This window comes from Ranitomeya imitator, chromosome 1, assembly GCF_032444005.1.
Source record: "Ranitomeya imitator isolate aRanImi1 chromosome 1, aRanImi1.pri, whole genome shotgun sequence".
Taxonomy (NCBI): Eukaryota; Metazoa; Chordata; class Amphibia; order Anura; family Dendrobatidae; genus Ranitomeya; species Ranitomeya imitator.
In genome coordinates this window covers 190,152,911-190,224,999 of record NC_091282.1, presented here as the reverse complement: position 1 = coordinate 190,224,999, position 72,089 = coordinate 190,152,911, and positions in this window count along the sequence as shown.

Below are 72,089 nucleotides of genomic sequence, written 5' to 3'. Positions count from 1 at the left end.
GATAGGAGCTCTTTCCGTCCAAGTCCAGGGAAAATAACTATACCGGACTTTGTGTTCAGAGATGGTACCCCTTTTTTGGACTGTGATAGGAGCAGGAGGTTTTGCTCCCTTTTGAAATGTACTCTGTTCTATTTTGTTTTAGTTGGTTATATAACATCTGCTGCCATGGTTTTTTCCATTATGTACCAGAAGGGTAATAGGTGTGACCATGTCAATTATAAGTGGATGAAGGGGTATGACATCTGACCTTAAGTGCATGACTTGGAATATGAGAGGTCTTGGGTCACCGCAAAAGAGAGTTAAAGTGTTTTCTCAAATATGGCGATATCATCCTCATATTGTAACCATGGTTGAAACACACTTGACTAGGGACTCGGCTCGATATATGCAGAAACCATGGGTACAATGGTCTGTACATATGTTTCATACTAGCTATTCTAGAGGGGTCTCTCTTTTGATACATAGAGATGTCAGATGGGAGGTCGAAGAGGTACAGAGAGATTCCAAGGGCCGCTTTATTTTTGTACATGCATGGGTTAATATGAGAGATTATGTTATAATGTGTATATATAATCCCCCCTGCTAATCTATCAATTATAAAAAAAGCGGTAAGTTTTACTTTAAACTACCCAGATGTGCATGTTATGTGTATGGGATAATGGACTATACTTAAAATCCGTAAATTAGATGGTACAATTGTGACCTCAACAGATGATATCCTCCAATGCTTCCATGATTATTATAAAGAATTATATAGATCCAAAGGGGATTTTGATAATTCCAGCTGCCTAGATTACCTCTTAGATATTGAATTTCCTACACTAACCCCTACACAACAAGCTTTTCTGGATGCAGACTTTACTTTGGAAGAGATTAACCTGGCTATAGCAGATATGGCCTCTGGAAAGGCACCAGGCCCAGATGGGTTCCCCATAGAAATGTGCAGAAAATATTGAGACATTTTAGCGCTGAATCTTTTGAAGGTATTCCAGGGTATTTGGAAGGGGTGTTCTCTACCAGACTCCTACTATGAAGCAACTAAAAGAAGGAAGAGACCCCCTGGATTGTGGATCATATCGCCCTATTTCATTAGTTAATGTTGATATAAAATTTTTACTAAAATTTTAGCTGCTAGATTAAACACGGTAATTTTGGACATAATACACCCAGACCAGACAGGATTTATGCCAGGTAAAAGTACATCCATTAATATTAGGAGAGTTCAATCAATAGACCAGTGTAGTTCATTAGTAACGGAGAATAGATGGGCCTTGGCCTCGCTGGACGCAGCCAAGGCATTTGAATCTCTAGAGTGGCCCTTTTTTATCCGCATGCTTACAGAGATACCAAAGAGTCCTAAATTTCAAAGATGAATTAATGCAATTTATCTGAAACCTAAAGCCCGGATAATTATTAATAACTCCATGTCAGAAACATTTTCCCTGAAAAGAGGAACTCGTTAGGGGTGCCAGCTCTCCCCAACTTTATTTTCTCTTGCAATTGAAGAATTAGCAATACATATGAGATCCACTCCATCTATTAAGGGTATCGAGATAGCGGACCGCACGGATGTCATTGGTTTATATGCGGATGATATGGTAATATTTATGGATAATGTGGAAGAGACCTTGCTGCATGTGATCACTATTATAAACGGATTTATTAAGCATTCGGGGTTATATATTAATTGGGATAAGTCTGCTTTGATGCCTCTTACCCATGATTCAACAGATCACCTTGAAGGACTCTCCTCATTAAATACTTAGGAATAATTATACCAAAATATAGTAGGCTTGATTTACAATTTAATATTCTCCCGTTACTAGACTTGGTTAAATATAAATTTGCAGTCTGGAGTAAGTTACCACTATCTGTCTCTGGTCGTATAAATCTGATTTAAGATGATATTGCTCCCGAAGCTTAATTACTCTCTTTAACATAGTGCAGTTCCTGTTCCCAAATACTTCTTTTCAAATTTGAACTCTTTAATTTCATCATTTATCTGGGGGGAAGCCAGACCTAAACTCAAATTATCTACTTTACATAGATCTAATCAAATCTATCAAAATCAGATCTAATCAAATGGGAGGGGCGGCGTTGCCTGATTTTTTCCTATACTATTTAGTTGGACAGCTTAGGGCATTGAGTAAATAGATGCGTTAAAATTTTTTACCAAATTGGGAGAGCCATTTAATCCAGGCTGCAAGATCTGATTGTCTGATAGGTTTTTTGGAAATAGACCCACTACTCCTAGATTACTACCATTACTCCGGTTAGCGAGGCTAGTTTGGAAACAGGCAAAGAAGGTGACTGTAAGGATTTGGACTGTACATCTGTTCCTGTCTGCAGTTGCCCTCAGTTCGGTTATTTTTGACCTTAAATAAGATGGAGTCACTGGCCTCACAGGGGCCATCTTGCTTCCTGTCAGACTTTCCCTGTTCCTGTCTGTGGTGTATATAAGGGAGCTCTGTATATTACTCATTGCTTGAGTATCTTGTTCCTGGACTTGTGATCAAGCTGGAAGAACTGCTATCTTGCTGGTTTCTTCGTTACCTTGGGATACCCCGTCTGTCTCCGGATCTAGATCTCTTCTTCGTAAGACTTGTTTCCCTGGATCTGCTCTGCACTCGTCTCTGCTGCTGGACTGCTCCCTGCTAGGAGGCCTGGTCTGGTCTCCAGGTCTCTGGACCTGACATACTTGGACTTCCACGGTCTGTACACGTGCTTATCCAGCTCTGTCTGCTACTAACATGCTGTGTCATAGCTGTTTACCTGCATACCATCATAAATATTCTTGAACTCTTAACCTGTTGTCTCTCAGCCTCTTTTCTGACCCATGATACTGATCTCCACTGCACTTAGCACTAAGTTTATAACAGAATACTCAAGCCCAAAAAAATGGAGATCTCTGGGTCAGATTCTATGGAGGTGCGAATGAAAAAACTTTGCTCTTTTGTCTCAGGCTATAAAAACAAAACTGGGGACATTAGAATCGCAAACTAATCATAATGCGAATGTGGCCGATACGTCTATTCAGGCCTTAGCATCTCAACTTTCAAATGTGGAGACTACAGCTGCAACCATGGTATCTGCTCCAATCCCAGCTCCTGGTCCGGCTTTTCCTAAACTCCCACCATTCAGGTTTGGTGGTGAAAGAGAGAAATTTTGGGGGTTTTTGAATCAATGTCAGCTGTATTTCTCTGCACGTGCGGCCCAGTTTGCAACTGATCGGGATAAAGTGTTGACTATAATTATGTTGCTAACAAACAAAGCGTTAGCCTGGGCTAATCCTCTGATTGAGACTAATGATGTGTGCTTGAATTCCTTGAAAGACTTTACTGCAGCAATGTGTCAAATGTTTGATGACCCTAATCGGAGTATCACAGCTGAAACCGCACTACTGACACTACGTCAAGGGAAGCGTCCTGTTGTGGAATACGCAATGGAGTTTCGGAAATGGGTGCTGGATACTACATGGTGCGATTCAGCGAAATATGCAGTGTTCAGGAGAGGTTTATCTGCTTCCATCAAAGATGAACTAGCTCGAGGTGAATCACCTACTAACTTGGCTGACTTTATACATCATTGTATTCGGATTGATATTCGTCTCACCGAACGTCATCAAGAAAAATGGGCCGATGCTAATCGTAATATCTTTATGCCTTTTCCATCCCCCACAAAGGAGGCGCTGACTAAGACTTTATCTCAGACAGAGCTGGAACCTATGCAGGTTGACGCAGTATGGAGGAAACCCATCGATGCACGTAAGGAATATCGTTTCAAGGAGAATCTATGTTTTACTGCGGTAAATCGGGTCACTATATTTCAGTGCCCTGGGAAAAATCGCAAATTCGCAGCTGCGGTAACTGGACTTGACTTTTCGGATGTATCTTCAGTGTGTTCTCTTCCGCACAGAGAGGAAATATCCACTGAAAACTTTGATTTTCCTGATGATTCATCATTAACATCATCACCTGTGGACATAGCCTTACTTTCCGTAAGTTCTACCACGGCAAGGAGGGATTCGCTCTGCTGCGTTTCCATCAAAATTTGGGTGTGTTCCTGCTGGATCACCTGCTCTGCCATGATAGACTCTGGAGCTTGCAGCAATCTCATGGACATCTCCTTTGCTGAAAAACATGGCATACGCTCACGAAAAAGAGACTCTCCAGTGTTTATGGAGACCGTGGACGGGTCTCCACTAATATCTGGGCCTGTGAAACTCGAAACAGTCCCATTAAAGATCCGTATGGGCGCGAATCATTCTGAAAATATGTCCTTTTTGTTGATTTCTTCTCCTAATTTTCCTATTATTTTAGGTTTGCCCTGGTTGCGGCTGCGAAATCCAAGTATCAATTGGACAACAAAGGAATTACAGTTTCCAAATGAATCGGCGTTGTCCGGAGAGCTGGCTCCAGTGAAGACAGCAGTCATGGTCGACTCGACATTGCCGGTAGAGTATCGGGACTTTAGTGATGTGTGTGACAAAAAAAATGCGGATAAATTACCGCCACATCGGCCATATGACTGCTCCGTGGAATTATTGCCTGGTGCCGCGATTCCTTTTGGGAGTATTTATCCATTGTCTGGGCCAGAATTAAAAGCTCTCAAGGAGTACATAGATGAAAACCTAGCTAAGGGGTTTAAACAACCATCTTCCTCCCCAGCAGGTGCTCCAATCTTCTTTGCCAAAAAAAAAGATGGCTCACTCCAACCATGCATTGACTACCGGGAGCTCAACAAAGTCACAATCAGGAACTCTTATCCACTCCCACTCCCAACATCTTCACAAAATTGGATCTTCGTGGAGCGTACAATCTAATACGGATTCGTCCTGGCGATGAGTGGAAAATGGCTTTTCGGTCATGTTATGGACATTTCGAGTACCTCGTTATGTCTTTCGGTCTCCGTAATGCACCGGCTACATTCCAGCACTTGGCGAATTATGTTTTCCGGGATATACTCAATATTTTTGTTGTGATTTATTTGGATGACATTTTGATTTTTTCCAGCAATATCGAGGACCATCAGCGACACGTGAAAATGGTTTTGGATCGTCTACGGCAGAATCATTTATACATCAAACTGGAGAAATGTGAGTTTCACAAAACAGAAATTCAATTCTTGGGATATGTTATTTCTCCCCAGGGTCTCAGCATGGACGCAAGACACAAGCCATTCAGGAGTGGCCGACTCCCAAGTTAGTGAAGGAAGTACAGCGATTCATCGGATTCGCCAATTTTTACAGACGCTTTATTAAAAATTTTTCAGCGATTGTTGCACCCATCACTCAGTTAACCCAGAAGAAGACGCCATTTGTCTGGTCTCCCCAAGCTCAAACAGCATTTTCTACGTTGAAATCTAAATTTACGACAGCTCCCATTCTTATCCACCCTGATCCAGACAAAGCCTTCATAGTGGAAGTGGTTGCCTCAGACTGTGCTGTAGGGGCCATACTCTCGCAAAGAACAGGTGAGAAAGATCTCTTGCATCCGTGTGCCTTTCTCTCGCAAAAATTGTCACCCGCAGAAAGGAATTACGACGTTGGCAACAAGGAACTGTCAGCCATCATAACCGCATTTAAGGAATGGAGACATCTGTTACAAGGAGCATCCCAACAGATTGTTATACTCACGGATCATCGGAATCTCGAATTTGAGGTCGGCAAGATGTCTGAAACCTAGACAGGCTCAATGGAATCTTTTTCTTAATCAATTTGATTTTGTCATTTCCTATAGGCCGGGCTCTCGTAATAAGAAGGCTGATGCACTATCCAGGATTCATTCAGATGAAGCAACTTTGGCTTCATCTTCAATGACCATTCTATCTGAGAAAAACTTTGTAAGCGTCTTGCATAATCAGGATCTTCTAGCTGAGATTAAGGAGGCTTATGCTGCGGATTCGCTTTTGAGTCAACCACCCACTCAGGTAAATCTGACTTTCAAGAATGGACTTTGGTTTCAAGTACAGCGTCTGTATATCCCAGAAACAGTAAAACTGAGTGTGTTGAAATTAATGCATGACTCTAAGTTTGCCGGTCATAGGGGAGTTCAGAAGACTCAGGAGTTTCTGTCTCCTTTTTTTCTGGTGGCCGACTTTTTGGAAAGATGTTCTTCGGTACGTGTCATTGTGTGAGGTATGTGCCAGGTCAAAAGTCCCTCGTTCTTCACCTACAGGACTGTTGCAACCTCTGCCTGTTCCATCTCGTCCCTGGGGGTCTATTTCAATGGATTTTATTGTGGAGTTGCCTTTGTCACAGGGAAAAACCACGATTCTTGTAGTAGTTGACCGGTTGACTAAAGCTGCTCATTTTATTCCCTGTGCTGGTGTCCCAACAGCTAAGCAAACAGCGGATCTTGTTGTGCAAAATGTTTTTCGTTTACACGGAGCTCCGGATGAAGTAATATCTGATCGTGGAGTTCAATTCACCTCACGGTTCTGGCAAAGCTTCTGTGCTGCTCTGGACATCAAAGTAAAGTTATCTTCTGCCTTTCATCCACAGTCTAACGGCCAAACACAGTGAACCAATCAAACCTTGGAGCAGTATCTGCATTGCTAAGTGTGTCATCAACAAGATGATTGGGTGAGTCTACTGCCGTTGGCTGAGTTCACGTATAACAACTCTCAGAATGCTTCCACCAAATTATCTCCGTTCTTTGCTAACAAGTGGATATCATCCCAGTATTCTCCCTCGACTCCCCATAGACATGTCTGTGCCTGCGGTTGCTGACCGCATTGCATCTTTACAGCAAAATTTGGACGTTCTAAAAAACACCTTAGTTTCAGCACAGGAAAGATTCAAGAAGGCAGCAGACAGATTCCGTAAGCCAGCACCAACATACAAGGTAGGAGACATGGTCTGGCTCTCAACAAAAAACTTAAAACTCAGAATTCCGACTTCCAAGCTGGGGCAAAAATATGTTGGCCCATATAAGATCAGCGGTATTGTGAGTCCTGTAGCCTGTCGACTCAAGTTGCCTAACTCTTTAAAAATTCATCCTGTTTTCCATGTTTCCTTGCTTAAACCAGCAGTGCCTAATTCTTTTTCCGGACGCACCTCTGCTCCTCCTGATCCAGTCCTCATTGACGGGCAAGAGGAATTCGTCGTGGAGAAAATTTTGGATTCACGGATTAATAGGAGACGTCTTCAGTATCTGGTGAAATGGCAGGGATACTCGGTTGAAGAAAATTCCTGGGAACCTCTGGAGAACATCCATGCTCCCCATCTGATCAGACTGTTTCACAGCAGATACCCCAATAAGCCAGACTTAAGATCGTCCAGAGGACGTCTTTTAAGAAGGGAGTAATGTAGGGATTTGGACTGTACATCTGTTCCTGGACTTCCATGGTCTGTACACGTGCTTACTGCTTATCCAGCTCTGTCTGCTACTAACCTGCTGTGTCATAGCTGTTTACCTGCATACCATCATAAATATTCTTGAACTCTTAACCTGTTGTCTCTCGGCCTCTTTTCTGACCCATGATACTGATCTCCACTGCACTTAGCACTAAGTTTATAACAGTGACTCACTTTGATGGTATTATAGCCAAAATGCCATTATTTAATAATATGTACTTTCCAGGGCTATTGAATCACCCATCTACACAATTTTGGATTTCACATGGTGTTGTTTCAGTTAATGATTTATATGAACAAGGCACTTTAATGTCTTTTGAACACTTTCAAATTAAATACAACATTCCGAGACCCCAATTTTTTCACTATTTACAACTCAGATTGGCAATACAATCACATATACGCGGGATCAGGTCCAGTCAAATAATATCATCTTTCCCATTAATAGGGATCCTTAAATCTCAGGGACCCCGTGGTCTTATCTCCGCACTGTACACACATATGTTAGCTGTAGGTACTGATTCGGTTGTATTGACAGTTATAGAAAAATGGAAATCTCTAATTCCTGATCTTCAAGAAGAGGATTGGGAGATGTTTCTTGAATGGGAGTGTCTCCTTCGGCTAATAATAAAATGATCGAAATGTATATCTTACATCAAGTATATCTAACCCCAATACGGTTATTTAAAATGGGATGGTCTAACTCCTCAGAATGTCTAAGATGCCACGCAATGGAGGCTGACTTTATTCATATTATTTGGGGTTGTCCAATTATCCAATCATTTTGGAGTGAGATAACTACGATACTGACTTCCCTTGTGCATATTCCCATTCCTTTGAATCCTTTAGTTTGTTTATTTGGGGTACTGGAGGAAGAGACATGGGGATATCATACTCAAATTTTCTTGAGGGAGACACTTTTTCTGGCACGGAAAGTAATAGCTCTTTACTAGATGGGAAATACTCATCCATCTCTTAGGGCCTGGATTGATTTGGTAAATTCTATTATACCCTACGAACGAACGTTATACCAAAATAGAGGCTGCTTGGGGAAATTTAGCAAAATATGGGATGTATGGAATTCATCACCTCTCACTGTGTCGACTCATGGCAGATAGCCTAACTCCACTATAATAAGATGTAATGAACATTGGATCATGCCTAGTTTCAATATTAAACAATCGACATGATGGGGATGGTTTTGGCAGCAGGATATAGTTATGTTTTGTTCCTTTTGTTTTTTCTAAGGTTTTAGTATAGGTATCCTAGACAATTTGTGATACTTTAAGATTTGTATGACCCGTTCCATACACTATGATACAAATATGTTTATGGTGATTTGATCATGCGCAAAATATGTATTTCTTATACTTATCCTTTTTGTTGTTTAATAAACGAATTAAAAAAAACTCCTTCTCATGAGAACACCTCTCCTAATAAGCCATGCAGCAAATGCTAGCTCTGACATGGATCTAAATCAGGACCCAGATTATAAAAAGGATAGCAGTGGCTAACTGAGTTCAGCTGAGAGCTCAGAGTTTCCAACATGGCCTATTAACCCCTGCTTTTCCAAAAGAAATAAACCCCATTGAAACGAAGGAGAAGTGCTTCTCAGCGCATGAGTAGGAGACATCAGACGCTGCGGTCTGGCTTCACTCTGTTGCGGTAATCCCATGACAGAATCTCCCCTTCTACAAGTGACATGAAAAGACCGGATTAGTCTGGCCACTTGAACGTCAGATGCTGCTACCCACATCCTCTCCTCAGGACCATACCCCCTCCAATGTACCAGATACTGAAACGACCGACAAACTAAACGAGAATCCATGATTTTCGCCTTCTCAAACTCCAAGTTTCCATCAACAGTGACAGGAGATGAATAAATTACAACAGCAACGCTATTTCCCAGCTAATAATAATAATGATTTAAAAAAAAATAAAAAAAAAAAAATATATATATATTAGACAAAGGAAATTGAAATGACTAAAGAATGGAGAGTGGCTAACCACTCGGGACTTATAAAATAAACAAAAGACCACCATGTAGGAGTTAAAAAAATATATAAAGTAAATATATAAAACAATCTATACACAAAATAGGTATAATAAAATATGCCTTTATTATATATTATGGCAAACAATCGCACAGGCAATGTGCACGTACTTGGAAATCATACCACAAAAATTAATTAAAATATAATTTACAAGATAAAAATAGTAACAAAAAACGGACAAAAGGCAGAAACATTCAAAAAATTTTGTAAGCTATTATGCAACCATCTTAAAAGAACGAACAATGGTGTGTGCATATACCATATCTAATATATACAGTGGGGCAAAAAAGTATTTAGTCAGTCAGCAATAGTGCAAGTTCCACCACTTAAAAAGATGAGAGGCGTCTGTAATTTACATCATAGGTAGACCTCAACTATGGGAGACAAACAGAAAAAAAAATCCAGAAAATCACATTGTCTGTTTTTTTATCATTTTTTTTGCATATTATGGTGGAAAATAAGTATTTGGTCAGAAACAAACAATCAAGATTTCTGGCTCTCACAGACCTGTAACTTCTTCTTTAAGAGTCTCCTCTTTCCTCCACTCATTACCTGTAGTAATGGCACCTGTTTAAACTTGTTATCAGTATAAAAAGACACCTGTGCACACCCTCAAACAGTCTGACTCCAAACTCCACTATGGTGAAGACCAAAGAGCTGTCAAAGGACACCAGAAACAAAATTGTAGCCCTGCACCAGGCTGGGAAGACTGAATCTGCAATAGCCAACCAGCTTGGAGTGAAGAAATCAACAGTGGGAGCAATAATTAGAAAATGGAAGACATACAAGACCACTGATAATCTCCCTCGATCTGGGGCTCCACGCAAAATCCCACCCCGTGGGGTCAGAATGATCACAAGAACGGTGAGCAAAAATCCCAGAACCACGCGGGGGGACCTAGTGAATGAACTGCAGAGAGCTGGGACCAATGTAACAAGGCCTACCATAAGTAACACACTACGCCACCATGGACTCAGATCCTGCATTGCCAGATGTGTCCCACTGCTTAAGCCAGTACATGTCCGGGCCCGTCTGAAGTTTGCTAGAGAGCATTTGGATGATCCAGAGGAGTTTTGGGAGAATGTCCTATGGTCTGATGAAACCAAATTGGAACTGTTTGGTAGAAACACAACTTGTCGTGTTTGGAGGAAAAAGAATACTGAGTTGCATCCATCAAACACCATACCTACTGTAAAGCATGGTGGTGGAAACATCATGCTTTGGGGCTGTTTCTCTGCAAAGGGGCCAGGACGACTAATCAAGGTACATGAAAGAATGAATGGGGCCATGTTTAGTGAGATTTTGGGTGCAAACCTCCTTCCATCAGCAAGGGCATTGAAGATGAAACGTGGCTGGGTCTTTCAACATGACAATGATCCAAAGCACACCGCCAGGGCAACGAAGGAGTGGCTTCGTAAGAAGCATTTCAAGGTCCTGGAGTGGCCTAGCCAGTCTCCAGATCTCAACCCTATTGAAAACCTTTGGAGGGAGTTGAAAGTCCGTGTTGCCAAGCGAAAAGCCAAAAACATCACTGCTCTAGAGGAGATCTGCATGGAGGAATGGGCCAACATACCAACAACAGTGTGTGGCAACCTTGTGAAGACTTACAGAAAACGTTTGACCTCTGTCATTGCCAACAAAGGATATATTACAAAGTATTGAGATGAAATTTTGTTTCTGACCAAATACTTATTTTCAACCATAATATGCAAATAAATTGTTAAAAAAAGACAATGTGATTTTCTGGATTTTTTTTTCTCAGTTTGTCTCCCATAGTTGAGGTCTACCTATGATGTAAATTACAGACGCCTCTCATCTTTTTAAGTGGTGGAACTTGCACTATTGCTGACTGACTAAATACTTTTTTGCCCCCTTGTAAAGCTGAATGTGTGTGTATGTGTGTATGTATGTATGTATGTCCGGGATTGGCATCTGCACCGTCGCAGCTACAGCCACAAAATTTTGCACAGTCACACGTCTGGACCCCGAGAGCGTCATAGGCTATATTGTGAGGTGAAATTTTAACCCTGCGCTTTCTAATTCACCAAACAATTTTGCCCATATCTACATAATGGGGAAAAAGTGAAAGGAAAAGTGTTGAAGGCAAATTGACAGCTGCCAGATGTGAACAAGAGGGACTTAAAGAGTGAGAGTGATGGCGCCAAAGAGTATATACCGTACAGTTGCTAAGGTGGGGCCCCGACATGGGATACTCACCACACACGGGGATATGAACACACACACAAAATGCGCCACACACTACCACGTGCTTGAACACATATACCACCCTCAGCACACGTTTCACCACACATACACCAACCTCGCCACATAAAAGTCGAAACACAAAAGTCGCTGCTCAAAATTCGCCACGCGCAAAACTCGCCACATGCAAAACTAGGCTCACGCAAAACTCGCCACACGTGCAAAACTCACCTCATGGAAAACTCTCCACAGGTGGAAAAATTGCACATGCGGAAAAATTGCCACATGCACAAAAGTTGCAACACATGCAAAAGTTGCCTCACACAAAACTTGCACATACTCAAAACGCACTACACATAAAACTCGCCACACGCAAAACTCGCCATGCGCAAATCTTGCTGCACACAACTTGCTACACTAACCTGTCACATGCAACTCCACACACAAAAAGTTGCTACACGCATGTCGCCACACAAAACTCATCTCACAAAAGTCGCTACATGCATGTCGCCACATGCAACTCAACACACACAACTTGACACATGAAACTCCCCCTAAAACACACCCAAGTCTGGTATTATCCTTCAAAAATAAAAATCTGATTAATAGGCAGACAAACTACAAGAGCAACAAATGTACAATATAGGAAATACGGCAGCTGTCAGTCACATGACCTGTCTATTATGTGTATGTGTGAGCTAATATATACTGCCAGGGGGGAGGGCTTCCTGTTGGCTGGGGATTTATCAGGCTGCCAATTTAGCTTACAAATACTGAGGTAAAAATACTGACCAAATAACGTCTGAACGCGGTCTAAAACAGGAGGAGATGACACACAGATATATACTATATACAGGAGGAGATGACACACAGATATATACTATATACAGGAGAGATGACACACAGGTATATACTATATACAGGAGGAGATGACACACAGGTATATACTATATACAGGAGGAGATGACACACACATATATACTATATACAGGGGAGATGACACACAGGTATATACTATATACAGGAGGAGATGACATACAGGTATATACTATATACAGGAGGACATGACATACAGGTATATACTATATAAAAGAGGAGATGACACATAGGTATATAGAGGAGGAGATGACATACAGCAGGTATATACTACAGTACAGACCAAAAGTTTGGACACACCTTCTCATTTAAAGATTTTTCTGTATTTTCATGACTATGAAAATTGCACATTCACACTGAAGGCATCAAAACTATGAATTAACACATGTGGAATTATATACTTAACAAAAAAGTGTGAAACAACTGAAATTATGTCTTATATTCTAGGTTCTTCAAAGTAGCCACCTTTTGCTTTGATGACTGCTTTGCACACTCTTAGCATTCTCTTGATGAGCTTCAAGAGGTAGTCACCAGGAATGGTCTTCCAACAATCTTGAAGGAGTTCCCAGAGATGCTTAGCACTCTGCGGTCCAGCTCACCCCAAACCATCTCGATTGGGTTCAGATTTGGTGACTTGGAGGCCAGGTCATCTGGCGTAGCACCCCATCACTCTCCTTCTTGGTCAAATAGCCCTTACACAGCCTGGAGGTGTGTTTGGGGTCATTGTCCTGTTGAAAAATAAATGATGGTCCAAGTAAATGCAAACCGGATGGAATAGCATGCCGCTGCAAGATGCTTTGATAGTCATGCTGGTTCAGTATGCCTTCAATTTTGAATAAATCCCAAACAGTGTCACCAGCAAAGCACCCCCACACCATCACACCTCCTCCTCCATGCTTCCAATTTTAGTTTCATCAGACCATATGACTAGGGTTGAGCGAAACGGATCGGACAAATTCAAAAATCGCCGACTTTCGGCAAAGTCGGGTTTCATGAAACCCGACCTGATCCTAGTGTGGGATTGGCCATGAGGTCGCCAATCTGCGCACAAATGTCGCATTTCATATGACACTTTCAGCGCCATTCTTCAGCCAATGAAGGAGGACGCAGAGTGTGGGCAGCGTGATGACATAGGTCTCAGTCCCCACCATCTTAGAGAAGGGCTTGACAGTGATTGGCTTCCTTTCTGCGGCGTCACAGGGGCTATAAAGGGGCGTGTACGCCGACTGCCATCTTACTTCTGCCGATCTTAGCATAGGGAGAGGTTGCCACAGCTTCATCAGAAGAAGGGATATAGTTCGGGAGGAAAGCTTAACCCCCAAACTGCTTGTGCTGTAGCGATTTCCACTGTCAAACACCACCATTTTTTTGCAGGGACAGTGGAGGCTATATTTTTGTGCATCAGCTCTGTAGCTTATTAGGCTGCCCTATAAGGCTCCCTGATAGCTGCATTGCTGTTTGCACGCTGCTGTGCAAACCAACTTTTTTAAAAGCAGAAATCCTGTTGCTCCTTTCTGCACAGTTATCTTGTTTATTTGTCCACACTTTTGTGTGCAGCAGTCCTTTTTATTGCTGCCATACTTTTCCTGAGATCATTGTAGGGAGATTGAATTTGTACTACAGTCCTTGTATTTTTTCATATATCTTCCAGCCACTTTCTGCCACTTACATTGTGTTGTTTTATGCACTGGGCCTGAGTTTTGGTTCAGTCTCCCCCCAAAAAAGTGAGATTCAAATTCTCACAAAGTGGATATACTTCAGTCCTGTTAGTTTGTCGTATGTCAGCCAGCCACTTTCTGCCACTTAGATTGCGTTGTTATATACACTGGGCCTGAGTTTTGGTTCAGTCTCACAAAAAAAAGGGAGATTCAAATTCTCACAAAGTGGATATACTTCAGTCCTGTCAGTTTTTCGTATATCAGCCAGTCACTTTCTGCCACTTAGATCGCATTGTTTTATGCACAGGGCCTGAGTTTTGGTTCAGTCTTCCCCCAAAAAAGGGAGATTTATATTCTCAACAAGTTTATATACACTTCTACCTTGTTTTACAGTACCATATGACGGTTGTTATTTTGGTTAGATTTTCCAAAAAATGAGGAAGTCTGGTGGAAGAGCCCGTGGGCAGTGGTTGCCAGCTGGTACTGATGGTAGTGGTGGATCTGGTGGTAGTAGCAAAAGCACAATAGCACCTAAGGCTGGAGGTGTTGAGCCAGTGAGCGAGTGCCGTTTGCCTGGACAGGTGGGTGGGCCCACTCTTGGGCGACGGCACTGGCAGAGGGTCCCTCATAGTACAATGAAGTGTCTCTGACGGTGGTGGTGCACAACCAACGTCAGACACACCGTCGTAATATGAGGGGCCCTGTGCCAGTACCGCTGCCCACGAGAGAGTGTTCCCCCCCAGCTCGAACAGTGCTCTACCACTTGCAATACTTACCTCTCCCTGCTCCACCACTGTGTAGTCTGTGCTGTTAAATCCTTCAATGGCACTGCCAATACAAATTTGTTGGAATGATAGATGATAGTTAAAATATACAAGGGTCCTGGCCTCCATTTAGACCAGTTAATACTTTGCGCCTACTACCACTGTCTGCTACTCAACAGAGGAGCCCACCCCTGTACCTAACTATGCCACCTGTTTATTTATGAACAATTTTTTGGCAGACATTTAGCCCACTTTATTATTTGGGCCTACTAACTGTGTCTGTCACTTTTTACAGTTTTCCTCCACTGAACAAAGCAATTCCGCCTGTTTAGTCCTGGTACCAATTTTGAACTGCATTTAGCCTACATTATTATTTGGGCCTATATCTGTGTTTCCTCTTCATCCTGCCCATTGCCCAGCCACTGCTAGATGAGCCTGCTGGTACATTGACCCAGACCACTACATTCCCCTTGCACTCTACACAGCCAGAATCTGACCCTTCTGAAAGCCAGGTTCCCCTTCCCGCATACTATACCACCTTACACGGGGACAAAGAGGAAGGTGCAGATGAAAGTGCAGGTTCCTTCATCAGGTGGGGGGGCATACTCGTTGGCGATGTCACTGGCACAGGGCCTCTCATAGTACGCAAAAGTGTCTCTGCCAGTGGGAGGCACCACCACTGTGCCAGTGCCAACGAGTGGGCCCCCCTGCTTGCTCAGGATCATAGCACTTGCAAAGTTAAAATACTTACATCTCCCTGCTTCACCGCCGTGACGTATTCCGCGTTTCCTGGGCCCACAAAAATCTTGAGCCAGCCCTACCCCCCACAACTTTAGCCAAATTACCCCGTTTTCAATGCCTAACTATTATTATAAGGTAAATTAAGATTGACAAGCTTACGTAATAAGAATTGATGTTTTTGGCATTAAAATGGGCTCTGTAGGTGTTTTCCTGTCCTCCACTCACTGCCAACTTTGATTCCCCATTGACTTGCATTGGGTTTTGTGTTTCAGTCAGCCCCCGACTTTTCGCAATAATCGGCCGATTTCACTCGACCCGACCTTTGACAAAGTCGGGTTTAGCGAAACCCGACTCGATCCGAAAAAAGTAAAAGTCGCTCAACTCTACATATGACACGTCTCCAAAAATTAAGGTCCTTGTTCATGTGTGCATTTGCAAACATTAGTCTAACTTTTAATGTTTCTTTTGGAGTAATGGCTTCTTCCTGGCAGAGTGGCCTTTCAGCCCATGTTGATACAGTACTCGTTTCACTGTGGATATTGACACAATCTTACCAGCTTTTTCCATCATCTTCACAAGGTCTTTTGCTTTTACCCTTGGGTTGATATACACATGTCGGACCAAAGCATGTTCATCTCTGGAACACAGAACCTGTCTCCTTCCTAAGCAGCTTGATGGCTGGACATTCCTATCTTGTTTGTACTTGCGTGAAATTGTTGATGAATAAGGCACCTTCGGGTATCTTAAAATTGTACCCAAGGATGAGTCAGACTTATGCACATCCACAATTCTCTTCCTTTTATTTTGACTGATTTCTTTAGACTTTCTTATGATGCTACACAATGAAGCAGATGTGTCTATAATTAACACAGATGTTGCCAAAAAAACCTACGGTATTAAAAGCTTCCAAACACATGACATCATCATATAGGCAGTCCAGAATTGATTAAAAGTATAGTAATCCTAGTGTATGTAAACTTTTGACTTTGCAGTAAGTAATAAAAATACCTTAAAACTTTCTCTCTCATTATTCTGGCATTTGGCAAATATTAATAATTATGGTAATCTTAATTGACCTAAAACGGGAAAGGTTTATTCTGATTTCATGTCAGATATTGAGAAAAACATGCATATGTGTCTTTTTATATAGTGTATGTAAGCTTCTAGCTTTCAACTGTATGTTAAGAATCTTAAGAATAATTTATTTAATGATTTTAAATATTTAATATTTTGTAGGATATTTATAATGCATCTTTTGCTTAATGGCCATGGAAAATCTAAGACCCTACATGCCGATAATAAACCTACAGTGTATGCTCTCTGTGTAATATAATGTTTAATGCTTGTTATTCATCCTTCCAGGGCATTACTGATTCAGATTACCCCTAACGACAATTTTCTTAATGTGCGGAGTCTGCGCTTCCAGGCAGCAAACTGTAATCTACTGTTTCGCCTTAGTCTGTCACTTACTTGCTGGAAATTCTCTGCCATTTATTTTATCTTTGTTTCAATCAAACTTTGATTCCTTAATGGGAAAATTGCTGTGATTCATTAAACTGTGACAAACAAGCAAAGAAAAAGAATGGAACTACAATTTGCAGCGGTATTTGACCAAAATGTCAATGGATATTTAGTATTATCTAGATACTTACCGTATGTACTCGAGTACAAGCCGACCCGAGTATAAGCCGACCCCCCTAATTTTGACACAAAAAACTGGGAAAACTTAATGACTCGAGTATAAGCCTATGGTGGGAAATGCAGCAGCTACCGGTGAATTTCAAAAATAAAAATAGATACCAATAAAAGTAAAATTAATTGAGACATCAGTAGGTTAGGTGTTTTTGAATATCCATATTGAATCAGGAGCCCCATATAAAGCTCCATACAGTTCATGATGGGCCCCATAAGATGCTCCATACAAAATACGCCCATATAATGCTCCATAAAGTTTATGATGGGCCCCATAAGATGCTCCATATTAAAATATGCCCCATATAATCCTGCATAAAGGTTAATAATGGCCCCATAAGATGCTCCAGAGACACATTTGCCCAATATAATGCTGCACAAATGTTGATTATGGCCCCATAAGATGCTCCATAGAGATATTTACCCCATATAGTGCTGCACAAACGTTATCGCCCCATAAGATGCTCCATAAAGATAGTTGCCCCATATAGTGCTGCACAAATGTTGGTTATGGCCCCATAAGATGCTCCATAAAGATATTTGCCCCATATAGTGCTGCACAAACGTTAATTATGGCCCCATAAGATGCTCCATAAAGAAAATTTGCCCCATATAATCCAGACACTTGCCCCATTTTCTGTTGCTGCATTAAAAAAAAATAAATCATATACTCACCTTTCGTCGCTCAGGCCACCGGCACTTTAAATATTCACCTTTCCTCTTTCCAGCCGCCGCTCTGTCTTCAGCGTCTTCTGCACTGACGTTCAGGCAGGGGGCGCACCCTAACAATGTCACCGCGCCCTCTTACCTGAGCGTCACTGCAGAAGACGCTGAAGACGGAGCGGCGCCCGGAACGAGGAGAGGTGAATATCGCGCAGTGCTCCCCCTCCCCATTATACTCACCTGCTCCTGGCACGGTGCAGTCTCTGGTTCCCCGGCACCGCAGCTTCTTCCTTCTTCCTGTGTTGAACGATCACATGGTACCGCTCATTACAGTAATGAATATGCAGCTCCACCCCTATGGGAGGTAGAGCCACATATTAATTACTGTAATGAGCGGTACCATGTGACCGCTCAGTACAGGAAGAAGCTGATGCGCCGGGAGAACCAGGGACGTGCAGGGACCACGCCAGGAGCAGGTGAGTATTATGACTGGGTATGACTCGAGTATAAGCCGAGATGGGGCCATTTTTTTGAGCTGAAAATCTCGGCTTATACTTGAGTTTATACGGTAGATAAGTGGCTCCAATGTAATTTAAACATTCGCCTAAACCAGAGTGAAAATAAAACATAAATCAATGTCATTAAAATAGTCAAGCACAAAAAGAGGAACACACTTTTTTCTTTATGCAATATACTGTTAATTGTTCTTAATGTAGCATGTAGTATGTTTTAAAGGGAATCTATCTCCCGGTTTTTCCAACTAATCTGAGTGCAGCATAATGTAGAGACATAGACCCTGACTTCACTGATGTATCACTTACTAGGCTGCTTAGTGTAGTTTTGATAAAATCCCTGTTTACCAGCTGTGGATTATTGTTAGAGGACTAGTAAACCTGCTGCCAGGTAGTCCTCCATATTCATGAGCTCCGTATAACCCAGTCCCACCATTGGCAGCTTATATATTCTTTATTCGATAACAAAATAATTAAAGGCATAACATGATAAAAATGGACATACAAAAATCAGATATAAAATACTAGTTTGTTAAGTGAAAATAATAAGACTCACTTGTGTGAATACTACAAATCAATACAGAGCTAAACTGTGTACAATTACAGTATTGATGACAAGCCATAATAGCCAGTGTGCATTACTATCATTATGTGTGCTTTTATGTGATATCGCTATCTCCCTATTTACCTGTATTTGCCTTAAAGGGTGTTAAATTATACAGAGAGGCGAAGATATGCACTGCGCATGCCCATGAATCCCAGCCCCGTAGTGTGAATAAATCAGAAGACACTGCGGGGTGGGATCTCGGGCAGTGCGGCCGCACAGGCACAGTTAGCCTGACATCAAATGATGTCAGAAGACGGGCAGCGCTAACTGCGCATGCCCAAGGGATCACATAACAGCGCAGGCTCCGGGACAGATTCAAACAACCCTGAGGAGGCGGCGCCCGGCGCCAAGGGGGTATGAATGACGGCTGTGCTGCATCTGATTAGGAAGGAAAGTCCATTCTCCCTGGCGATTTCACGGTATGAGGGGGCACATTTTGTAAGTGTTTATTTCAGCGTGTGCAGGGAGCATAACTAAAAGAGCCACCCTGTTCAAATGCAGCATTAGTGCTGCACAAGGTGGCTCTTTTAGTTACAAACGCCTGGGGGGAGGGGTGACAGGTTCCCTTTAATAAGTAACATTTCCCACATGTCTACTTTACATCAGCACAATTTTGGAACAAAAATTTTTTTTGTGAGGGAGTTATAAGGGTTAAAAACTTACCAGCAATTTCTCATTTTTACAACACCATATTTTTTAGGGACCACATCACATTTGAAGTCACTTTGAGGGGTCTATATGGTAGAAAATACCCAAGTGTGACACCATTCTAAAAACTGTACCCCTCAAGGTGCTCAAAATCACATTCAAGAAGTTTTTTGATCCTTCAGGTGTTTCACAGCAATTTTTGGAATGCTTTTTAAAAAGATGAACATTTAACTTTTTTTCACAAAAAATTTACTTCAGATCCAATTTGTTTTATTTTACCAAGGGTAACAGGAGAAATTGGACCCCAAAAGTTGTTGTACAATTTGTCCTGAGTACCTCGATACCCCATATTTGGGGGGAGCCACTGTTTGGGCGCATTGCAGAGCTCGGAAAGGAAGGAGCACCGTTTGACTTTCCAATGCAAAATTGGCTGGAATTGAGATAGGACGCCATATCGCGATTGGAGAGCCCCTGATGTGCCAAAACAGTAGACATTCCCCACAAGTGACACCATTTTGGAAAGTACACCCCCTAAGGAAATTATCTAGATGTGATGTGAGAACTGTGAACACCCAAGTGTTTCACTACAGTTTATAATGCAGAGCAGTGAAAATAAAAAATATTTTTTTTCCATAAAAATAATTTTTAGCCCCCAGTTTTGTATTTTCCCAATGGTAACAGGATAAATTGGACCTCAAAAGTTGTTGTGCAATTTGTCCTGAGTATGCTGATACCCCATATGTGAGGGTAAACCACTTTGGGCGCATGGCAAAGCTCGGAAGGGAAGGAGGACCTTTTGAATTTTCAATGCAAAATTGACTGGAATTGAGATAGGACGCCATGTCGTGTTTGGAGAGCCCCTGATGTGCCTAAACAGTGGAAACCCCCCACAAGTGACACGATTTTGGAAAGTAGGCCCCCTAAGGAACTTATCTAGATGTGATGTGAGAACTTTGAACCCCTTAAGTGTTTCACTACAGTTTATAACGCAGAGCTGTAAAAATAAAAAAATATATTTTATATTTTATTCCACAAAAATGATTTTAGCCCCCAGTTTTGCATTTTCCCAAGGGTAACAGGAGATATTGGACCCCAAAAGTTGTTGTCCAATTTGTCCTGAGTACGTTGATACCCTTGATGTTGGGGGGGAACCACCGTTTGAGTGCATGGCAGAGCTCGGAAGGGAAGGAGCGCAGTTTGGAAAGCAGACTTAGATGGAATGGTCTACAGGCGTCATGTTGCGTTTGCAGAGCCCCTGATGTAAGTAAACAATAGAAATCCCCCACAAATGACCCCATATTGGAAACTAGACCCCCAAGGAACTTATCTAGATGTGTTGTGAGAACTTTGAACCCCCAAGTGTTTCACTACAATTTATAACGCAGAGCCGTGAAAATAAAAAATAAATTTTTTCACAAAAAATATTTTTTAGCCCCCAGTTTTGCATTTTCCCAAGGGTAACAGGAGATATTGGACCCCAAAAGTTGTTGTCCAATTTGTCCTGAGTATGATGATACCCCATATGTGGGGGGAACCACTGTTTGGGCGCATGGCAGAGCTTGAAAGGAAAGGAGCTCCATTTGGAATGCAGACTTAGATGGAATGGTCTGCTGGCGTCACGTTGCGTTTGCAGAGCCCCTGATGTACCTAAACAGTAGAAACCCCCAACAAGTGACCCCATATTGGAAACTAGACCCCCCAAGGAACTTATCTAGATGTGTTGTGAGAACTTTTAACCCCCAAGTGTTTCACTACAGTTTATAACGCAGAGCCATGAAAATAAAAAATATTTTTTTCCATAAAATTTATATTTTAGCCCCCAGTTTTGTATTTTCCCAAGGGTAACTTGTCCTGAGTGCACTTATACCCCATATGTGGGGGGAAATCACAGTTTGGGCTCATGGCAGAGCTCGAAAGGGAAGGAGATCCGTTTGGAATGCAGACTTAGATGGAATGGTCTGCGGGCGTCACATTGCGTTTGCAGAACCCCTGATGTACTTAAAGAGCATAAACCCCCCAAAAGTGACCCCATATTGGAAACTAGACTCCCAAAGGAACTTAACTAGATGTGTTGTGAGAACTTTCAACTCCCAAGTGTTTCACTACAGTTTATAACGCAGAGCCGTGAAAATAAAGCATCTTTTTTTTCCCACAAAAATTATATTTTAGCCCCCAAATTTTTATTTTACCAAGGGGGTAGCAAGAGACATTGGACCCCTAAAGTTGTTGTCCAGTTTGTCCTGAGTATGCTGATACCCCATTTGTTGGGGTAAACCCCTGTTTGGGTGTATGGGAGAGCTCGGAAGGGAAGGAGCACTGTTTTACTTTTTCAACGCAGAATTGTCTGGAATTGAGATCGGATGCCATGTCGCATTTGGAAAGCCCCTGATTTGGAAAGCCCCCCAATTCTATCTTCAACCCTAACCCCAACACACCCCTAACCCTAATCCCAACCCTAACCATAATCCTAACCAGACCCGTAACCCGAACATGCCCCTAATCCTAATCCCAACCCTAACAACACCCTTAACCCCAACACACCCCTAACCCCAACACACCCCTAACCCTAATCCCAACCATAACTCTAACCATACCCCTAACCCTGACACACCCCTAATCCTAATTCAACCGTAAATGTAATCCAAACCCTAACCCTAACTTTAGCCCCAATCCTAACCCTAACTTTGGCCCCCAACCCTAGCCCGAACTTTAGCCCCAACCCTAACCCTAACTTTAGAGCTAACCCTAACTGTAGCCCTAACCCTAACTTTAGCCCTCCCCTAACCCTAATGGGAAAATAGAAATAAATACATTTTTTATTTTATTATTTTTCCCTAAGTATGGCGGTGATAAAAGGGGGTTTGATTTACTATTTATAGCAGGTTTTTATGTTTGGTAGCTGTCACACACTAAAAGACGCTTTTTATTGCAAAAAATTGTTTTGCGTTTCCATATTTTGAGAGCTACAATCTTTCCATATTTTGGTCCACAGAGTCATGTGAGGTCTTGTGTTTTGCGGGATGAGTTGACATTTTTATTGGAACCATTTTCGGACACATGACATTTTTTGATCGCTTTTTATTCCGATTTTTGTGAGGCAGAATGAACAAACACCAGCAATTCATGAATTTCTTTTGGGGGGGCGTTTATACTGTTCTGTGTTTGGTAAAATTGACAAAGCAGTTTTATTCTTCAGGTCAGTATGATTACAGCGATACCTCATTCATATCTTTTTTATATTTGGTGCTTTTATGCAATAAAAACTATTTTATAGAAAAAATAATTAATTTTGCATCGCTTTATTCTGAGGGCTATAACTTTTCTTTTTTTTGCTGATGACGCAGTATGGCAAAAGATGACGTTTTCAGTGGCACCATGATTATTTATATCTGTCTTTTTGATAATGTGATATTCCACTTTTTCTTTGGCGGTATGATGATGATAAAGCATTGTTGTTTGCCTCGTTTTTGTTTTGTTTTTACAGTGTTCACTGAAGGGGTTAACTATTGGGACAGTTTTATAGGTCGGGTCGTTGTGTACTTTTATTGTTTTTTTAATTTACATAGAGAAATGTATTTGTTGGAACAATATATATATTTTTTTTCTTTATTTAGAAATTTTTTAACATTTTTACTTTGTCCCAGGGTGTAAAATCATTGCATAGTGTCAGCTCGCTGCTCTGACACTTTGCAAAGCACTGTGTCAGATTAGCGATCTGACAGGCAGTGCAGGAGGTTTGCAAACCACCTCCCTGCAGGACCCGGAAGGCCCCCCATGGCCATCTTGGATCCGGGGCCTGCAGGGAGGAGGATGGTGGAGACGCTCGGAGCAACGCGATCACATAGCGTTGTCCTGAGGTCTCAGGGAAGTACGCAGGGAGCCTCTTCCCAGCACGATGCTTTCCTATGCCGCTGGAACGTTGCGATCATGTTTGATCGCAGTGTTCCAGGGGTTAATGTGCAGAGAGCGATCCGTGACTGCCCCTGGCACATAGTGCCGGATGTCAGCTGTAATAATCAGCTGACACCCGGCCGCGATCAACCGCGCTCCCCCCTTGAGTGTGGCTGATTGCACATGAAGTACTATCCAGTCCCTGGGAATTAAGTCCCAGGTCACCTCGACGTGATAGTATGTCAGATGGCAGATTTATTTATTTGGCTAATATTTATTTACCACTATGCATTGTATGACTCCTGATCTAGTTTTCTGATCTTGGTCTGTTTAGTCTGCATTTGTAGAAGAGATGAGACGATCGCTTTACACAGCCCCAGCCTACAGTCCAGGTCCGTGCTTTCTGACCATGAAGAGAAGCCGTAGGACTTTCCTGAACGTCTGGGTTCCCCAACACGACGTTTGATTTGCCAACCTGGTATATTGTCATCTGTGAGGCGCACAGGTGATGTGTTATCAACTTGGATAATCATAAACCCAGTCTGCGATGTTGGAGAGGTCCTGTCTACAACCAGAGAGCAATGACCTGGATTGTGGACTGGAGTTGCAAAAAGCAATCTGCTCTTCTCTAATTTCTAATGTTTTTTCTGGTCCTGACCTTTGGCAATCTCTTACTTAGACTTTGGCTTAATACTTTGTGTCTGCTTTTCCAGTCCCAAACCCAGCTCAGTTACTGACCAGTCGATTTACTATGCAGTGATTCTGTCACTGCAGGGCTACTTACTAGCAAATGATCATAGTCCAGGAATGCAAAAAGTGCTTGACTGCCTCTTTCCTCATGCTATTAGCAGCCTACCAGTATCTTTGCCATAGTTCAATCGTGGTCCCTGTAGCAAGATCTTCCACATCATTGGGGTTACATCATATATACACCCAACTAAAGCATGGTGAAAATATCACCATTTATATCAACATGCATGTATGCTCCTAAAACATCTTGATTATTGTTTAAACATAGATTATGCAGTTCACTAATAGGTTGCTCAGCAACACTAGCCTGCGCTACAACATTGTTTCAGCATCCATTCTCTGAGACACTATGCCACCTAACATACAGTAGACCACCAAGTGCCACTTGTGAAAAGCAGAAAACAGCACTTTACCAATATAAAGGAAAATACACTATTACTGTTACGTTTTTTAGCTTCAAAAAGTACAATTAAAACTCTGTGTCAGAATATTTTAGTCTACAGTATTGTCCCGCATATTTGAAAGAAAGTTTTGCTGACACATAGCACCCAAATGGAAGTCAAACACCATTCTTTTAGCCTTTGCATGGCAATGGGAGCACTATGTATATGTTTGAAGGATAAAAGTATATTTTAGATGGTTTACTAAGTGTATGCAGTAAATGTATGGCTCAGATTTATAAGTATACCTTTAGCCTTACCTGTACATGGTTGCGAGCACTATTGTTGTGAATTACTGAAAAAATGTCACCTGTTCCATTGTGCTTGGTATGATTAAGGATTCAGAAAATTATACAACAAAACCTTGACAGTATGGTTTATTCCAGCTGTAAACTATAGCATTCCAAGATGGGAAATGCCCCGTAATACCATAGCCTCTGCTATTAGTTAGACTGCAATGTACAATTGACTGTCTACTTCTTTTGCTATAAATTTTCTGTCAATTACTAACACAGTTTAGCACATATTACCTCTGAGAATTACTGATTTTGTATCTAAAATATACTATTAATGAGGCATATTATGCAGTGCAACATCAGTTCAAAAAGTCTGTTTTTCCATTTTTTTTATTTTTATTCACTTTTTTATTTATTGCATTAAATGTGTTTTAAATATAGTTTCACAGTCTTTTTTTTATATATACTATGCCCCAAATATTTATTAATTTTCTTCTAGGAACAAAACATGTAAATGATACAGAATAAAATGAGAAGAGATGTATTTTTTGACTACCAAAACATTTAATATATAACAGTGAAAATGAATAAATATTTTCAAAATCATATAATGTTTCTTGGAATTTTGTAGTTTATCACGTAAAGGAAGTGAATACCTGACTTAACGCTCATCATTTTTCTATTGTGTCATAAATCTTTTCAATAATATATCTTAATACTTCACTACTCTGTCAGCAGAAAGTATGCATCACAGCACATACTTCATTATTGGCAGGTCCATCATTTACAAAGAAATCTGCAGAATGCTCAATAAAGGAAGGACCTTTGCATTGCGGTTTGGTTTCTGGAATTCATCCAGCTATGGGATCTTATAGCTCATATCTGAGAGTAATATGTTTGCTAATCATATTTTATGTTGTATTGCTTTTACAATTATTATATCACACATTAGAAAAGGCATACACTTCCAGTAAAGAGCAGCCACAGAGCCCTAGTATGGGGCATGCAGGCAACATGACAAGCCAGAGGGTGGGAGTGAAAGAATAAAATGGGTTAAGAAAGTGTCAGGGTTAAATACATTGTTTAGTGGTGGACATGACATGGATTTGATTGGTTAGGTGGATAGGGGAGTTGAGTTGTAGAGGCTTCTATAAGGTGACTGGTTACCAGGTATCTCCTCTTGGATCCAGCAGGAAATGTCATCCAACAGCAGCAGCAGATGGAGCAACAGAAACCATGGCTGACATGGCTGATTATGAGAGCAGATTCTGAAGTTCATGGTCCTGAGTTTGTGCAGGAGCAGCTGCATGCGGCTTGCACAGCTCCTCCAGGAGCGATGATGGTGACTTCCACCCACCCATGACACGCTCGTCCGTCACGGCCTCTGGAGTGCTATTCTCTGGAGGGAGAATAAATAGTCCAGTGGTGATCTAGGAGCAACTTCAGGAACCCTCTGGAGCAGGGTGAGTGAAATGCGCATCATGCTTCTCTGGTCTCCAGGGGAAATCCTCACTGATTCTGTGGCCTTCCGGAAGTGGACATGGACAAGTTGCGGCCTAGTTTTGGTCCGTGGCCTTCTGGATTATGGACCTGTTCTGTGATGGGCCTTGGTGATATGCCACCCAGGGGATGAACCCAGGTTCATGGAGGAGAAGAGAGATCCTCCTTCAGTTGGCAAGGGGGGTTAAGGTAAGCAGACGCTTCTTGTGAGGGCACAGTGTTCAAGGTCACAGCGAGTCCAGTCAGGGCCTGCAGGATCGAGGAAGAGGACCACAGCGCACGGACTGGTGAGGTTGACAGTAAACTATGTTGGTTGGTCTGTTCTGCAGTTTCCCTTGGGACTTGTCTTCAGTGCTAGGACCCCCTTTTCCATTGGAGAAGATGGTGAGTTGTCTCCATGAATGTCAACTGATGAAAAAATGTCAGCGGACAGCGCTACTGCTGATCACACTTAAATGTTTCAGATTACCTTATTATTAAGGGAAAAATAAATCCAAACCTACAGGGCCCTGTGTGAAAAAGTGATTTCTGCCTAAACCTAATAACTGGTTGGCCCATCATTAGCAGCAGTAACTGCAATCAAACATTTGCGATAACTGGCGAGTCTTTTACAATGCTCTGGAGGAATTTTCACCCACTCATCTTTGCAAAATTATTGTAATTCAGCCATATTGGAGGGTTTCCAAGTATGAACCGCCTTTTTAATGTCATGGCACAGCATCTCAATTGGATTAAGGTCAGGACAAATATGTAAAAGAATAGGAAATCAGGACGGGGGCAAGCACATTTTCATACCACTGTAAATTTGGGGCTTCTTGTAAGTTCAAATACGAGTGTTTCAGTTGTGGGGGAATCACAGCCTGTCAAAGTGTTTAGCAGGCTAAAGGAAAGTCACATAAGGGTTCTGTAAAATAGGAGAACTCTGATGAAGGTCGCGGCAATACTTTCCTTTTTAAGTAGGGATATGAATTTTGAGGCGGCGCTTCTTATTCGATCTGTGTTTTTAGATTGCTTTAGATACCTAGCTCCAGTTTTCATGCCAAACAATTTGAAATCAGCAAAGGACTATCAAGAGGTAGTGAGTGAAAAACCAGCCAAAGAAGTGACATTTGGGTATTGGCAGGTCCATTTCTAGACCCCCATGGCTAAATTTGAGGGTGTCTCCGTTAGGTGTAGTTCCAAAAATGTCAACCTAATAAGTTTAGGCTTATTCATGATTTGTCTTATCCAGCTGGTACATTGGTTAATGATGGCATTGATCTGGAACTGTTTTCTGTATCATATGTGTCATTTCATAAAGACATCGACATGGCTTTCCGTTTGCTTCCATTGTACCCTGACAGTTTTCACTTGTTTGGTTGCATGTGGAATGGTGAGTTTTGTGCAGATTGTTGTTTGCCAATGGGTTGTTCCATCTCTTCTTCATATTTTGAGGCCATTATTGAATGGGTGGTGTGAGAATTCTCTTTATAATTGATTATTTAGATAGTTTTTTCTGTGTAGGCCCTTCTCGTTCAATCTTGTTGCTCACTTTGAAAAAGGTAGCTTAAGCATTTGTGCCCAGGTAAGACTGAAGGCCCAACTACGGTTATGTGTTTTCTGGGAATTGAGATCGATATAATGGCAACGGAATGTAGGCTCTCGGTGGATAAATTAGCGGATTTGAAGTTGGCAGTGGCTGTGTTTAGGTGGGCTAAGATGGTTTGCTTGAGGGTGGCTTAATCATTATTGGGTTAGCTCAGTTTTGCGAGTCGTATTTTGTCTATGATCTGTATTTTTCCTAAGCATTTGGTAGCTGCCTCAGCAGGAATAAAATCTCCTGCTCATTTTGTGATAATCAATCTGGAGCTTAGGGACAATTTGGTGGTCTGCAATTCTTTTTTGGTAAAGTATAATGGACATTCGTTGTGAGCGGAAAAAGTTGTGTCTAATGGTGGTTTGCAGCTGTAAACAGATGTGGCAGGATCGGTTGGTTTTGGCGAATTTTTTCAAGGACATTTGGGTGTAGGCCGATGCCCTGTACCTTGGCGCAATATGGTTTTTGGGAAGAATTTGTGCTAGTTGGAAATCTTTCCGATTATAGTGATGCTTGAGCTTTGGGGTTTCGAAATCAGAAATAGGAAGGCTTAAGGGACTGTTTTGAATTTTGGATTTCTGGGATTTGATGGTGTGTATTCATCTAGTTGGTTGTTTTTCACTGTAGGTCCATGCCCGGTTTGGATTCTGGGGCACTTGTAATCTTTCTGGGGGTTGTTGCGAGCTGACATGTGCCCTGATGGTTGGCAGCTTGGTCGGCTACAGCATCAGTCAGATGGCTGGGAATCCATGGTAAGACGTGGAGTAGGCTATTGCTGGAATTTTCCCATTTGTGTCAAGCGGATCGTCCTTCGAATGTGTTGGTATTGCATGTTGGAGGGAACGATATTGGTGTCAGAACCTCCAGAGAATTAATATGGGACATAAACTTTGATTTCTTGAGGTTGTGGTCATCCTACCCAGGGATCATAATAGTGTGGTCCAACATCGTTGCGCAGAATACTTGACGGTATGTGTGGTCAGTGGATAGTCTGAACAAGACAAGTATTAAAATGAACAAGACTGTGGCTCGTTTTTGGCCAGGAAGAGAGAGATTGCGGTGCTCAAAAGAGACTTGGAGACTTCTTCAAGAGAGTATTTGAGGTTTCATAGAGTCCATCTTAATGCAATTGGCATGGATCTTTGGATGCTCGGATTACAGGATGCAGTTAAACCAGCTTTGAAGGTGTCGTGGGACAGGCCCATCTAAGGTGTCACAGTCAGGTCTACGGCGGGGGATAGGTCTGGGTCCGAAGATCGTTAAGTGTCATGTGCTTTTGCATGAAGGGCACTATTGGGGTTTTAGTAACTTTGGTTACATCCCAATACAAAAGGTGGGTGTAGGTTCTCATGGTTGGGGGTATTAATCATGTGATGTTAATACCCTACACCAGTGTTGCCCAACTCCAGTCCTTAAGAGCCACCAACAGGTCATGTTTTCAGGATTTCCTTAGTATTGTCAAGGTGATGCAATTATCACCTCTTCAATACTAAGGAAATCCTGAAAACATGACCTGTTGGTGGCTCTTGAGGACTGGAGTTGGGGAACACTGCCCTACACCCTGGCCTACTGTGGTGCGGCCAGGGAAAGTTCTCTAAAGCTTTAGTCACACTAAATGACTTACCAACGATCACGACCAGCGATACGACCTGGCCGTGATCATTGGTAAGTCGTTGTGTGGTCGCTGTTAGTGTTGAGCGATACCGTCCGATACTTGAAAGTATCGGTATCGGATAGTATCGGCCGATACCCGAAAAATATCGGATATCGCCGATACCGATATCCGATACCAATACAAGTCAATGGGACATCAAGTATCGGAAGGTATTCTCATGGTTCCCAGGGTCTGAAGGAGAGGAAACTCTCCTTCAGGCCCTGGGATCCATAGGGATGTGTAAAATAAAGAATTAAAATAAAAAATATTGATATGCTCACCTCTCCGGCGGCCCCTGGACATCACGCTGCTAACCGGGAGGCTTCTTTGGTTCCCAGGTTTGGTGATGCTTTCGAAGCAGCTGGTCCCGGCTGTACCCAACGATCTTCTGAGCATATCAATATTTTTTTTTTTAATTCTTTATTTTACACATCCCTATTGATCCAATACCGATACCCGATATCACAAAAGTATCGGATCTCGGTATCGGAATTCCGATACCGCAAGTATCGGGCGATACCCGATACTTGCGGTATCGGAATGCTCAACACTAGTCGCTGTGGAGCTGTCACACAGACAGCTCTCTCCAGCAACCAACGATCAGGGGAATGACTTCGGCATCATGGAAACTGTCTTCAACGATGCCGAAGTCCCCCTGCAGCACCCGGGAAACCAGGGTAAACATTGGGTTACTATGTGCAGGGCCGCACTTAGTAACCCGATATTTACCCTGGTTACCATTGTAAAAGTCCCCCGCCAGCGTCCACAGGGTTAAAACTGCTTTCGGCAAGAGCGCTGCTAATGCACGCGCTGCTGCCGAGAGTTTCCCTGCACTGACTGTGTCACCACCGGCAGTAACAGCGGTGACGTCACCGCTGTGCTCTGCTTTACGGCCGGCGCTGACACAGTGGACGCTGGGGGACGTGATGTGGGGTTTGCCATTGGCCTAGTCCTATTTATCTTTAGGTAATAAAGTTAATGTTTCTTTTGATTATAAGTTGAGGGGTCACCAATGTTGTGGGGATTCCAGGTTTTGTTATGTTATTTAGTAAAAGGCTGCTGTGTCCATTTTACCCAAATCTTGTGTTTTATTTACATACATTAGGTATTAAAAGTTATTGGGTAAGGAATAATTAATGACTGGATCTCTTAGCTTGTCAGGGTTTCAGGAGAAATTAATATATTTTCTCTGCAGAGGACGTACAGTATATAGAGTGTCTACCGGGATCGTCGAATGGTGTGCTGCCTACCTGGCGCTCGAGTCCGACACATCGCTGATCAGGTGGACAGATTACTGGGAGGGGCTGGTGAGGACCCAGCAGTCATGGTGCACATTGGCACAAATGACAAAGTTAGGTAGGTGGAAGGTCCTTAAAGATGATTTCAGGGAATTAGGCTGCAAGCTAAAAGCAAGGACCTCCAACATGGTATTTTCCGAAATACTGCCTGTACCACGTGCCACGCCAGAGAGGCAAAGGGGGATTAGGGAGGTTAATAAGTGGCTCAAGAATTGGTGTAGGAAGGAGAGGTTTGGGTTCCTTCAGAACTGGGCCGACTTCTCAGTTGGCTACAGGCTCTAAGCTAGGGACGGGCTCCACCTCAATGGGGAGGGTGCAGCTGTGTTTTGGGGAGAAAATGGCTAGAAGGTTGGAGGAGTGTTTAAACTAGGAATTGGGGGGGAGGGTATTCATTTTATAGGAGGGGAAGATAGTGCAGATAGAGGCACAAATAAGGAAGATGGGGGTGGTGGTGGCATGGGGGGTGGGGTTAGAACAGTTAATAATTTAAAAAAGAATAGAGGTATAGAGAGGAACATCAATTGCATGTATACTAATGCTAGATGCCTCGCCAACAAAATGGATGAATTAGAATTAATGTTGTTGGAGCATAATTATGCATGGTGGGGATATCTGAAACGTGGCTGGATGAGAGCCATCACTGGGCTGTTAACTTGCAGGGCTATAGCCTTTTCAGAAATGACCGTACAGATAAGCGAGGGGGAGGGGTGTGTCTGTATGTAAAATCGTCCTTAAAACCCATCCGGCGTGATAATATAGGTGAATTTAATGAAAATGTAGAGTCCCTGTGGGTGGAGATAAGGGGAGGGGGAAAAAATAATAAATTACTGATAGGGGGTTTGTTATAAATCTCCAAAAATAATGGAAGCAATGGAGAATATCCTCGTAAAGCAAATAGATGAAGCTGCGACTCAAGGAGAAGTCATTATTATGGGGGACTTCAACTACCCTGAAATAGATTGGGGAACAGAAACCTGCAGTTCCAGCAAAGTTAATCGGTTTTTGACAACTATGAGAGACAATTGCCTTTTACAACTCGTTCATGACCCAACAAGAAGGGGGGCACTGCTGGACCTAATATTAACCAACAGGCCAGACCGCATATCAAATATAAGGGTTGGGGGTCACTTGGGGAATAGTGATCACAAAATAATAAGTTTTCATGTATCCTTTAATAAGATGTGTATTAGAGGGGTTACACGGACACTAAACTTCAGGAGGGCAAATTTCCAACAGATAAGAGATGATCTTGGTGCAATTAACTGGGACGATATCCTGAAACATAAAAATACACAAAGAAAATGGGAGACGTTTATTAGCATCCTGAATAGGACCTGTGCACAGTATATACCGTATGGGAATAAATATACCAGAGATAGGAGGAAACCAATATGGTTAAAAAGAGCTGTAAGGTGCGCAGTAAGTGACAAAAAGAAAGCATTTAGAGAATTAAAGGAAGTAGTTAGTGATGAGGCATTAAATAAATACAGAAAATTAAATAAAGTCTGTAAAAAGCAAATCAAGGCAGCAAAGATTGAGACAGAGAGACTCATTGCCAGAGAGAGTAAAAATAATCCAAAAATATTCTTTAACTACGTAAATAGTAAAAAACTAAAAAATGATAGTGTTGGCCCCCTTAAAAATAGTCTGGGTGAAATGGTCGATGAGGATGAGGAAAAAGCCAATATGCTAAATGACTTTTTTTCATCAGTATTTACAAAAGAAAATCCCATGGCAGACAATATGATCAGTGGTAACAAAAATTCCCCATTAAATGTCACCTGCTTAACCCAGCAGGAAGTACGGCGGCGTCTAAAAATCACTAAAATTGACAAATCTCCGGGATGTTGTAATGAGTGATTCATTACTTAAATTTAAGAGGTGACTGGATGCCTTTCTGGAAAAGTATAATGTTACAGGGTATATATACTAGATTCCTTGATAGGGCGTTGATCCAGGGAACTAGTCTGATTGCCGTATGTGGAGTCGGGAAGGAATTTTTTTCCCCAAGGTGGAGCTTACTCTTTGCCACATGTTTTTTTTGCCTCCCTCTGGATCAACATGTTAGGGCATGTTAGGTTAGGCTATGGGTTGAACTAGATGGACTTTAAGTCTTCCTTCAACCTTAATAACTATGTAATAACTATGTAATAACTATTAGTAATGGCAAATAATGATTTCAAGTGTATTGATAGCTCACCTGGAATTCTACATTGAGACACCACCTCCTGCATTTGGAACGTTATATTTTACCACTTCAAAGTCAATACTTACAATTCTCACTAATGCTTACATCATTACTTTTATGGCTAATCTGAAATGATTTTTCAAACAATTAAAGAGTATATTGTCAAATCCACAGAACAAAATAACATTGAATGAGCTAGGAACACATTATTACAAGAAACATTATACCCAATTGGTATTTTCCCAATGGAAATGATGTGATCAGACCAATTACTAAGTAAACTCCTAAATCATCCAAAACCTAAAAGGAAAAGAACAGCACTAAATTCAATAAAAATATATGTTTATTACAATAAATAAATTACATTTAACAATAGTGGAGAAACACAATGAAAAGTAGCTGATTCAAAAAAGACTATAAAAATGTGCCAAGTGATGTGCAGTCTAGAACAGTACATATATATAATGTAAGTACACAAGTACATATAGGGTAAGTATCAATCTACATATATTGGATAGTAAAAGTCAAAGAACAAGGCCAGTAAGTCAGCACCACCTTTGAAAAGGTTACCTCAAAACGTGCATCAGGGTTTTTCCCCCTGTTCTGTGTAGCACCAATTCATCATGGGTAAGGCTGGTTTCACATTTGCAGTTGTGTCAGCAGCATTTCGGACACATACATCCGCATGCGTCTTGATTTCTTATCTTTTACATTATAGATGCAGGTGCATGCGTTTGCATGTATTAGCCCGCGTTTGCTTACTCATGCGTATTTTGGCAGTGTGCGGCTGGGCACGGCTGACTCATCATATTAGAATTTTTGTGGCGGCAAATTTACGCCGTCATACGCATGTGGACGCTTGCGGAAGGAGTGCGTCAAATAAACGCATTATAGTCTACGGGAACGCATGTGTACGCAATGACTTGTGTTCGCTTGCGTTTGCGTACGCATTCGTTCTTCTACGTAAACATGTCTAGGAACATGTTTGAAGCCACCCCGAAACAAAGGTTATAAAAGAAGGTGTGGGCAGTGGAAGTCCATTACTTTCAAGACTCTGGAAGCAAGAAAAGCATTGCAGCACATCAAGTTTGGAAGTTTGGAAGACTCTAACAACATGTAAGTATACAAGCTATATGTCTGCCTGTCTGTTTTTCTCCCTGTAGTCTGTAATCATTTTTGTCTCTCTTGCAGCATTCCTCATCATGGCCTCCAGTGCAGAGCAGACCTCACAGAGTGGACAGGAAACGGAAGTGAGTACATTTGCTGCTGTCATATTCACTGTCACTATTATACACATGTGGCAAAATATTTATTTTTATTTTTACAGAACCCTTCCAGTGCTGATGAATAGGAGCTGCAGACTCTGGCCCAAGCTCTGGTGGCAAGACGGCGTGTAAGTATTCTTGACTGTTTTTATTTATTTTGACTGTTGTTGGTACTCTTGCCTTTTTTAATTTATTCTTGGCTGTTTTTGGGACAATTGACTTTTTTAATTTTATTTTTTTACTGTTTTTATTTTAAGGGCAGAGCCTCTCTGCCATATTTCTTGTGCTATAATTGCATCGCACTGCATGGATGGGCCGGCACCTCTCCTGACCCTAGCATGACAGCATGATGGATTACCATGCAGCTGTCAAGCTCAGGTCAGGAGAGCCGACAGCCAGTACGAGATTTACAATGCGATTCTCGCACGAGAAATACGGCAGTGTGTCTCTGCTCTAGTGTTTTATCTTCCTAATAATTTTTTTTTCATTTCTAGGTCCCACAATGGGAGGAGGAATACATTGATAACAATCTCTTCATCACCCTGGTGCAGGAGCGAGTTCCGTTGTGGGACATCTGGGAGCAGCAGCACTTGGACGCTATGGTGACTTGGCAACTGTGGAATGAGGTGGCCCAAGCGCTGATGGATGACTGGGACAACGCCTCGTCACGTGTCAGAAAGGCTTTTTGTAAGTATTGCAGTGTGGTCTGATGCGGCAGTGAACCTGAAGGCCGAGATCACACAACCGTGTGTGATGCAATAAACTCCTGCGAGTTTGTCGCATCACACAGGGTTGTGGGATCCCTGCCTAAAGTGCATTATTTAACAATTTTTTTTCCCTATTCACAGTGATCAAAGTCAAAACCCGTTGGCGTTCGATGAAGGATCGCTTCAGCAAAGACCTGAGACGGGAGATCCAAGTTAGCAAGAATCAGGAAATATAAGTATCACCAGTTACTGTCTTTCCTGAGGCCTGTCCTTGCTCAGAGTACGTATTTTTTGTGTTGTATTCCATTGTGTTGTATTCACTAATCTGAATTTGTCTATTCCACAGGAGTTGGCGCTTTTACAATTGCTATTTTTTGGTTAGTAATGTTTTTCTTTTCTTTTAACAGCACCTTCGAACCTGGATCGTCCTCTGGAGCGGTCCCTCATCGAACTGCCAGGGACCAGTCCCAGCCATCCACCAGCGAAGCAGCAAGTGGGTAGGTATCACAGGCTGGAGAACAGGCAGCTGGTCCTTCAGGTGTTCCCCTGTCCCAGTCCTCTGCCTCTATTTTTCAGGGCTCTTCCCACCAGCGGCAGAAGGCCTCGGACAGGTCACTCATGCCCGAGTTTTTTCACTTGAGCTCGGTCTTCCAGAATGGCTTAAAGGCGCTGGGAGATAGATTGGAAGGTGGTCTGACCCATATTAACACACTTTTCCAGGATGTCGACCAACGCCTTAATCGTATGGAAGCCGACCTCCAGAGACCAACACACCATTTTTCTAAAAAGATAGAGCAGGACATGTCAGAAAATCTTACGCCTGAACTCCAGCTCAACATCTGTACAAGGGCTTATATAGAGAAATTCCATGAGACACGCCCATTTGGCGTGGCTTGTTTCAAGGAAATTCTTCTTGAAACAAAGTTTCCTTTCAAACGCATAAAAAAAGCATACGCATGCAAAACCGCATGTAAACGCATGCAAACGTAACTTTTTTTTATCCGTCATGCATAAGTTGATATGGAAAAAAATGCAGCATTATCATGCGTTTGCATTGCGTTTGCGGTTGCGGACGAGACGCTGCGGACTCAACCACTAATGCGAACCTAGCCTAAGCAATCCTTTTAACTGCCACTAGGTTTGTTTTGTCTGTTCAGAGCAACTGAATGGTGGATAATTTAGTAACATATAATAGAATTAATCTCTGGGTGGCTCAAACTTGTAGAAAACATCTATCTTAACAAGCACACTTGCTTTCACACTCATCCAACAGACTTAATATGCAATCACGACATCAGTATCTAAGTGGTTCACTGGTACCTATGTTTGCCAAGGTACCCTGAGGTCCCCAGGTACAGTGGCCTGGAAGATTCAATGCATGAGACTAGCAATCAAAGAAAAAATTATACATTTTCTACAGTGGGACTAAGTAGAAAAGCAAAATAAAATACATAAAATTTGTAATGAAGACATAAAACACTAAGCACAAAAATCACAATAACCACTACAAATGCAGTCTTTCTGAAAAAACAAAAATAAAGAAAAAAGGGACACATAATTCGTATCGCAGCATCAGAATGACGCAATCTATAAAACTGTCACATTACTTTTTCTGTGTCGCAAACACCATAAAAAAATAAAAACATGGCAAAAATTGGCTCATTTGTCAAAAAAAATAAAAAAGGTACAGCTCTCTGACTATGTTTATGTAAAAACAAATTCAAATTTGCAAAATATTGGTTTTAGTCTGTAAAAGTAGCAAAGTATAAAAAATTATACAACTTCAGTATCGTTGTAATCAGATGGACCAGACCAAATCTGTCTTTTCACTTTTACCACAAAAAAAGTAAAAACAATAACTGAATTGCTGTTTCTTAATCTGACTAAAAAGCAATTAAAAATGTTATCTGCAAAAAAATGGTACAAAAAAATTTGCAACTCACCACGCAAAAAATAAGCCCTCATACAGATCTGTGTACCAAAAAATAAAAACGTTACAGCTCTCAGAATATGGAGATGAAGAAAACATTTTTTTTTTTAAATAAGCATCTTTAATATGTTATAGCAGCAAAGCGTAAAAAACTATATAAATCTTGTATCACTGTTATCTCAAAGACCTGAAGAATAAATCCGCCTTATTACCTATACCGCACTTTGAACCACGCAAAAAAAAATTATTGTAGTGGGGACATTTAACAATTTATGGGGTACAAGTTACCAGAAGCACAAGCTGGGCACAATGTTTGGGGGCGCTACAATATATGCTGGCACTACCCTGTATGGGAAACAATGTATGTCAGATTTGAAATTCTCCAGAAAAAAGCATGATGTGGATGTTACAAAATAGTCACTGCAGCCATATATGAATTCAATGAGAGTTGCAATTTCTACAGTGGGGTCACATTTGGGTTTTTTCTTCTGTTCTGGCACCTTAGGGGCTCTGCAAATGTCGCCCACAACTATTCTAGAAGATTCTGTACTCCAAAAGCCAAATAGCGTTCCTATCTTCTCAGCCCCGACGTGTGGCCTAACAGTAGTTTCTTTGAACATTCTTTTTGTTCAGCGAGAGAGTCTTGCGTGATTAGTGCATTCTAATCATGGAGGCTGAGTGTATGACTTATATTGCAACCAGAAAAAGGTTTTCTGGACTCACTGCAAGTGTTAGCGTGTTCTCCACTCATGTATCATATGGGAGCCACTTCACTGCCGACCTGCAGTAGAGATAGGAAAGTTGAAGGGAAAGAATTGGCACTCCCAGGAAAGATATAAAAAGTAGTTTACAAAATTCGTCTGTAACCAATGCCATCATTATTTTTAGCAACAATATGGTTGAGAAGATCTTGAGACAGCTCACTGGTTTTCCCCTCATGAGATTATGAGATGTTTCTTGTCTGGCACCTTAGTAATGGTGCACCTTTTTATACTCCGTCGATTGAACCAGCATACACTATGTTTCTAAAATTGCTTTCTAATTACTGATAGATTTCAGGGGGTATCATGACTTTCTATGGCTTTTTGTACCTCTCTTTCTTCATGTGTCAATAGCACCTTTAGGAATATAATTACTTACAAAATTGGTGATGTGTTTAATATATATTTCACCCTCTGTTCATGCTGTGTAGTTTGTACTGACAATATACATTGATATCTGGATACTATTTACTTTTGTACTGTATATCGTGCCCAACATGTGTTTATCCTGTAGCCTTAATGAGGTTCAAGGGCTGACAAATTTCAGCAATGTCAAATTTGTATAGTTATTTTTATATCTTAGTGTAAAAAATTAAAAAATTCAGAGCTTTGTAAAAAAAAAAAAAATTGGGTTGCGACATGATTTTCAAGGACCTGTTTTTTTATCTACTTTTTTATTTTTCAAAGTACTTTTTTATTTCTTTTTTACACACAATTAAATACTATTTATCATGAATTGTTACCTGCAGTCCCTAGAAACAAGAACATGGATTACAGTGATTTAATGGTTACAATTATTAATCACAAATCTGCCAAAATTCAAATTCACTATTTGCTCAAATTTCATCAGGACGCTTGGTCCACATTGAATCTATTTTTTATAGTGTACGTTACCACACAAACACTGCCAGAAAAAGCCAAAGACTGCCAAGTGCAGTGAATGCCACCTGAAGGTAATGAGTGGCCCCGGAAGCAGATGCGGCCGGGAGACAGCGGGACGGGAGGAAGCGTCGCTGGACAGGCAAGTATAATGTTTATTATTAATTTAATTTTTTTTTTACAGGTCCTGGACCCGAACGGTAACACGGGTTTCCCATGAAAACCCATGTTCGGGACCTTGTGATCGAACACTATGTGTTCGGAACGGGTCCAGAACATTACAGTTTGGGTTTGCCCATACTTAGCAGTGACCCTTAAGTTGGAAGATTGGCTACAACAGATCCCAGGAGCAAGATCTGAACTCTCTGACCAGAAAAGCACAATTCTGGCAAACAACTAAGATCCTGCACAGAACCCTCAAACTCCCAGGCCTCTGGTAGAGGACCCAAGAATGAAAAAGGAAGAAAGGACAACAAAGACTATCCCCATTGGGGGTAAGAAGAAAGATATACAGTACAGACAAAAAGTTTAACACACCTTCTCATTTAAAGATTTTTCTGTATTTTCAAGACTATGAAAATTGTACATTCACACTGAAGGCATCAAAGCTATGAATTAACACATGTGGAATTATATACTTAACAAAAAAGTGTGAAACAACTGAAATTATGTCTTATAGTCTAGGTTCTTCAAAGTAGCCACCTTTCGCTTTGATGACTGCTTTGCACACTCTTGGCATTCTCTTGATGAGCTTCAAGAGGTAGTCACCGGGAATGGTTTTCAATTCACAGGTGTGCCGTGTCAGGTTTAAATGGGATTTCTTGCCTTGTAAATGGTGTTGGGACCATCAGTTGTGTTGTGCAGACGTCTGGTGGATACACAGCTGATAGTTCTACTGAATAGACTGTTAGAATTTGCATTGTGGCAAGAAAAAAGCAGCTACATAAAGAAAAACGAGTGGCCATCATTACTTTAAGAAATGAAGGTCAGTCAGTCTGAAAAATTGGGCAAACTTTGAAAGTGTCCCCAAGTGCAGTGGCAAAAACCTTCAAGTGCTACAAAGAAACTAGCTCACATGAGGACCGCCCCAGGAAAGGAAGACCAAGAGTCACCTCTGCTTCTGAGGAAAAGTTTATCCGAGTCACCAGCCTCAGAAATCGCAGGTTAACAGCAGCTCAGGTTAGAGACCTGGTCAATGCCACACAGAGTTCTAGCAGCAGGCACATCTTTACAACAACTGTTAAGAGGAGACTTGCAGTAGGCCTTCATGGTAACATAGCTGCTAGGAAACCACTGCTAAGGACAGGCAACAAGCATAAGAGACTTGTTTGGGCTAAAGAACACAAAGAATGGACAATAGAGCAGTGGAAATCTGTGCTTTGGTCTGATGAATCCAAATTTGAGATCGTTGGTTCCAACCACTGTGTCGTTGTGCATGCAGAAAAGGTGAACAGATGGACTCTACATGCCTGGTTCCCACCGTGAAGCATGGAGGAGGCGGTGAGATGGTGTGGGGGTTCTTTGCTGGTGACACTGTTGGGGATTTATTCAAAATTGAAGGCATACTGCACCAGCATGGCTACCACAGCATCTTATAGCGGCATGCTATTCCATTCGGTTTGCGTTTAGTTGGACCATCATTTATTTTTCAACAGGACAATGACCCCTAACACACATCCAGGCTGTGTAAGGGCTATTTGACCAAGAAGTAGAGTGATGGGGTGCTATGCCAGATGACCTGACCTCCACAGTCACCAGACCTGAACCCAGTCGAGATGGTTTGGGGTGAACTGGACCGCAGAGTGAAGGTAAAAGGGCCAGCAAGTACTAAGCATCTCTGGGAACTCCTTCAAGATTACTGGAAGACCATTCCCAGTGACTACCTCTTGAAGCTCATCAAGAGAATGCCAGGAGTGTGCAAAGCCATCATCAAAGCAAAAGGTGGCTACTTTGAAGAACCTAGAATATAAGACATATTTTCAGTTGTTTCACACTTTTTTGCTAAGTATATAATTCCACATGTGTTAATTGATAGTTTTGATGCCTTCAGTGTGAATGTACAATTTTCATAGTTATGAAAATACAGAAAAATCTTTAAATGGGAAGGTGTGTCCAAACTTTTGGTCTGTACTGTATATATATATATATATATTTATTTTTATTATCATTATTATTATTATTATTTTGTGAAAAAAATTAAAAATTTTTTACTTAGTCCATCTTTAGGACTTCCACATTTATCAACCTGATCACTGTTATAAAGCATTGTAATATTCGAGTATTGCAATGCTTTATAACTGTCAATGCTGCACTGACACAAGCCCCTTAGACAACACTCTGCGCATGATCTAAGGGGAGTTGCCATTTCTTGGTGACCTGGATTTCATAATGACTACCTTGGGTCACCATGGATGATGTTGCAGGGGCATCAATCGTAGGATAGGGGGAATCCCCTCCCTTTGTCTGCCTTCTAAATAATGCGATCAATATCGATTGCAGCATTCAGGGGTTTAAACAGCGTCAGCTTTGATGTTCGCTAAATATCCAACAGCGATCTCCTGTGCATAGCTCCTGTATTCAGGCAATCACCATGACATATACAGTGGGGCAAAAAAGTATTTAGTCAGTCAGCAATAGTGCAAGTTCCACCACTTAAAAAGATGAGAGGCGTCTGTAATTTAAATCATAGGTAGACCTCAACTATGGGAGCCAAACTGAGAAAAAAAAATCCAGAAAATCACATTGTCTGTTTTTTTAACATTTTATTTGCATATTATGGTGGAAAATAAGTATTTGGTCAGAAACAAACAATCAAGATTTCTGGCTCTCACAGACCTGTATCTTCTTCTTTAAGAGTCTCCTCTTTCCTCCACTCATTACCTGTAGTAATGGCACCTGTTTAAACTTGTTATCAGTATAAAAAGACACCTGTGCACACCCTCAAACAGTCTGACTCCAAACTCCACTATGGTGAAGACCAAAGAGCTGTCAAAGGACACCAGAAACAAAATTGTAGCCCTGCACCAGGCTGGGAAGACTGAATCTGCAATAGCCAACCAGCTTGGAGTGAAGAAATCAACAGTGGGAGCAATAATTAGAAAATGGAAGACATACAAGACCACTGAAAATCTCCCTTGATCTGGGGCTCCACGCAAAATCCCACCCCGTGGGGTCAGAATGATCACAAGAACGGTGAGCAAAAATCCCAGAACCACGCGGGGGGACCTAGTGAATGAACTGCAGAGAGCTGGGACCAATGTAACAAGGCCTACCATAAGTAACACACTACGCCACCATGGACTCAGATCCTGCAGTGCCAGACGTGTCCCACTGCTTAAGCCAGTACATGTCCGGGCCCATCTGAAGTTTGCTAGAGAGCATTTGGATGATCCAGAGGAGTTTTGGGAGAATGTCCTATGGTCTGATGAAACCAAACTGGAACTGTTTGGTAGAAACACAACTTGTCGTGTTTGGAGGAAAAAGAATACTGAGTTGCATCCATCAAACACCATACCTACTGTAAAGCATGGTGGTGGAAACATCATGCTTTGGGGCTGTTTCTCTGCAAAGGGGCCAGGACAACTGATCCGGGTACATGAAAGAATGAATGGGGCCATGTATCGTGAGATTTTGAGTGCAAACCTCCTTCCATCAGCAAGGGCATTGAAGATGAAACGTGGCTGGGTCTTTCAACATGACAATGATCCAAAGCACACCGCCAGGGCAACGAAGGAGTGGCTTCGTAAGAAGCATTTCAAGGTCCTGGAGTGGCCTAGCCAGTCTCCAGATCTCAACCCTATAGATAACCTTTGGAGGGAGTTGAAAGTCCGTGTTGCCAAGCGAAAAGCCAAAAACATCACTGCTGTAGAGGAGATCTGCATGGAGGAATGGGCCAACATACTAACAACAGTGTGTGGCAACCTTGTGAAGACTTACAGAAAACGTTTGACCTCTGTCATTGCCAACAAAGGATATATTACAAAGTATTGAGATGAAATTTTGTTTCTGACCAAATACTTATTTTCCACCATAATATGCAAATAAAATGTTAAAAAAACAGACAATGTGATTTTCTGGATTTTTTTTCTCAGTTTGTCTCCTATAGTTGAGGTCTACCTATGATGTAAATTACAGATGCCTCTCATCTTTTTAAGTGGTGGAACTTGCACTATTGCTGACTGACTAAATACTTTTTTGCCCCACTGTATATACCTCCTCAGTTGGAAAGTACTTCCCTTCCATGATGTATATATCCTGCAAATGTTGGGAAGGGGTTAAAGTGTCACTGGACTGTTATGAAATTTTGACATGTGCAAAATTTTGAGTCATCATGGGCATTGTGGAGTTAGCATTTTTTCCCCACAACCCCTTGGTGTGTACAGTGAGCTAGAAACTTCTGTGAGGATGCCTGCAGACTAGCAGCCTGGCAATCATCACATTTGTTGCCTCCCAATGATTAAATTCCCCTTTAACACTTTCTTGTGTCCATCTGAATTTCCGATAGCAGGTTGGAGAACCTATCCTGTTCAAGGAGAGTCTGTGCATCCATACTATGTAAATCGACACACATATTGTCATTATCACTAAGATCCTGTAAAGGTTGCCATTGCTTGGCAAAATCAACCTGGTCTTAGTGAAAGGAAGTATAAATATGAAAAATACAATACCAAATGACCTTGTAAAAAAATGCAAAATAAACTGAATATAAAATTGTAAATAAATGTAAATATTACTACAGTACTACTGTAAAGATAACAATTATTCAATTGCTTTCACATTGCTTCATGATTAGGAAATTGCTCTCCCAGCAATGAATAAATGTTTAGTCACAGCTTTATTTGTACATATTATAATTTGCTTTTTCTATCAGAACCAAGGATACAAATCCAAAGAGAGATAGGTAATTTTATGTATTAGATTTATTTTATGGATCTAATCTGCAGCTGGCTCCTCACACTAGCTAGCTTTGTGATTTTTTGTATCCTGTATTAAGTTATGGATCCAATCTGCAGCTGACTCCTCACACTAGCCAGCTTTATTATGTTCTGTATCTTGTATTAAGTCTATCTTCATATTAGGGATTCATATAGGCCCAATTACTGCTGTGCATACTGTGTAACTAAATCTCTTTCATATAACTGAACACTAAGAAACATTTAAAACATTTAACATTGGAGGCGTGGCCTAGCTTCTGCCAAGAGAGGACGCAGGGGCTGTGAGCTCTGCCACAGTATACCGACCAACGCGGCAAAAACTCATCTTATCGAGTCAAAAATCGAATACCTTGGACAACATCTGATAGCTAACTTCCTTAGCATCAAAAAGAGATTACAACCAGCTCCCTGGCTGAAATATAACAGGGCCACCACACAAGCCCTTCTTTGTCCATGAAGCGTGCGGCCGCCATCTTGGAGCTTCACTCCAATCCCAAACTCCAATCCCAATCCCCACAGTTTTAAGCGTGCCCTAAAAACTCATTTGTTCAGACTGGCCTACCGCCTCAATGCATTAACTTAACGATCCCTGTGTGGCCTATTTATAATAAAAAAAAAAAAAAAAAAAAGGTTCCTCGCATCATGTTCTCATACACTTTATGCAGTATTAGCCCTCTGTGTCTGTACTGCTACATACTTAGGCAGGTAACTGGTTCATGCAGCTTTACATGAACACCTGAGCCTTACACTATAGCTGGTCCGAATAACTAAAGCAATTGTTACCATCCACCTCTCGTGTCTCCCCTTTTCCCCATAGTTTGTAAGCTTGCGAGCAGGGCCCTCACTCCTCCTGGTATCTGTTTTGAACTGTATTTCTGTTATGCTGTAATGTCTATTGTCTGTACAAGTCCCCTCTATAATTTGTAAAGCGCTGCGGAATATGTTGGCGCTATATAAATAAAATTATTATTATTATTATTATTATTCACTGACAGGCCATCGAATACAGCTCCCCATCTCCGGGAAGGAACCCTCCCTTCAGAAGCCAGACATAGGGGAAGGAGGTGGTGAATCCCCTCAACGCTCGGTTGTGGGGGCTGGAGTGAGAGCCTGATCCCCCTCGCCGCCTGGTGACACCTGGCTGGCTGGGCGCTGGGCCGCGGCACCTGGGCGGGAGAGAACCCCTGCATCTCCGAGGTCACTGCCGGCAGCGACAGAGAGCCGAAGAGGACGCTGCGACCACCGGAGGGATCCGCGGTGAGAGACCTTACCGCCACGCTGGTCCTGCGATCACCTGGAACGGAACCCCTTCCTTCTGCACTGCGGCTTGCAGTCCCACAAAGAGACCGCCGACACTCACTGCGCGGCGGGGCTTCCAAATCGCGGCGCCTGCTCCGGAGCCCTGTGGAGCAGGACGCTGCGTCTGGGCATACAGCGCAGCTGACACCAGGGGACCACAGACTGAGGCAGAAGACCCAGAGGTGAGCCTCTCTACTGCAGAGTTCAGTGCAGCCTGCCGGCGCTCGGCCACTGTACCGGGACACAGATCCGCAGCGACCGCTCCGGACCTCTGAAGCTGGAGCGCCGCTTCTGACCCTGCAACGACGTGTGACCCCAGCCGGGGACGCTACTTCCTACCACAGACGCTAAATGCTGGACCTTGATAGCTCCGGCGCCCTTCCTACATAGGGGGGTGCAAGGTAAGCCCGGCAATGGGAATCCCTCTCAGGCATCAACACTGCCCACGCAGTCACTATATTGGCGCTATACCCCGGTGAGGGGGGGCTGGATCGGGATAAGACTGCACAGGTGGGATAAGGGACCCCTGAAGCACCCACTATTGTGTTTATCGCCCAGATTGTTTTCCCGCCACTGGGAGGTGGACGCCATCTTGGGGACAGTTTCCCTCATGAAGAAGCACCCACGTGACTTAGAATATCTGAGGCCTTTGGTACGCCTATTTGTTGACGTGTTTTTCCCCTTCTTTTTGCTGAAGAGGTGGTGCAGTCTCCCTGTCATTATACCACATCAGGTTATCATTGTGCCTTTATTATATTAACACTGGAAAACAATTTACCAGCATATCATCTAATAGACCTACGTTTTACAAACTTAGACCTCTGGCGACACCTAGTGCTGGGTCCGATATTAACAGCAAGAGGTCCTTCCTCTCCCTGCCAGAGGCACTGTTCATGCTCCCCTCAACACTAAAAACATAAACTCACGCACCTCGGAGGGGGCTTGCTGATGGGGGGCCGCGGCTAATGCGGTGATTACTACACCCCCATGTTCCCCTAAATATCTATTTGGGCTATCAATAGCAGCAGCAGTCATTTATGGGCAAAAATAAAAGGATTTCTGGAAACCCCACAAGCTTACATAAGGAACCTCTTTTGGAGGACATGAAACGGTTTCTAAATCAGCCGCTCCAAACAAGGAACATGAGATCAACAATGTCGCAAGCCTCGCATAAAAACAACTCCTCTTCAAAAGAGCCACAGGCTTCACATATTTCTCCCATAAAATCAACAGATAACAGTAAAGGAGACAAAGACATGCCTGAGGACATGAATATAGCTGAACTAAGCAAATATATTAAAGCTCTCCCAACAAAAACGGACCTGGAAAGCTTTGCATGCAGCCTTGAGAACTCGTACAAAAAGGAGATACATAATCTACAGATGGAGTTTACATCACGCATAGAGGACGTAGAAAAGACGCAGGAAGATATCTCACAGGAACTCCAGGTGCACAGAGAAATCTTAATGGATCATACTATAAAACTGGAGGAAATGTCTTCTGGTCTCGAGGACCTGGAAAACCGCAACAGGCGTAACAATATTCGCATACGAGGCCTCCGAGAATCCGTCAGTCCTCAGGACTTAGACCGCACACTTTAGAGAATATTTCTGGACATTCTGGGTGACTGCGAGGACAGCACTATTGAATTTGACAGGATCCATAGATCTCTTGGTCCCAAACCCACTTCTGATTCACGCCCTAGAGATGTCATTTGTAGGGTGCACTACTTCAGAACCAAGGAGGCCATCATGATAGCCTCTAGGAAAAAGGGATCTCTCCAGTTTGAAGGCCAACCAATTCTACTCTTGTCAGACTTATCCAGGTGTACCTTATTTCTGCGCAAAGCCTTGAAACCCCTGTTAGCGGTTCTTAAGGAAAGAGACATCCCCTATAGATGGGGGTTCCCATTTCAACTAACGGCATTCAAAGGTGGCAAAAGCGCATACTTCCGCCGAATTGGGGACCTGGCCAACTTCTTAGGAACATTTGAACTGCCGTTAATAGATCTCCCAGAATGGCCTTCAACTCCAACACTTCCGGATGCTCCTCCAAGGTGGCTCAAGGTCCCTCAGTCCAAGAAAAGGCTTCCCAATGGGGTCCCTCCTGATCCTCCATGAAGTCTTTTTTCCCTTTTTGTTCTCTCCATTTTTCTTCCTTTTGTTTCAACTAGTTCCTGTTTATTATTGCAATACGTCTAGATGCTCTGCTGCAGTTAAATAGGTCCTATGTTAATATATTGTTAACAGGCTGAATCTCCTGGCTGGGTGGACGGACTTATTGTTGGCCTGCCATAGGGGTCTGGTCTAAGTTCTAAACTTTTGAGTATATGGTGTCGTGAATGTTATTACTGTTTGTAGTTCCTGTCAACATGCGAGACACCTCGACCCTATTAGGGTTATTACTAATACCACTACTATTCTGTTTTGTTTGGATATTGTATGCTTGTAGACCCTTGTTCATAGGACCTATCAAGTCCATGGGGAAGTGGGGGGGGGGTCAGTGCTCTCCTCGGCTTCCTTTTCCCATTTGAGGTGAACGGGTTGGGGGTGGGGAGGGAATTTTCTCTTCCCCTTCTTATTGCCCCAGCCATACTGATGCAAGATCAGACTCGGTGCGTCAATCTTAAGGCACCTTTTTCTATGTTCTTCATGTATTTTTACCTTTTCTCTACCCTGTCTTTCTTCCCTCTTACCTATTGTTCTTCCCCTACCACACTTGGCTGTCCCATGTCCCAGCGGGTGGGGCGCACAATGCTGCGAGAAGCTGTCAAAATTTTAGATTATGGCTAAAATAAAATTCTGCTCCTTTAACGTAAAGGGGCTAAATATTCCAGAGAAAAGGAGGCGGGTCTTGTTCGATAGTCATAAACAACGGGTCTCTGTGTTATTGCTCCAGGAGACTCATTTCAAAACTGGAGTGGTGCCACATTGTATCACGAAAAAATTATCCCAAATGGTATCACAGCCCTAACCCGTATTCCAAATCAAAAGGTGTTTCAATAGCCTTCCACAAATCCTTCATGCCTGAAATCCTGGATTCTTTAATCGACAAAAATGGTAGATATATCTTCCTATTCATCTCATGGGCAACATATAAACTTGTAATAGCTAATGTTTATTTCCCAAACCAAGGGCAACAGACTTTTGGAGCTGACTGCAAAAGGCGCCTTGAGGAGTTTGCTGGCTCCTCTCCTGTGATACTTGGAGGCGACTTTAACATCCCAATGAACCCTGCAGTGGATGTCTTTTCAGGTAAGTCCTCCTATTCTTCATCTTCTATTAACAAAATTAGATCCCAACTACGCAGCTTGAGACTGATAGATATCTGGAGGGTTCTGAACCCTACAGTCAAGGACTACAGCTTTTTCTCGAAAATCCATAACATATATAGTAGAATAGACTACTTTTTTGTCTCAGATAGGTTACTTGACTTGCAGATAGAGACAGACGTGGGGTCGATACTGTGGTCGGATCATGCACCTATTTACTTATCACTTTCACTTCATACTGCCTTGAGATCAGGATTCTCCTGGCGTTTGAATGAAAATCTGCTCCTGGATCCAATATGTAAGTCCGAGATTGAACAGACAATCGCGGATTTCGTGGCCTACCATGGGGGGGACACCGCGTCTCCCACTGTGAGATGGGAGGCTTTGAAATGCGTAGTGAGAGGTGTTCTCATTTCCCATGGTGCCCGGCTGAAAAAAGAGAGAGCGGCGGAAATAATTAACCTAACAGATCAAATCCATCAATTAGAAAATCAACATAAACGAGATCTCGAAGCCAGTACATTTGCCCGGCTTACTTCAGTCAGGCAGAAATTATCGACTATCATAGATCAAAAATCCAAGTGCCTTAGGGAGAGACTCAGAAGCCGCTTCTACCAACTCGGCAACAAAAGTGGTAAACTTTTAGCCAGAGCTCTTAACAAACGCAATCCTAATACCTACATCCCCTTTATCAAAAACAAAGAAGGGAAAAAAGTGTTCAACACTAGAGATATCCTTTCCAACTTTAGCAGATATTACGAATCTCTGTACAACATAGCAGGACACTATAAAGATGCACCCCCACAATCTCTCCATAACAAAATTAAATCATACTTGCAGGAACACAAATTGCCCATATTGCCTGAGGGCGACCTAGCTGATCTCGAAAGGGAATTTTCAACGGAAGAGGTATCCGAAACCATTAGCGCCCTAAAACAAAGGAAAAGCCCGGGCCCTGATGGGTTCTCAGCAGGCTTCTACAAATCATTTAATGCATCGCTTTGCCCATTGTTCTTGGAGGCTTGTAATTTTGTCTCTCTTGGAGGTTCTTTCCCTACACAGTCACTTGCCGCTCACATCATGGTGCTTCCCAAACCTGGTAAAGACCTTTCTATGTGTAACAACTAGGGTTGAGCGAAACGGGTCGAACATTTTCAAAAGTCGCCGACTTTTGGCGAAGTCGAGTTTCATGAAACCCGATCCGACCCCTGTGCGTGGTCGGCCATGCGGTACGCGACTTTCGCGTCAAAGTCGCGTTTCAATGACGCGAAAAGCGCCATTTCTCAGCCAATGAAGGTAAACGCAGAGTGTGGGCAGCGTGATGACATAGGTCCTGGTCCCCACCATCTTAGAGAAGGGCATTGCAGTGATTGGCTTGCTGTCTGCGGCGTCACAGGGGCTATAAAGGGGAGTTCCCGCCGACCGCCATGTTACTGCTGCTGATCTGAGCTTAGGGAGAGGTTGCTGCCGCTTCGTCAGAAGCAGGGATAGCGTTAGGCAGGGTCCATTAACCACAAAACCGCTTGTGCTGTAGCGATTTCCACTGCCCAACACCACCTTCGGTGTGCAGGGACAGTGGAAGCTCCTTTTTTTTTTTTTTTTCTCAGCGCTGTAGCTCATTGGGCTGCCCTAGAAGGCTCCCTGATAGCTGCATTGCTGTGTGTACGCCGCTGTGCAAACCAACTGCTTTTTTCAAAGCACAAATCCTCTTGTTCCTTCCTTTCTGCACAGCTATCTTGTTTGTTTGTCCACACTTTTTATTTAATTTGTGCATCAGTCCACTCCTTATTGCTGCCTGCCATACCTGGCTGAGATTACTGCAGGGAGATAGTAATTGAAGGACAGTTCCTTTTTTTTTTTTTTGTGGGAGATTAAGATTGACATTTCTGCTAGAGTGCCATCTCTGTCTGTGTCATCTCTCACTCAGTGGGCCATAGAAAGCCTATTTATTTTTTTGCTTGATTTGGGTTCCAAAATCTACCAGAAAAAATCACAACATCAATCAGTGGGAGAAAAATATTGGCCTCAGGGCTTGTGTGCCACTCCTTACTCCTGTGTGTGCCATCTCTCACTCAGTGGGCCATAGAAAGCCTATTAATTTTTTTGCTTGATTTGGGTTCTAAATTCTACCTGAAAAAATCAATAAATCAATCAGTGGGAGATTAATATTGGCCTTTGGGCTTGTGTGCCAGTCCTAAGCGTGCCATCTCTCTCTCTCTCAGATAGTGGGCCATAGAAAGCCTATTTTTTTATTATTTTATTGGGTTTATAAATTTTCCCTGGAAAAAAAAAAAAGTGGGAGATTAATATTGGCCTCTGGGCTTGTGTGCCAGTCCTGAGTGTGCTATCTCTCTCACAAATAGTGGGCCATAGAAAGCCTATTTATTTTTTTGGTTGATTTGGGTTCATAATTCTACCTGAAAAAATCAATCAATCAATCAGTGGGAGATTAGTATTGGCCTTTGGGCTTGTGTGCCAGTCCTAAGCGTGCCATCTCTCTCTCTCAGATAGTGGGCCATAGAAAGCCTATTTATTATTTTTTTTATTGGGTTTATAAATTTTCCCTGGAAAAAAAAAAAATGGGAGATTAATATTGGCCTCTGGGCTTGTGTGCCAGTCCTGAGCGTGCCATCTCTCTCACAAATAGTGGGCCATAGAAAGCCTATTAATTTTTTTGCTTGATTTGGGTTCCAAAATCTACCTGAAAAAAATCACTAAATCAATCAGTGGGAGATTAATATTGGCCTCTGGGCTTGTGTGCCACTCCTGACTCCTGTGTGCGTCATCTGTCACTCAGTGGGCCCTAGAAAGCCTATTTTTTGTTTTATTTGTTTTCTAAATTCTCCCTGAAACAATCATTTTATTTTCTTTGGTTTCTAAATTATTCCTGAAAAAAATCATTTTTTTTGTATTTTTTTTTCTCTCAAGTCTCCCTGAAAAAAAAAAAAAAAAAAATCTGTGGGAGATTCATATTGCCCCTTCTGCTTGTGTGCCAGTCTTGACTCCTGGGTGTGCCATCTCTCTCTCTCTCCCCAATTGTGGGCCATAGAAAGCCTATTAATTTTTTTGCTTGATTTGGGTTCCAAAATCTACCAAAAAAAATCACTAAATCAATCAGTGGGAGATTAATATTGGCCTCTGGGCTTGTGTGCCACTCCTGACTCCTGTGTGCGTCATCTGTCACTCAGTGGGCCCTAGAAAGCCTATTTTTTGTTTTATTTGTTTTCTAAATTCTCCCTGAAACAATCATTTTATTTTCTTTGGTTTCTAAATTATTCCTGAAAAAAATCATTTTTTTTGTATTTTTTTTTCTCTCAAGTCTCCCTGAAAAAGAAAAAAAAAAAAAATCTGTGGGAGATTCATATTGCCCCTTCTGCTTGTGTGCCAGTCTTGACTCCTGGGTGTGCCATCTCTCTCTCTCTCCCCAATTGTGGGCCATAGAAAGCCTATTAATTTTTTTGCTTGATTTGGGTTCCAAAATCTACCTGAAAAAAATCACTAAATCAATCAGTGGGAGATTAATATTGGCCTCTGGGCTTGTGTGCCACTCCTGACTCCTGTGTGCGTCATCTGTCACTCAGTGGGCCCTAAAAAGCCTATTTTTGGTTTTATTTGTTTTCTAAATTCTCCCTGAAACAATCATTTTATTTTCTTTGGTTTCTAAATTATTCCTGAAAAAAATCATTTTTTTTGTATTTTTTTTTCTCTCAAGTCTCCCTGAAAAAAAAAAAAAAAAAAAAAAATCTGTGGGAGATTCATATTGCCCCTTCTGCTTGTGTGCCAGTCTTGACTCCTGGGTGTGCCATCTCTCTCTCTCTCCCCAATTGTGGGCCATAGAAAGCCTATTAATTTTTTTGCTTGATTTGGGTTCCAAAATCTACCAAAAAAAAATAACTAAATCAATCGGTGGGAGATTAATATTGGCCTCTGGGCTTGTGTGCCACTCCTGACTCCTGTGTGCGTCCTCTCTCACTCAGTGGGCCCTACAAAGCCTTTTTTTTTTTTTTTTTTCCTAAATTCTCCCTGAAACAATCATTTCATTTTATTTGTTTTATAAATTCTTCTGTAAAAAATAATTTTTTTTTAATTTTTTTTTTCTGAAGTCTCCCTTTTAAAAAAAACAAACACAAATCAGTGGGAGATAAATATTTACATTTGCGCTTCAGTGACAGTCCTGCGTGTGTGCCATCTCATTTGTTGCCAACAACAACAGAGTGTGTAACATTGTGGCTGATTTTCGTTGTGGTCTCACCCACCTGTAAAGGGGTAGCTAAATCATACTGAAGTTATAGCTCACCGTGTAAGTTGTGTGACAGCAACAAATACCGTTCGTTTGGTAACGTTTTTAAAACAATGAGGAGGTCGTGGCCGGGGGCGTTCATTGTCAGCTGGTAATGAGGGTAGTGGTAGTGGGGGAGCATCAGCTGGTCGTGGGAGAAAAAATATTGCACCTAAGTCTGGAGCTGTGGAGCCAGGTTCGTCGTCTGGCTACACAAGGCCTCGAACGCTCCCTTTTCTGGGAGTAGGAAAACCGCTTTTAAAGCCGGAGCAGCAAGAGCAAGTTTTGGCTTATCTTGCTGACTCAGCCTCTAGCTCTTTTGCCTCCTCTCGTGAAACTGGTAAATGTCAAAGCAGCGCGTCGTTAGTGGATGTTCACGGTCAGGGACAAGTCGCTTCCTTGTCCTCTTCAGCAAAAACAACAACAGAGAAGAATGCAGCAGGCGACACAACGGGTTACTCCATGGAGCTCTTTACACATACCGTCCCTGGCTTAGAAAGTGAAGCAGTTAACAGTCCATGCCCATTACAAGTTGAATCTGACATGGAGTGCACTGATGCACAGCCACAGCCAGACTACTATCCTGGTCCTTTGACTCAGACCACAACATTGCCATCGCAGGGTGCTGATCAAGAATCAGACCCTGATGAGACTATGTTGCCCCATCACGAACGCTATACCACCGACCGACACGGTGACACAGACGAAGTTGCACACGAGCTACAAGAAGAGGTAATAGATGACCCAGTTCTTGACCCCGATTGGCAGCCATTGGGGGAACAGGGTGCAGGCGGCAGCAGTTCTGAAGCGGAGGAGGAGGGGCCGCAGCAGGCATCAACATCGCAACAGGTTCCATCTGCCGGGCCCGTATCTTGCCCAAAACGCGTGGCAAAGCTAAAACCTGTTGGAGGACAGCGTGGCCATCCGGTTAAAGCTCAGTCTGCAATGCCTGAAAAGGTATCCGATGCTAGAAAGAGTGCAGTCTGGCATTTTTTTAAACAACATCCAATTGATCAGCGCAAAGTCATCTGCCAAAAATGTTCAACTACCTTAAGCAGAGGACAGAATCTGAAAAGTCTCAATACAAGTTGCATGCATAGACATTTAACCACCATGCATTTGCAAGCCTGGACTAACTACCAAACGTCCCTTAAGGTTGTAGCACCCTCGGCCAATGAAGCTAGTCAGCAACGCAACATCCCTTCCGGCAGTGTAGGGCCACCATTTTCCGCACCACCTGCAGTATCTGTGCAGGTTTCTTTGCCAGGCCAAAGCCGTCAGGGTCAGGGAATCACCAGTTTCGTAGTAGGAAACACTGCATCTAGGGCACCGGTGGCAACAATACCATCTCCCACCGTCTCTCAGTCTGCCATGTCCACCGGCACCCCCGCTAGTTCCACGATCTCCAGCTCTCCAGTCCAGCTCACCCTACATGAGACTATGGTTAGAAAAAGGAAGTACTTAGCCTCGCATCCGCGTACACAGGGTTTGAACGCACACATAGCTAGACTAATCTCGTTAGAGATGATGCCCTACCGGTTAGTTGAAAGCAAAGCTTTCAAAGCCCTGATGGACTACACTGTACCACGCTACGAGCTACCCAGTCAACACTTTTTTTCCATAAAAGCCATCCCAGCCCTCCACCAGCATGTTAAAGAGCGCATCGTCCATGCACTCAGGCAATCTGTGAGCACAAAGGTGCACCTGACAACAGATGCATGGACCAGTAGGCATGGCCAGGGACGTTACGTGTCCATCACGGCACACTGGGTAAATGTGGTGGATGCAGGGTCCACAGGGGACAGCAAGTTTGGGACAGTTCTGCCTAGCCCACGGTCTAGGAAACAATTGGCTGTAGCCGTTCGCACCCCCTCCTCCTCCTCTTCGTCCTCCTGCAGAAGCGAGAGCTCGTCCACAGACCGCAGTCGCACAACCACTCCATCCGCAGCTGCCACTGTTGCACACCAGGTCTCCCATTATGGGGCAGCTACTGGCAAACGTCAGCAGGCTGTATTGGCTATGAAGTGTTTGGGCGACAACAGACACACCGCGGAAGTTCTGTCCGAGTTCTTGCAGAAAGAAACGCAGTCGTGGCTGGGCACTGTAGATCTTGAGGCAGGCAAGGTAGTGAGTGATAACGGAAGGAATTTCATGGCTGCCATCTCCCTTTCCCAACTGAAACACATTCCTTGCCTGGCTCACACCTTAAACCTGGTGGTGCAGTGCTTCCTGAAAAGTTATCCGGGGTTATCCGACCTGCTCCTCAAAGTGCGTGGACTTTGCTCACATATCCGCCGTTCGCCCGTACACTCCAGCCGTATGCAGACCTATCAGCGTTCTTTGAACCTTCCCCAGCATCGCCTAATCATAGACGTTGCAACAAGGTGGAACTCAACACTGCACATGCTTCAGAGACTGTGTGAACAGAGGCGGGCTGCTATGTTTTTGTGGGAGGATACACATACACGGGCAGGCAGTAGGATGGCAGACATGGAGTTGTCAGGTGTGCAGTGGTCGAAGATTCAAGACATGTGTCAAGTCCTTCAGTGTTTTGAGGAATGCACACGGCTGGTTAGTGCAGACAACGCCATAATAAGCATGAGCATCCCCCTAATGCGTCTGCTGATGCAAAGTTTGACGCACATAAAGGATCAGGCGTCTGCAGCTGAGGAAGAGGAAAGCCTTGATGACAGTCAGCCATTGTCTGGCCAGGGCAGTGTACAGGACGAGGTAGCGGGCGAAGAGGAGGAGGAGGACGAGGAGGATGATGGGGATGATTATATTTTTAATGAGGAAGCTTTTCCGGGGCCACTGGAAATTGGTGGCGCGGCAAGGCCGGGTTCTGGTTTTTTGAGGGACACAAGTGACGTGGATTTGCCTGAAACTGCCCCTCAACCAAGCACAACCGCAGATTTGAGAACTGGAACTTTGGCCCACATGGCGGATTATGCCTTACGTATCCTCAAAAGGGACACACGCATAACTAAAATGATGAATGATGACGATTACTGGTTGGCCTGCCTCCTTGATCCTCGCTATAAAGGCAAATTGCAAAATATAATGCCACATGAGAACTTGGAACTAATATTAGCAACCAAACAATCAACTCTTGTTGACCGTTTGCTTCTGGCATTCCCTGCACACAGCGCCCGTGATCGTTCTCACACGAGCTGCAGGGGCCAGCAGACCAGAGGAGTTAGAGGGGCAGAAATCAGAAGTGGCGTTGGCCAAAGGGGTTTTCTGACCAGGTTGTGGAGTGATTTTGCTATGACCGCAGACAGGACAGGTACTGCAGCATCAATTCAAAGTGACAGGAGACAACATTTGTCCAGTATGGTTACAAACTATTTTTCATCCCTTATCGATGTTCTCCCTCAACCATCATTCCCATTTGATTACTGGGCATCAAAATTAGACACCTGGCCAGAATTGGCAGAATATGCATTGCAGGAGCTTGCTTGCCCGGCAGCTAGTGTCCTATCAGAAAGAGTATTCAGTGCTGCAGGTTCAATACTAACAGAAAAAAGGACTCGTCTGGCTACCCAATATGTAGATGATCTAACCTTCATTAAAATGAACCACAACTGGATTTCGAAATCTTTTGCCCCACCTTGCCCGGCTGACACCTAGCTTTCCTATGAAAAGGTCTTGCCTGTGGACTATTCTGAATGCCTTTTCCAATCTCGTAATTTTCAGCACCTGATTGTCCAGCATACGACATGTTTACACCTCACTAAATGGCCAAACTCCCCACACGGGGCCGTGGTATCGACACTTGGCGACAGCACCCGTGAGAGTGCAGTTTGTCTGAAGAGGTGGGTGAGCCCGCTTTTGGTCGACGGCACTGCCACTGGGCCCCTCCTAGTACAATAAAGTGTCTCTGGCGGTGGTGGTGCGCACCCAACGTCAGACACACCGTTGTAATATGAGGGGCCCTGGGCCTGTACCGCCGGCCACAAGACAGTTTCCCCCCACCCCAGCTCAAACAGTGCTCTACCACTTGCAAAATTATCTCACAGCTCCACCAATGTTTAGTCTATGCGCTGACATCCTTCAATGCCTGCCACTGACAATACCATTGTATTGACATTTTTGTTATGTTAGGCCTTCGATGCCTGTCTGTGGTCACTCCTTCCACTAGGCCTCCACTGACCACACCACTGCTGCCCGTGTACCCCTGGAACCAATTTAAAATTGCCTACAGCCATGTGTTATTATTTTAGGCCTTCGATGCCTGTCTGCGGTCACTCCTTCCACTAGGCCTCTACTGACCACACCACTGCTGCCAGTGTAACCCTGGAACCAATTTAAAATTGCCTACAGCCAGCCCAATTTTTTTATTTTAGGCCTTCGATGCCTGTCTGCGGTCCATTCTTTCAACTACTACTACACTGACCAGGTCACTGCTGCCCGTGTACCCCTGGAACCAATTTAAAATTGCCTACAGCCATGTGTTATTATTTTAGGCCTTCGATGCCTGTCTGCGGTCACTCCTTCCACTAGGCCTCCACTGACCACACCACTGCTGCCCGTGTACCCCTGGAACCAATTTAAAATTGCCTACAGCCATGTGTTATTATTTTAGGCCTTCGATGCCTGTCTGCGGTCACTCCTTCCACTAGGCCTCCACTGACCACACCACTGCTGTCCGTGTACCCCTGGAACCAATTTAAAATTGCCTACAGCCATGTGTTATTATTTTAGGCCTTCGATGCCTGTCTGCGGTCACTCCTTCCACTAGGCCTCCACTGACCACACCACTGCTGCCCGTGTACCCCTGGAACCAATTTAAAATTGCCTACAGCCATGTGTTATTACTTTAGGCCTTCGATGCCTGTCTGCGGTCACTCCTTCCACTAGGCCTCCACTGACCACACCACTGCTGCCCGTGTACCCCTGGAACCAATTTAAAATTGCCTACAGCCATGTGTTATTATTTTAGGCCTTCGATGCCTGTCTGCGGTCACTCCTTCCACTAGGCCTCCACTGACCACACCACTGCTGTCCGTGTACCCCTGGAACCAATTTAAAATTGCCTACAGCCATGTGTTATTATTTTAGGCCTTCGATGCTCTCTGCGGTCCATTCTTTCAACTACTACTACACTGACCAGGGCACTGCTGCCCGTGTACCCCTGGAACCAATTTAAAATTGCCTACAGCCATGTGTTATTATTTTAGGCCTTCGATGCCTGTCTGCGGTCCATTCTTTCAACTACTACTACACTGACCAGGGCACTGCTGCCCGTGTACCCCTGGAACCAATTTAAAATTGCCTACAGCCATGTGTTATTATTTTAGGCCTTCGATGCCTGTCTGCGGTCACTCCTTCCACTAGGCCTCCACTGACCACACCACTGCTGCCCGTGTACCCCTGGAACCAATTTAAAATTGCCTACAGCCATGTGTTATTATTTTAGGCCTTCGATGCCTGTCTGCGGTCACTCCTTCCACTAGGCCTCCACTGACCACACCACTGCTGCCCGTGTACCCCTGGAACCAATTTAAAATTGCCTACAGCCATGTGTTATTATTTTAGGCCTTCGATGCCTGTCTGCGGTCACTCCTTCCACTAGGCCTCCACTGACCACACCACTGCTGCCCGTGTACCCCTGGAACCAATTTAAAATTGCCTACAGCCATGTGTTATTATTTTAGGCCTTCGATGCCTGTCTGCGGTCACTCCTTCCACTAGGCCTCCACTGACCACACCACTGCTGTCCGTGTACCCCTGGAACCAATTTAAAATTGCCTACAGCCATGTGTTATTATTTTAGGCCTTCGATGCCTGTCTGCGGTCACTCCTTCCACTAGGCCTCCACTGACCACACCACTGCTGCCCGTGTACCCCTGGAACCAATTTAAAATTGCCTACAGCCAGCCCAATTTTTTTATTTTAGGCCTTCGATGCCTGTCTGCGGTCCATTCTTTCAACTACTACTACACTGACCAGGGCACTGCTGCCCGTGTACCCCTGGAACCAACATCAGAAAATATAAAAATAAGTATTTTGCTTACAAAAAAGAAAATACTGGAGAGATATCAAATGCAGACATTTTAACATTAAAAACAAACACACAGCTAAAATCTGGTACAGTACTAAAAATGGCCACCAGCTACAATTACTTTCTCCTGCAAGTAGTTAACTGAAAGGTTTTTTAAATTGAAAACACAGATATGGCATCCACCGAGTGTTGTCCTGTCGCGTCTTCTTTATATTATTGCCGAGAAGATGCAAAACAATGAAAATAATAAAATCATTAATTACCAAAATAATAGAGAAAGTCAACACCACATTGCAAATAAACATTCATTCCAAATAAAGAAGCAGGGCGCGTCCGAGGGTGAGTATATACCTAATAAGAATATAATCACCCTCGGACGCGCAATGCTTATTTCCAACAGCCTTCCTTCCTAAGAATCAGCCCTTCTGAGACGTTGTGTTACACTCCAAGGTGTTCCCCAGGTTGCCTTTCCTGAGCTTCGATCTTCCGGCTCTCGTTTAGTAGTTGTTGGAAACTACGCTGCATTAGGCCTTCAAATTGGGTATGGGGTGTAGAGAGATGGTGTGTTCCACTCCAAGGTGTTCCCCAGGTTGCCTTTCCTGAGCTTCGATCTTCCGGCTCTCGTTTAGTAGTTCTTGGAAACTACACTGCATTAGGCCTTCAAATTGGGTATGGGGTGTAGAGAGAGGGTGTGTTACACTCCAAGGTGTTCCCCAGGTTGCCTTTCCTGAGCTTCGATCTTCATGCTCTCGTTTAGTAGTTGTCGGAAACTACGCTGCATTAGGCCTACAAATTGGGTATGGGGTGTAGAGAGAGGGTTTGTTACACTCCAAGGTGTTCCCCAGGTTGCCTTTCCTGAGCTTCGATCTTCCGGCTCTCGTTTAGTAGTTGTTGGAAACTACGCTGCATTAGGCCTTCAAATTGGGTATGGGGTGGAGAGAGATGGTGTGTTACACTCCAAGGTGTTCCCCAGGTTTCCTTGCCATTGCTTCGGTCTTCCGACTCTCGTTTAGTAGTTGTAGAAAAGTACACTGCATTAGGCCTACAAAATGGGTATGGGGTGGAGAGAGATGGTGTGTTACACTCCTAGGTGTTCCCCAGGTTGCCTTTCCTGAGCTTCGATCTTCCGGCTCTCGTTTAGTAGTTCTTGGAAACTACACTGCATTAGGCCTACAAATTGGGTATGGGGTGGAGAGAGATGGTGTGTTACACTCCAAGGTGTTCCCCAGGTTTCCTTGCCATTGCTTCGGTCTTCCGACTCTCGTTTAGTAGTTGTAGAAAAGTACACTGCATTAGGCCTACAAAATGGGTATGGGGTGGAGAGAGATGGTGTGTTACACTCCAAGGTGTTCCCCAGGTTGCCTTTCCTGAGCTTCTATCTTCAGGCTCTCATTAAATTGTGGTTAAATGGAACAACTGCATTTGGCGTACTAGTTGGTTTGGGGCCTACTATCGGTGTCTGCCACTCCTTGCTGTTCTCCTGGTTTCCTGTCCTGAAATTCCATTTTCAGGCTCTCGTTAAGTAGTTGTTAATGTTAGACTGCATTTGGCCTACTAGTTGGGTTGGGGCCTACTATCGGTGTCTGCCACTCCTTGCTGTTCTCCTCCACTGAACAAAGCTGTGCCGCCTGTTTACTACGGTTGCCAATTTTGAACTGCATTTCGACTACTTACTGATTTGGCCCTACTCTCTGTGTCAGCCTCTCATTCCAGTTGTCCTCCACTGCAATGCCCCCTGGTTATTCCTGTGTTACCAATTTTGAACTGCATTTAGCCCACTTTATTCTTTGGGCCTATATCTGTGTTTCCACTTCATCGTGCCCATTGCCCAGCCAGTGATAGATGAGTCTGCTGGTACATTGACCCATAACGCAACATTCCCCGTATATGCTACACAACAACATTGTGACCCTGCTGAAAGTCAGGTTGCTCTTCCCGCATACCATACCACCTTACACGGGGACAAAGAGGAAGGTGCAGATGAAAGTGCAGGTTCCTTCATCAGGTGGGGGGAGGAATACTAGTTGGCGACGTCACTGGCACAGGGCCTCTCATAGTACGCAAAAGTGTTGCTGCCGGTGGGAGGCGCCCCCGCCGTGCAAACACACCGCTGTACTTTGAGGGGCCCTGTGCCAGTGCCAATGCCAACAAGTGGGCCCCCCCTGCTTGCTCAGGATCACAGCACTTGCAAAGTTGAAATACTTACCTCTCCCTGCTCCACTGCCGTGACGTGGTCCAGATTTCCTGGGCCCACTAATTACTTGAACCAGCCCTACCCCACACAACTTTAGCCAAATGACCCCCAATTTCAAATGCCTTCCAATTATTATAAGGTAAATTACGCTTGACAAGCTTCATTAAGAAGAATTGATGGTTTTGACATTAAAATGGGCACTCTAGGTGTTTTCCTGGCCCCCACTCACTGCCGACTATGCTGCCCCATTGACTTGCATTGGGTTTCGTGTTTCGGTCGATCCCGACTTTACGTCATAATCGGCCGATTTCACTCGACCCGACTTTTGAGATAGTCGGGTTTCGCGAAACCCGGCTCGACTCTAAAAAGGTCAAGGTCGCTCAACTCTAGTAACAACTATCGACCGATCTCTTTGATAAACGTAGATATTAAAATATATGCTAAAATGTTGGCAAATAGATTATGCCCCCTCTTACCTAAACTAATAAATCAGGACCAGGTAGGATTCGTCCGAGGACGGGAGGCAAGAGATAACACAATCAGAACTATCTCTCTGCTTGACAGAGCGGGCAGGGAGGGGGACCCCCTGTGTATCATGTCAATTGACGCTGAAAAAGCTTTTGACCGGGTTCACTGGGAATTTATTTTTCAAACCCTAGAGGAAATTGGCTTAAAGGAAAATATGATTCGCAGGATTTCTGCTCTATATACCTCTCCTAGTGCCCAGGTCAAGGTCAACGGCGCACTCTCAAATGTGTTCCCGGTCAGAAATGGTTCAAGGCAGGGGTGCCCACTCTCTCCCCTCTTATATATACTAACAATGGAGTATTTGGCCGTGGCATTAAGAAATAACCCCTCAATTAAAGGGATAAAGCTGCTTTCCGAAGAACACAAGATAGCACTTTTTGCAGACGATATTCTGCTATACATCACGTCTCCATCTACAAGCCTACCAAGCATTATTTCGGAACTGCACAAATTTGGCCTCCTAAGTAATTTTAAAATGAACTCCCACAAATCCGAAATCTTAAACATCTCATTACAACTCCCCTTGGTCGAACAACTAAAGACGACCTTTCCATTTAAATGGCGCTTTGTCTTCCTCACCTAGTTAGGCATTACAATTACCAGCTAGACATCCAAATTGTTCGAGACCAATTTTACAACAGCTGTACAAAAGGTCAATTTGGATTTAGAAAAATGGCATAGGCTTCAGTTGTCTTGGCTAGGCAGGATCAACGCAGTTAAAATGGACCTCCTGCCACGCCTCTTATACTTCTTCCAAACAATACCTCTATACCTGCCAGCTTCCTTCTTTTCCCGCCTTAAACAAATAATTACCCGGTTTATATGGTCTCACAGTCGGGCGTGCATTTCCTACGCGTTATTAAGTAGATCAAAGCTGACTAGGCCTCCCGGATCTTGCGATCTATAGTTACGCATCAATTGGAACATGTATATTGGACCTCTACCATAACAAAAATAGCAAAAAATGGGTAAAGCTAGAGAATAATCTGAATGGCTGTGACTCTCAGGTTGTTCTCTGGTCCGGGGGTAGGGGGACGGGGTCCGGCGCCTACTTGCCCTTCCTTACACGAAACATATTGCTTCTCATTAAAAATAGAAACTCAGACCTTAAGATCACAACTCTCCCAGGCCCTTTGATCCCAATCTATGACAACCCTGCCATCCCTGCGGGGCTAAATAGAGAGATGTACTTAAACAAGAGAAAAGATTCAAAACCCATTCTTCATGATTATCTAAAAGAGACCAGGATGAAATCCCTTCAGGAACTTTTTCCAGAGGAGGAAGCACCCTCTGCCGATTGGTTTATCTACGAACAACTTAAAAGTTTTATTTGCGCGATCTCTAAACAAACCAATATTGGCAGGCCGCTAACTCCTTTTGAGACGCTTTGTACATCAACAAACCCTCCGGATCATACTGTCTCGCTGTTATATAAAATGTTCCAGGGGGGAAGGGCTCCACTGCAGGGTTCACCAGTATTTTCTCGAAATGGGAGGGCGAACTGGGAAGGCCATTACTGCCTGAGGATAGAGAAAAAATTCTTCTCTTCACGTTTAGATCGTCACTATGTGCGGTGTCGCAGGAGAGGAGCTACAAAATCCTGACAAGATGGTACAGATGTCCCTCTATGGTGCATGCGGTGTTCCCCACGACTCCTGACACTTGTTGGAGATGCTTAAAGGAGACAGGCTCTTATATCCACATTTGGTGAGACTGCCCCCCCATAAAAGCCTATGGTTGGCCGTCTTTGAGCTCCATAACAAGATGTCTATCACATAGATCCAACCCTCTTCAAGCCTAGCATTACTATCCCTATGTGATTTGTCGATTTCTCGGTATAAGAAGGGCATCCTCAGACACTTTCTTACCGCGGTTAGGAACCTGATCCCACGCTTTTGGAAACAAGAAAAATTTCCCTCACGTGTGGAGTTTGTGGCAGAGCTCAATGACATCTATAGAATGGAGCAATTAATAAATCAATTCCCAGGCAATGTAGATAAATCATATACTGCATGGGCCCCCTGGATAGCTTTCAGGGAAACCCCTGACCTGGATCTCTGGATTTCTGGAGCCTGACGCAATGCATGGCTCGCTCTCGTTTATTACTAGATCATTCTTCAGTCCGCGCCCTGGCTGCTGGGATGGGATGGTAGCCACACTTCTCTCCAACTTACCCCATTACCCTACCCAATCCTCTCCTCTTCTTTCTACCCCCCTTCCTCTTCTTTACCCTAATCTCTTTGTTTGTCTTCCTCCCCTCCTTTAGTTTGAATAAACATTGCGATTACTGAATGATCATAATGAGAATTAGTATTGGTTATTAACCACTTCAGTTGTTCTTTATTATTAATATTCTATAATACCAATCAGTATTATTATTCATCAGAATGTTAAAGCAAGATGCATGGTGTTGTTGTAATGCACCTCTTGATCAACATGTAATTCTACCTGGTAGGGTTGAGCGAAACGGATCGTTCATTTTCAAAAGTCGCCGACTTTTGGCAAAGTCGGGTTTCATGAAACCCGACCCGATCCCTGTGTAGGGTCGGCCATGCGGTACGCGACTTTTGCGCCAAAGTCGCGTTTCGTATGATGCGCTTGGCGCCATTTTTTCAGCCAATGAAGGAGCGTGGGCAGAGTGATTACATAGGTCTTAGGGGCGTGGACGCCTATCGTCATCTTGTCGCTTGTGCGCTGCAGCGATTTGAAATGTGTAACACCAGCTTTTCTGTTCAGGGACGGAGGGGAGAGAGAGAGAGAGAGAGAGAGAGAAAAAAATCCCATTGACTTTGCATTGGGTTTCGTGTTTCGGTCGATCCCCGACTTTTCGCCATAATCGACTTTAGAGATAGTCGGGTTTCGCGAAACCTGACTCGACCCTAAGAAAGTAAAAGTCGCTCAACCCTACTACCTGGTATCCTGCTGATCTACTTGATTGTACCGTTCACCTTTATTCTTTTTGCTTCACTCAATAAACATGATTTATACAAAAACATTTAACATTGCCTGTGATGTACAGTGGGTACAGAAAGTATTCAGACCCCTTAAATTTTTTCACTCTTTGCTTTATTGCAGCCATTTGGTAAATTCAAAAAAGTTCATTTTTTTCTCACTGCATCCCATCTTGACTGAAAATAACAGAAATGTAGTATTTTTGCAAATTTCTTGAAGAAGAAAAACTGAAATATCACATGGTCATAAGTATTCAGACGCTTTGCTCAGTATTGAGTAGAAGCACCCTTTTGAGCCAGTACAGCCATGAGTGTTCTTGGGAATGATGCAACTAGTTTTCACACCTGGATTTGGGGATCCTGCGCCATTCTTCCTTGCAGATCCTCTCCAGTTCCGTCAGGTTGGATAGTGATCGTTGGTGGACAGCCATTTTCAGGTTTCTCCAGAGATACTCAATTTGGTTTAGGTCAGGGCTCTGGATGGGCCAGTCAAGAATGGTCACAGAGTTGTTCTGAAGCCACTCCTTTGTTATTTTAGCTGTGTGCTTAGGGTCATTGTCTTGTTGAAAGGTGAACCTTCAGCCAAGTCTGAGGTGCAGAGTACTCTGGAAGAGGTTTTCATCCAGGATATCGCTGTACATGGCCACATTCATGTTTCTTTCAATGACAGCCAATCATTATATCCCTGCAGCTGAAAAACACCCCCAAAGCATGATGCTGCCACCAACATGTTTCACTGTTGGGATTGTATTGGGCAGGTGATGAGCAGTGCCTGGTTTTCTCCATACATACCGCTTAGAATTATCACCAAAAAGATCTATCTTCTTCTCATCAGACCAGAAAATCTTATTTCTCATAGTCTGGGAGTCCTTCATGTGTTCTTTTAGCAAACTCTATGCAGGCTTTCATATGTCTTGCACTGAGGAGAAGCTTCCGTCAGGCTACTCTGCCATAAAGGCCCAACTGGTGGAGGGCTGCAGTGATAGTTGACTTTGTAGAACTTTCTCCCATCTCCCTACTGGATCTCTGGAGCTCAGCTGCAGTGATCTTGGGGGTTCTTCTTTACCTCCCTCACCAAGGCTCTTCTCCCACGATTGCTCAGTTTGGCTGGACGGCCAGGTCTAGGAAGATTTCTGGGGTCCCAAACTACTTCCATTTAAGAATTATGGAGGCCACTGTGCTCTTTGGAACCTTGAATACTGCAGAAATTCTGTTGTAACTTTGGCCAGATCTGTTCCTTGCAACAATTCTGTCTCTGAGCTCCTTGGCCAGTTCCTTTGACCTCATGATTCTCATTTGGTCTGACATGCACTGTGAGCTATGAGATCTTATATAGACAGGTGTGTGCCTTTTCAAATCAAGTGCTATCAGTTTAATTAAGCTGTACTCCAATGAAGGAGTAGAACCATCTTAAGGAGGATAACAAGGAAATGGACAGCATGTGACTTAAATATGAGTGTCTGAGCAAAATGTCTGAATACTTATGACCATGTGATATTTCAGTGTTTCTTTTTCATTACATTAGCAAAAATTACTGCAATTCTGTTTGTTTGTACATAAGTCAAGATGGGATGTAGAGTGTATGTTAATGTGAAAAAATGAACTTTTTTGAATTTACCAAACGGTTGCAATGAAACAAAGAGTGATAAATTTTAAGGGGTCTGAATACTTTCCATACCCACTGTATTGTTTCTGACAGGGGGGTTCAATTTATTGTGAAATTTTGGAAAACATATTGTGCTCCCTTGGGGATTCATCCTTTATTTTCATTTGCCTTTCATCCACAGTCTAATGGGCAAACTGAATAAGTGAACCAGAATTTTAAGATTTATCTTAGGTATTTTGTGTCCCAGAATCAGGAGGATTGGATTTCTTATTTTTCTCTGAGTTCATTGTGAATAACCGTTGTCATGGATCTACTGGCAAATCCCCATTCTTCGGGGCCTACAGTTTTCATCATCAATTCTGCTCATTCAATAGGAATCATTCTTAAGAATATCTTAGGAGGAATGGTTTTCTTTGTCTATTACATCAGTATGCCAAGGTGTTCTTAATAATTTAAGGAGGATGGGGTCCAAATATGAGAGTATAGCTAATCTGAAATGCTTGGTGGGTCCAGACTTCATTGGTAGTGATTTGGTGTGGTTGTCCTTGAAGAACATTAAGTTGAAGATTCCTTCTTGTAAACTGAGACCCAGGTTAATCGGCCCCTATAAAATAGTTGCCACCTTTAATCCAGTAGCGGTGCCTGCACAGTAACATCTATCTATCCCCACCCTCTTTTACTTATGTATTACTGTAAAAATAAAAAATCACAGTATTATTTCACATGTCAGCCGATAATAAATATTTTCCATGAAGTGCTTAAACTTTGCTATATCTGTTGCATTGCTGAGCGGTGGCATGATGTGACCGCTCAGCTGTGCATCCAGGAGACACTGAGCTGAGCGTGAGAACTCAGCTGAGTGTGACTGGCGGTTACATCATTAAGGTTACCACTGAACACACGCAGAGATTCTCATGCTCTACTCAGTGTGCTCTGGCTGGCATAGAGATGTGACTGATATGACTGATCTCCAAACCATCTGGATCATCGTGGGACATGGCAATTAATGGATTATAGGCAGAAAGGTGAGTATAACTTTGCTTTTTTATTTTAATTTTTGGTAAATAAATGGCTAAAATAGGGTTGAGGAGATTTTATTTCAAATACATGAGTATTTGTGTTAATTTCAATTAAAGGACTTTACTCTGTCTCTGTATTTATTACATTTGACTATGGAGTTAAAAAATGGGGGAGTCATATAGACCAGGGGTGTCAAACTGCATTCCTCGAGCGCCGCAAATCATGCGGGTTTTCAAGATTTCCTTAGCATTGCACAAGGTGCTGTAATCATGATGTGTGTAGGTGATTAAATTATCACCTGTGCCGTACAAGGAAATCCTGAAAACATGACCTGTTTGCAGCCCTTGAGGAATGCAGTTTGACACCCCTGATATAGACGCCTCTCCATTCAGCGGCCATAAAACAGCTGACATCAACCCCACAAATTTTACCACATTGGCCACTACACCAGAGCTGGCAAAGCACCAGAATTGGCTGGGGTGGGTCAATATACATGGCCCCTTTCTAGTCTGAGAATACCAGCCCCCAGCTGCCCACTTTAGCTTGGCTGGTTAACAAAAATGGGGGGACCTCACATAGTTTTTATTTTAATTATTTATTTATATAATTTAAAAACATTGCATGGGGACCCATGTATTTTTGATTAACAGCCACAATAAAGCTCACAGCTGGCAGCTGCAGCTCACAGCTGGCAGTTTTGCCTGAGCTTTTTATCAAAAATAGATGAGACCCTAAGTCTTTATTTTTTTCACGGTGTACGCCAGCCAATCACAAATATGACAATTTTTGACATGGCTGTGGTTGAGCTGGAAGTGCCCACACAGTAGAGCTTGTTGATTGGATATGTTGCAGCCTATCAACAAGCTTTGTTTGGGCTGCTGAACCTAGAGAAGTCCATGTTCGGGGTCCATGCACAAACACTCGGTGTTCGGTACGGACCCCAAACTTTACTGTTAAGGTTTGCCCATCCCTATTGCCTGACCTTGGACCTCATTTTGATCATCCATCTTTTTAACCATTTTTTTCTGATCCGCTATCTTCCTGGTATTTTGCACCCTCCTGGCTTGTCCGTGAAAAGTGACTCAGCATCACAATAGTGGTTACAATAATTACAACAGATCTTAGACATACAGTATGCCTTCAAGAGTAAATCCCTATTCCAAGCATTTAAGTGCTGTCGTCATTAAGCTTCAGAGCCTTCACAAAGGATTAAGAAAATATATTAATTTAAACAGGAATCATTTATATACAGAATTGACAGGCGTGTACATCTGTGAAAAACCCTTTGAAGTTAATGCATGAATAACTTTGTGCTGTATGAATACTGGTGACTGAGCTGCATAATCAAGTGCAAAAATCCATGTGATGTTACTTTGTCCATTGACAATACAATTTATGTGCACTTATACGGTATATTCTACATTATGTGGAGGTTTGTTTCTCTCCTTGTTTGCCGTGTAACATTTTTAAATTATTTTAAAGAAAACAAAATATTTTTTAAGACAATTTGAATTTGTAGAATTGACTTTCTTCTAATAGTGATTTTTGAACTGTAATACCGATTCACAGTGCCTCCGCCGAACATAAAATAGCTCTCTCTCCAGACCTCTTTTGTTCACATTTGCATTTGCCTAACACTCATCCACCGCATGAGCATTAATGGGTATGATGATGTCGAAAAACATAATACAATTTTAATGAAGCTGTTGGAAGGCTTGCTAATTTGTTTTAATAATGCTGCCATGGACTATGAGTTTCTCATAAAAAGAGTCAAACAGGGATATGGTTCCCTAGCAGAGTTTGGACATAGTACGTAATGTCTTAAATATACATCTGGAACTAATAACTTATTTTATCATCTATTATTTATTATCTGAATCTGGATGAAAATTTAATAAAATGCACAGTCTTTACAAAGCGTACCAAAGGATAACCAGTGGTCATATACTAAATGCGATGTTCATATACTTTAATAAGCTTATGTAGTACTGCAGTTCTAAAATAGGGTGCATCCTTAACTATTGAGGTTGACACTGTTGTTCTCCTTAACATAACAATCAAATGGAATAATGATAGTGAATTGGTGTAAATATGCATAATATGGTAACCAAAAAAAATCTGTAAGTCAGGTTTGCAGTATATTTATAAGCAATAATGAAATTATACCATGGTAATTATTAATTTTGGAATGGTAATGAGCTGTGGCATTTCTTTTTACAGCAATGTTTCTGATGGAGAATACCATTCTATCTTCTCTTAATGTACATATCACACCAAATATCTACAAAGCTGTAGTACAGAATTACAAGGACTCTATTTGCTGCCATAAAATACTCTCTTTATTTCATTTAAGCATCAATAGAATTTGTTAAATGATATTTTCTAAATGAAACTTATCATCAGAAATGACCAATTATTTAAATCAGTCTTTTTTAAGTTGATTTTTCCCGATATCTCTATCTGTATCAAAATAATACTAATAATAATATTGCAATTTTCACACTGGCCACTATGGAATTTTAGACTCATAAGTTCTATTGTTTCAGAAAGAGTTTTCAGAAGTCTCACTATCATCACAGACAAGATTACATTTGCAGTTAACACATCTATACACAGCTGGTAACACAGGATACACCATTCACATAAGGTAATGTCAAAGCTTCCCCTACTTCTCCACCCTTCACAAAGACCTTTGCAAAAGCTCATTAGACGCTAGAATACAAAAGATAGGGTCAAAGTCTGTGTATTGCTGCATTTACATGAGGATTTCCTGAAGCAAAACAAGTAATTATTATTTTCAAATTATTTTCAATAAAAATCGGATACACATACTTGGTATTGCCGCTCTCATAATTACATGATCTATCAATATAAAAAAAAGAATGAACCCGATCGGTAAATGATATAATGAGAAAAAACGTCAAAGCGCCAGAATTATGTTTTTTTGGTCCCCGCTACATTGCAATAAAATAAACAAGCGATCAAAAGAACGTATCTACCAAAATCAATATAAACTTCAGATCATTAGAAAATGGCGCCTTATTTTAGTTTTTTTTTTCTTTACCAATTTTTGGAATTTTTTTTCGCCACCTAAATAAAAAAGAACCTAGACATGTTTGATGTCTATGAAGCCGTAATGACCTGGAGAATCATAATTGCAGGTCAGTTGTAGCATTTAGTGAACAAGGTAAAAAAAAAACAAGTTTGGAATTGCACTTTTGTTTGCAATTTCACTGCACTTGTAATTTTTTCCCGTTTTCCAGTACATGATATGTTAAAATCAATCATGTCATTCAAAAGTAAAACTTGTCCCGCAAAAAACTTGCCCTCACATGGCCATTTTGACAGAAAAATAAAAAAGTTATGGGTCTGGGAAAAGGGGAACAAAAAATGAAAACTCAAAAATGAAAATACCTCCGGTCGTTAAATGGTTAAAGGGACAGTACTCCCATAGGCTCGATTACAGAGTATACACAAAGGCTTAAAGACACAGTACACACAGAGGTTTTTTGGCCCAGAGGCAGGGGTGCAGAGTACACACAGAGGCTTAAAAGCCACAATTCGTACAGATACAGCAGTAGAGAATTTATTTTTTAGACACACTACTCACAAAGAGACAGCTGCAGTGTAGATTTATTTTTTGGAACACTACTTGTTTAGACACAGCATGAAAACCACCACAAGAAAACTACAGTAAAATAGTCCAAATCAGTATATATATTGCAAAATTACATTTATTTATATCAAAAGGTCAGTAACAAATGAACAGGCTAAAAAGTGACAGGCAATACCGCATAAGCCCAGGCGGTAACAACAGCATGGAAATCCAGTAAAGGAGTCAAGAAAGTACATACATATGAGGATCCATAGTAAAGAAAAGATCCATCAAAAGCACATACAAAGATAGTAAATTGAACATACCAGTACTACAGTGAGGGATTCCACGCTGTCTCCCACCCATTGTATAGACACAGCAGTAGAGTAAATTTATTTTTTTAGCCCACAAATGGGAAAAAGAAGGCTGCATATCAGAATTATTTTTAGACACACACTACTCACAAAAAGATGGCTGCAGAGTAGAATTTTTTAGCACACTACTTATATAGACACAGCGGTAGAGTAAAATTATTTTTACTGCAAAAGTCCCTGGCAGCAGGAGGAGCAGAACAGTTGGGTCAGGAGTTGAAAAGAGGGACAAGAGACTTCCTGTTTCTCCATAGAACAGAGAACAGAGAAGAATGTACTGTGTAGAAAGGCAAAATTAGCAATTGTAAGTACACAGCACTTTATAATATGATGATTGCAATATATTAAGAGGATAATAACTTTGATGGTAGTGCTTCTCTAATTAGTAAAAATATATATAATACATCTTCTTTAAATGGCTAAAATAGATATTTCTGATGAAATTATACATAGGATTACATACTTGCTTAACCTTCGTCTGGCTGCATAATTTTACAACGTTAACAGGCTGCAGAGGTACAATTGTACCTTCATATATATTTTATTGAAATTTGGCCAATATTTTCTGGACCAAAACTGCAGAGATGTCACGAAATTTCAGCCCTCTACGGCTTTTCGAAAAAAAAAGTTATTGCAATTTTAAAACAGAATAGTTACAATTGTACCTACTCAGCCGGACGAAGGTTAAAGGGGTTCTCCAATAAAAGAAATAAAATAAATAAATAAAATAAAAACACATTTAAATATTAAACATTTTTCCAAATACCTTTATTTAGCATTCAGGTATGCTTTATCTAGTGCACATTGTCAGGATTTAAAACATTGCAATTGCCAAGACATGCAGGAGGATATACTGTATATAGCATGAGAGACACACTAAAAGCTAGAGAAAGTGATTTTTTTCTTCTTTGGTCCAGCTCAACTCAGTGTCCTGTCATGTTGACTGAACAGAGAAATGTGCATTTAAGACAACCAGATGCTGCTCTGATGTGACCTCTGTCTCATGCTTCACGCAGCCTGTCCTGCTCAATATCCTCTGAGATCCAGGGCAGTATGTAATTGATAGTAGCTGTCATCTTGGAATCCCGACAGAGTGCAGTCGATAAATCATACCTTTTTGCTTTATAAAGATATTTAAAAAAATGTTTAATATTTAAATGTATATTATTTATTTTGTTTATTATATTA